Genomic DNA, 64,751 nt, shown 5'->3' with positions numbered 1-64,751 from the left:
ATTGTCAGTAAAACTCGTTTTTGATTTGAGACACTCAGAATATTCATTCATTCATTCATTCAACAATTATTGAGTGTCTGCTTTGTACCAGGCAGTGTTCTTGGTACTGAGGCTATGGAGATGAAAAAGATAGTCTGTAACTTCATATTATAAAAGAAGATTTATCTTGAGGACTTCCCCCAGTCAGCACTTTCATGGCATGACTTGAGGCTGAAACATGCCAACTATTTGACCATGTATCTCTGTGGAAAGTTAGCCACATGATTTTGGGCCTCCCAGTAAACCATGAGGCAGATTTATTATTCTGTCTATGCATTTTCCTTGAATTATTGCAGCATCTTCAATTAGGATGGAGAGACAAAGAGCACCAAGCATCTGGATAGAAAATCAAAAGTTAAGCAAGTGGCTGTCACTCTCACGTAGGAGCCAGCCCAGGCTGGCGTGACCCGTTTTTATTCTACTGTGTGTCATGGCTCATCCTGCCTGTCCTGTGCCTGCGGGAACTTGTGTTTGACCAGATGTGGGGGATTCTTTGGGATGTTTGGGATTCTATTTGGAAGGCAATATGTGCTTTTGACATGAGCTATCCACCTCCCTTCTGCACTGTTTTCCATAAACCCAGCTATCGGGCCTATGTGTAAGAGGGAGAAGCAGCAGGAAGTAATAACAAGAGAATTCCTCTTGTCAAGAGCACCAGTGACTTTCGTGTTTCTGAATTCAGTGGCCCCGTCTCAGCCCTCGTTTACACACCAGCCCTCACTGACTTATTTTTCACACGTTGATCTTGCCCTTTATCTGGAAACACTTTTTTCTTGATTTCCAAGACACCATGCTCTCCCAGTTTCTTCCCACGTTACTGGCTTCTTCTTGTCAGTCTTCTTAGCTAGTTCCTCCTCATATCCCCAACCTCTAGACACTGACTGCTCCTTGGCTTAGTCCTTGTACCTGGTCTCATCTTTATCCATATCCATCTCCTTAGTGATGTCATACGGCTTCATGACTTCAGATACCATCTGCTCACTGAGGGCCACGAAAGCAGATCTCTATCCAGGCCTCCCCCTGCCCCTCACACCTATATTTTACTCAATTTGGATACTGAAAAGACATCTCAAACTTAATATGTCAAAAACTGTACTCCTGACTTTTCCTCTTAACAACCTCACAATCCCTACAGTGGCTCAGGTCAAAATCTTGGAGTCATCTTTTATTCATCTTTTTTATGCCCTACCCTATGTTCAATCCATTGGCAAATCCTACCTTCAACATAAATCTAGACTCCTACTGCTCACCATGCCTACTGTACCACGTTGGCCCAAGCTCATCACTTCTTACAGGTCCTGCTGAAGTGTCCTCCAAACTGGTCTCCCTGCTTTCCCCTTTGTCCCTTCAGTCTTTTCTTAACACCATAGCCAGAGTGATCCTTTAAAAACATGCTAGGGGAGTGGATGTGGCTCAAGAAGTTGGATACGTACCTCCCACATGGTAGGTCTGGGCTTTAGTTTCTGCTGCCCCTGAAAGAAGATGAACTGATGCAACGATCTAATGCAACAAGCAGAGACAATGAGCAGACATAGGGAGCTGACACAGTGAAGACAGACAAGGAAGCCATCTCGAGAAGAGGGGGATTGAAAGAAAAAAAGATGATGTCATTTCTATGTTCAAAACCCTCCAGTGGTTCCCCATTACACTCAGAGTAAATTACATACAAGGCCTTACACAGTTTGTTGCTTCCACCCCTTCCCTGTCTTCCCTGACCCCATTCCCTCTGTCCATCCTGCTGCTCACTCTGCTTCCGCTACTCCGGCCTCCTGGTTGCCTATCAAACAGGCAGGACAATTCCTGCCTCAGGAACTTTCCCATTTGGTCTTTCCTTTGCTGGGAACTCTCTTTCCTGAAGTAGCTACATGGGGGTCTCTCAGCCCTTTCAAATCTTTGTTCATCTAGCTTCTCACCCCTATTTAAAATTGCCCCCCATGTGCTCCCTGTGCCCCTTCCCTGCCTTGCTTCTCTGCAAAGCACGGAGCACCTTCTGGTGTCCTCGAGCTGGTCGAGTCTGTCTTCCTGGCCTGGGATGTAAGCCCCAGGAGGCAGGCACTGCTGTGTGTTTTGTTCTCCCCCATACTGCCAGTGTCCCGTGGGTAGACATTCTCCATGATTTTGGCAAATGAGTGAATGCGTGACAAAGGTTAAAAGTGGGAAGAGAAGAGGGAGAAAGGAGCAGGGAGTAAAAGAAAGAGAAGGGGAATGCAGGCATTTGGTTTTATAGATATTTCCGGAAGGGGAGAGTCCAGGCTCTGAAATGCACGGTAAAGCCTGTGAGATGACGGCGCAGAGGCGTAAGAACGTGCGGGGGAGCTGACACGGTTCCCTCCCAGCTCTGGTCTCTCGGTCGTGTAAATCCGGTTACTTAGAGGAAGGTGTGGCCCACTCCTCTGAGGCCAAGGAAGGGGCTCCGAATTGGGAAAGGGGAACAGAGGACCTCTGTGGGGTGAAAGGGCTGAGGGAGGAGCAAGGAGGGGGAAGAAAAGGAGGGAGGGCTTAGAGAAGCCCAGTGCGTGTACTGAGCCTCCGAAGGCCAAGTGCAGAAAACTCAGCGCAGCCTCGGCAGTCTGATGGGCTTGGGTTTGGTCTCAGCTTTGCCACCTACCAACAGCGTGGCCTTGGACCGTGGTGTGCCCAGCGTGGGATGGGGGGATAAGGAGGTGCTTGTCCGCAGAGAACTTAGAAACGACAATGAAGCCAGCAAGAGTCGGTGTGCTTCTTGTTATCACCAGGCACTGGCCATCCTAAACAACGCTGAGGGATCAAACACCCCCCTCTCCCCCGTGGGATGCCAATGACCTTGTTTAAACTTTCTAAGCCCCAGTTTCCTCACCTGCAAAATAGAATCGCACCTACTTCACAGTATGGGTGTGAGGATTCGATGTGAACATATCGGGGATGTACTCTGATGATGCCTGGCAGGTGTTGCTGTTGTCATCTATTTCTTTCCCTTCCTCTCCCTCCTTCCCTTCCTTTCTCCCACCTTCCTTTTCTGTCTCTCTCTGCCCCCTCCTTTCTCTTCTGGACAGCCCTCCCTTCACTTCCAAGCAGCAGTCCCCACTCCCGGGCAGCACCCTGCCCCTCCCCACTCGAGTGGCCCGGGCGTTCGCTGCCCCGTCAGCCGTTCCTGGGCTGTCCCCTGCCAGCTTCCTTCCATGCTGACCGGGCTGGGTGGGGTGGGGGCAGTTGGGAGCAGTCAAGCAAAAGCCCTGTTCTGGGATGAGCTGTCTCCATTAGCAGTTTATAGTCCTGAGACATCACTTCTTCCACTGAGGCACAATGAACCCTCAGCCCCAGGGTTTTTAGTGGACGGCAGGTGGGCAGAGGAGGAGGAGTTGCCCTGGCAACTCTGGGCTGGCGGTTTTGCTGCTGTGACACTTTCTTCTGTTGCCAGTCACCTGAATGTAATCCTGGAGATCTGCTGTCTGTGCCCAGCCTCAGCAGTCAGGGATGTTCCTGTAAGATGCTGCTGGGTCATCAGGATGCTATCTCAGAGGAGGGAGCAGGGAGGTGGGAGGAGGGAGCAGTGCCCATCAGCGAGAGGGGCGGGGAACCCCTGCCCAGCTGGCCAGGCAGGGTCTGGGAATCCGGGGTGTGCTGTGTTTGCGTGCGTGTGCGAGGGAGGGTGTCGGGGGAGGCTCAGATGCTGAGAAGTCTTTGCTAGAAGCCACCCTCTGCAGGGTGGTTCTGTTTCACCCAGGCTGTTTGCACAGAGGTTTTCCTGCTGAGACCTGCCCCTGCTGGGAATGGAAGCCTGGGCATCCCCCGGCGGGAGGAGGCAGCCAGAGGTGACAGAGCCTCTCCGGGTAGCTCCGACGGGAGAACATTGGCGTGGCATTTCAACACCTCCCCAGGAGAGGTGCAGCATTCCCTCTTGTCTGGCCCCACGCCCCCCTTAGGTTGCCACACAGCTACCCCCACCCCGTCCAAAGTGAAAATATCTCTCCCTGTGGCTTCGAGTCCAGTTTGCTTCCACAAACGTTGGTTGGGAGCCGACGTGCACCTGCCATTGCATTTAGGTCCTGGCTGGCCTGATGCAGCCTCCGCCTCCTCCGGTGACTCAAGGATCCCGAGGCTCTCCTCTGCTCCTGATGCCATTTCTGAAGTCATTTGCCCCAATACAAGCCTCTCTGGGGTCCTTCCTGGGCACCCAGTAACTGCAGGGTAGAGAGTGGCAGTAGGGGGTAGACCTGGGGCCACTGATGGGATTGGGAGCCGTAGGGATCCTGGCAAGACCAACGAGGCAGTGGGTGCCTGAGGGATGGGCAGCGGAGCCAGGAAGGGTCCCATGGGGACAAGTGCTGTCTGGCTGAGCACATGGGTGCTCTGGAGGAGGAGGCAGGAACGGGAGACGTCCCGGGGAGGGAGGTGCAGCAATTAGGGGCTCCATTCCGGGCTCCCCGTGCCTCTTTGGGACGGCCCCATCCCGTCCTTGCTGGGGTACTCTGGATTTGGGTTCCTGAGGCCAAGGGGAACGCCGTGCCGGACTGTCCTCCCTTCCTCACCCGTGCCGTCCCCCGCACCCCGAGCACGGGACCGACCGCGGCCTGTTCACCCCTGTTGCCCCAGCACGGGGTGGGGCTGGCCGGGAGCAGCTCAGGTGTCGGCTGAGCTGGAAGGATTGCGAACCGGCTGGGCCTCCACTAGGAGGCACCTTCGTCCCACCGGCCTTGAGCCATCCCCACCCGGGGGAGGGGCGAGGATGCGGGGGCCTGGACAGCTCTGAGGGCCACTTGCCAGCAGGCAGGCCCTGGGCTGGAGCGCCTCCTCTGCCGGGGCGGGCCGGGCTTCCTGGCCGGTTCCAAACCGCCTCCCCTGCCAGCGTCTGTTCCCGGGGGGGCCCTGCGCACTCTGGATCCTGACGTCGCCCCAGAGGGCTGGCTGCCAGGCCAGAGCCCATCTCACAGAGGGGGTGGCAGGGTCTCCCCGCTCCCCCTTTATTCCTACGTCTGTCACAAAGCCTCGGGGGGGGGGGGGGGGTGTTTCCTGGCCTTTCTATGGGGCAGAGGGGCCCATCTCCTTGGAATCTCTGTGCTTCTAGTGATCCAGCCAGTGTCCACCTGGGTTTTGGAGTTCTGAGCTATCGAGAGGCCAGGCGCTTGGGTGGCGTTGGGGGCCTGGTCCAGGGTGGTTCAGGTGGGAACGGGGGCTCTGGGTGCCCGTGGCCCCGCCCTCCTTCCCAGGGCGTGGACGTGCTTCCGTCCAGTTGCGGACTCTCGCGGGCCCTGGGCCTGCCCCGTGAGCTCTGGGGGGCTGCCCTTTGGCCTGGAACGCCACCTGCTGCCACCGCCGTGCTCCCGCCACTGGCCCAAGTCCTCCGTCCTCAGCATTCAAGCCTGCGATTCCCGCCCCAGCCATGCCTGCTTGCGTGCCGCCCCTTTCACGGCAGCCCTCACGCCTGCAAGCTCACGGCCGGGTCCGTATTCCCATCAGGCCCCAGGGGGTGTGGGTGGAGGCCAAGGTCCTCTTGACAGCTGTGGGCCCTTCCTCCTTAGGAAAATGATATGCTGAGAATCACATTGGATGGCTGCATCGGTGTAAAGACGACCAGCACCCAGGCTGGATTTGCTGGAATAGATTCATTTCTCATCTATGCATTTTTTTCCTGAATTTAAATTTCATGGCCCTTGGCCTGCTGAGCCTCCTGGAAATGTTGGGCCTTTGGGGCCGACCCAGAGTGGGTGAAAAGACAGAAAGGACGGGCTCTTCTGTGTGCTGCCCACCAGCCAGGAACTCTGGATTTTCTTCCAGACTTTGCTCTTACCATCTTCTCCGTGAACCTCTCTCTGACCCCCTTGCCCAGGCATCATCTTTCCTTGCTGCCCCATTCTCTTGGGCACTCATTATTATTCGTGACTCCTCCGTGAGGCAGAGTCCCTCTGGGTTAAGAGGGCGTGTTGTCGCCTCTGTGTCAGCAGCAGGGCTTGGCACCCCCGTAGGACTGTGGGGGAGAGGGACTACACCCCAACTCTTAGAAGCGGGGGCCCCCGAGGAGGGGCCGGGGCAGTGAGACGGGGGGGGAAGAGTGTTGCGGCTTGCAGAGGGTGGAGCCGCTGCCGGCCAAGTCTGGCTTCCAGGGTGGGGGCTCCCTAAGAAGGGAGAGGAGGCTGGAGTGTTGTAACACGGGGATGGAGCCCTCGGAGGTCCACGGAATACTTCGGTATTCCAAAGAACCCCAGGGAGGGCCAGCAGCTGCCATCCCGTTTTACTCACGAGTCCTGGTGATGGTCACTGGGCAGCAACCGCACCAAACAAGGCTTACACGGGGCTGGACAGCACAAGAGGGGGGCTAATACACAGAGGAGCTGAGGGAGCCTGTACCTATGGATGACTAACAAAGGGTGCTTACCTAGCCGGGGGTCCCAGAACAGGTGACCCAGGGTTCGGGCAATTAACACTCTTCTGTAGCAGACTGATTGCTCTCTTGGCACCAGTCTCCCTGCTCTGAGGGGGAATGAATGGACCAGCCCTTCTGCCTGTGATTCAAGGAAAAGGCATTCCTTCTGTTTACCCTACAAGGGCTACCACCCATTTTTACGGCTTTCTTCAGGCGGGGCAGGGCAAGCAGGGAAAATGGACCAGGGACAGGGAGGCAGAGCCCAGGAGTTGGGGGTGCCCCAAGGATTTTCTCTAGGACACGTGCAGGGAGCCATGTAGTGAGGAGCCCTGTGGGCAAGCGACCGGCCAACGATTGGGGTGTGGCCTGTGGGTTTTAAGTGTGATTTGTGTGGATCCAAATTTATACACCAGACCACTTGGAATCATTCATTTGTCATTTTCCCAGGGGTATAATGAACTTCATCTCCATTCCCAGGCCCTCCTCACCCTCATGCCCAAAGCCTGCTCAGGGGCTCCCCTTCAGCCTTTCCCACCCCACACAGCAGTGGGAATAATCCTGAATCCTGTAGTCGGTCAGCAAGAGTCAGTTTATTGGGCAGAGACTCAGGTCCCTGGGGCCTAGGAGGGGCACCTGCAGGAAGTGCTGGGGGTGGGACCTCCCTAACACGCCCAACCCGCCCCCCCCCCATCCCCTGAGCCCCAGCCTCCAAGTGGCTGGGGCAGCCCTACACTGCTGTAGCGAGGAAAACACAGTCCTATCAGACCCAAAGCCAGGGGGGCTGGTACGGGGCGGGGCAGGGGAGGGCTTGACTCCACTGAGCAAATAACGTCAACTCTTGATTGTCTGTCCAGTAAATATTCTGTGTCCCCCTGCCCTTTGGTTCTAGGCAGCTTCCGGCGGTCTCCCTCCATCAGCTGCCCGTGTGAGCTCAGGAAAGACTCATTTTCATGGTTTGAGTTAGAAACAGACCTGAGCGGGTAAATCTACTGCCCAAAGACCACCTCTCGATTTGGGCCGAGGAGACCCCTAGCAGGTCCCGAGTGACCCCCAAATCCTGACTGTTGGCTTTGGAATTCAGGATGGGATTTTTGGATGTCTCCTTTTGGAATAGCGTGTTTTAGGTGAGTTTTAAAGAAGTTCACTTCTCTTAGGTGCATTAGAGCTGGAGGGAAGGAGAGTGGGGGGCCTGAGGGGGTGGGGAGGCTGGCCTTGTGGAAAGTTTCCATGCCGTAATCTACTGAGCTGAACTGTGACCTAGTCTTCTGGTCCTGAAGAGCAGTGCTTGGGGGCTAGGGCCATTCTCTTGGGCACACTAGAGCTGGGCTGTCACCAGGCCTGGGAACACCATCCCTTGTCCCCGGGGCCCCGCTCAGGGTTTGCACACAGCTAAGTGGAAGGTGACTATGAAAGATGTGGGTGGACCTGAGGGGCAGCCCCCGGTGCAAACCCAGGAGAAACCTGGACCGGACACAGGAAGGTGGGGATTTGGGAATCCCCTCCAGGGGCTGGGAGGAGGGTGCAGTTTCGTGGCCAGGGAGCTGAGGACCTGGTTCCCGGGTTTTGGACTCTGTGGAGGTGCTAACACTTGTGGCCCGAGGAGCTGCCCCCAAGCCCGGGCTTCGTGCTGGAGCTCCGCCCGCTCCCACAACCGAGCAGCCCCTGGGGCTCACAGGGAGCACAGAGTTCGCCGGCGCCCACGAAGCTGCAGCCCCCACCCCTCCGGAGGACGCTGGCGCCGCCCGGGCAGTACTCCGTCCTCAGCATGGGCGTGCTGACCACACATGGCTCGTACAGGACAGCACCTTTGGAGCTGCTCACGGCTGCGGGAACAGGAGGGGGTGCTCAGGGCCCCACTCGGCCAGGCCAGGCCCTCACCTTTGACAACCCTCTCCATCCCAGCTACCAACCTCCTCGTCTCCCCACTCCAGCCCGATAAAAGTGCTTAGAAGGTCCCGCTTGGCTCTCCTCTTTCCCCAGAACCTTGGCAGGGCCAATCCCGGTATCTAGTTCACCCTCTCTCGCTTTCTACTTGTCTCGTCCCTCTTTCCAGAGCCTCCTTCAAATTCCCTAGTCAGTATGGCTCCTTGCTGCTTCACGTCCCTGAAGCTCTGGGACTGTTCTGCATATCTAGTCCCGACTTCCAAAAGACCTGGAGAGCCCTGCGGGAAGTCTTCTCCATCACACCTGGAGCTGCCGGCAGGCAGAGCTCTTCTTTGGGTGGGCATGGGGGAGGCAGGCTGAGGTCTGGGTGGGCCTGGTGTGGGTTGTCTAAGTTGGCCTGATCGGCCCCCAAGACCCCAGAAGTCTTGAGGCGTGGCTTGTGTACTTACAGATATTCACGGGCCCAATGCCTTCGCACAGCCTGGGGGGAAGAGGAAAAGCAGATACAGGTGTCTGATCTTCCCTTCTACCCTCACCATGCACCTAGGCCAGGGGCTGGTGTCCTGGGCGCTGGTCTGGGTTTTGGGTCACTGTGGGATGGGCAGCAGCCGCAGCAACCACGGAGCTGGTGCCCGTCCTTGACCACCCCTCCCTCGCTGCACCCACCTGCACTCCTCGCCCTCCAGCAGGCGCCGGTAGGTGGCGATCTCGACGTCCAGGCCCAGCTTGGAGTTCATGACCTCCTGGTACTCCTTGAGCAGGCAGGCCATGTCCTGCTTGGCCTTCTGCAGGGCGCCCTCCAGCCCCGCCAGCTTGGCCTTGGCGTCGGCGAGGGCCACCTCGCCCCGCTGCTCCGCCTGGGCTAGGGCGCCCTCGAGTTTGCAGCGCTGGTGGAACGGGCGTAGAGAGGCATTACCGGGGGTCCCCGGAGCCCTGGGCTCTCAGAACAGAGAAGGTGGTGGTTACATGTCAGGTGCAAATCTGCTGTGGGTTTCACCCTAAGATTGTAACTTCGGGTTCCTCCAGGGAACTAGGGCCGGTTTCCTGTCTATAACACCCCAAGGGGGTCTGAGGTTTTTCTCCTACAAAGGCCGAGCAGTTTCTTCGGGGCTAATGGATCTTGAACAGCTGGCTGGTCTTCACCAGCCTGGGAGGAAAGAGTGGGTCTGATTTTATGAGCTCCTCAGGATCACCTTGAATTTTGGGTTCATAGAATTACAGAGTCTTTGGGTTGGAAGGGCTCACGGACACTAGCTTTTCTATTCCTAGTGAAGCATCCTTGCTCTTTCATCCTTGACAGCAGGTCACCCAGGACTGGGTTCCTGGTTCTTTCCAAGGCTGCTCGCCCTGATACCCGTCAGCGTCGAGGCAGCGCGAGTGTCTGCCGACTTCAGCCGCGCCCACGGGGAGCCGGGACCCGCCCCAGGTGGTCCAGACGGCTTGCTCAGCCTTGGGGGCTCTTAGAGCAAGGTCTTCCGCTCTCACCTGGGCTTTGACATTCTCCATGTCGTGCTGCAGCCGCTGGATCAGCTTGTTCATTTCCAGGATTTCGTTCTTGCTGCTGCGGAGCTGGTCACAGTGGTTGCCGGCCGTCAGCCTCAGCTCCTCGTACTGCAGGGGCGGAGACGTCAGAGCCCCTTTCTCCCTGCCCCAGCTCTTCCCCAGCTCTCTGCACTCTTACCCTTGATCTCTTCTCTGCCCCATTTCCATTTCGGGGTCCTCACACGGGCGGCTGCTTATCCTCCCGCCTCACCTCCCAGCCCTGCATCTTTAGGCTTATTAATTAATTCTCCTCCAAGAACCCCTCCTCTGTGTTTAGCTTTTCTGTGTCTTGTCCTTTTCTTTCTGCCCCAGAGCTGAGAGCCTCCCAAGGGCACGCTCCCTTTTAGACATCCCTCTGGACCTCGGCAGGGGTTTCTGTGGTTAGCCTGGGATGCCTGCTCAACTGAGGACCAAGGTTAGACCACTTCTGCCCATGGCGGTATGTTTTCAGGTTCTCCCTTAAAACAACCAAAAACAAAATGCAATGTTACATCCTGCCTTTGCTTAACACTTAAAAAACGAATCTTTGTACTTTGAATCCAACTTCTGAGTAGTAAGTGTGTTACAGTTTACCTTAATAGATGATTTAAAAGTCAGCCAACTCTAGGTTTTCTACACATAATGAATGCGAGCACCTCACACAGAAAATCCAAAACAAGGAGTGACTCTATGATTCTCCCTCTCTTGGGCTGTTTTGTTATTGGGTTATTGTGGGAGATTCTGCAATCTCTACCTTCCCTTCTTAAAACAAAACCCTGAATTGTTTGGGATGGCAATGAGTCCGGATTAAAGAATATGTTTCTCAGGAATATAAAAGGAATATATTCCTTGCAGCTAGGGAGGACTTGCAATATAGTTCTTGCCAATTAAAACTATGGATATTGCTGATCAGGGCTTCCAAGGAAGCTCTGTAAAGGGAGGATGACTCAGCTGGCACATTTCTTTCACCCTATGTTCTCCTACTTCCTGCCTAGAATGAGCGTGCTAGAGTGGAGTTATTACAGCCACCGGGGGTTATGGGGCAACCGTGAGGATGTAGGCATGTGTGAAGGATGTCAGAGTCGAAAACTAGATGGAGCCTGGGTCCCTAACGGGATCATAAAATCACCATGGCATTCCCTAGGGAGCCTATTTCTGTGCTTCAAATATTTGAGTAAAAAATAAAAACCAAATTTGTTTTAATTATTATTTTTAAAAATTTGCTGATCCTCACAATCCCTAACTAGTAGGGTTGTCTGTCTGATGGGAAAATGAGGTTGTCTTCCCCGAGCTCCGCTGATTGACGGGTGTCTCAGGAGGGCAATTGGAGGCGGGACCGGCTGGGATGAAACCTCGCCACCTCCCGTGTGAACCACAGCCTGAGTCACGGGCCGCTGACTCCGGGCCAGGATTCTCCGCAAAGTGGGTAGAGCCAAGTTTAGGGCACTTCCTGGGCAGGGGCACCCATTGCCTTCAGAAAAAAGTGCAACGCACTTAGCATGGCTCCGCGGGCCCCCTGCGACCAGCCGAGATGGGGCCCCAGCCGGCTCTCCTTCTCCACCTGCCCGCTCTCCCCTCCTCCCACGCTCTCCTGCCCATATCCCGGCTCCTGCCGCCCATCGGCCTGGCCCTCCCTTCCCCTGTTTTCTGCTCACTGAAACCTCTTTGTCCTTCAAGGTCCAGAGCCAAGACCAACATCCTGCCTTTCCAGACACAGCTGGTTGCTGCTGTCCTCACTCTCCCATAGCCGGCTGCTCGACCTCCGGCTTTACTTCACGCTCCTTGTATTCCAGTGCGGTTGGTTGCGGACCCCTCCCACTCCTTGAGGACAACGATGGTCAGCGTCTTCACGTCCTCCTGGTGCCACACCTCAGTGAGGCCATCCTCCCCTGACCCCCGATTGCCCTCCCTACCCTTTACTCTGTCTCCTCTGTCGCACTTTTCACCATCACCTAAACGTGGATCATCCTTACTTGTCTGGCTAGTTGTCTGTCTTCCCCTCTTGCCTCTAGAATGAAAGTGATGTGCAGGCAGGGATTGTTGTCTGCTCTATACCCTCTGGGGTTTCCAGCTTCTAGAACCAGACTTGGCCCGTGATACGTGCAATGAGTGCTGTGCCACGCAGGGGTGTCCCCCGCATGGGGGAGCCCCACGCGCAAGGAGTGCACCCCGTAAGGAGAGCCGCCCAGCGCGAAAGAAAGTGCAGCCTGCCCAGGCAATGGCACCATACACACGGGGAGCTGACACAACAAGATGACGCAACAAAAAGAAACACAGATTCCCGTGCTGCTAACAACAACAGTAGTGGACAAAGAAGAAGATGCAGCAAATAGACACAGAGAACAGACAACCGGGGTGGGGGAGGGAAGGGGAGAGAAACAAATAAATAAATAAATCTTTAAAAAAAACAAAAGAGTAGTTGAGTAATTGAGTGAGTGAGTGAAGAAAGGAATGCTCAGTGCCTTTCTCAGACAGAGCCGGCAAGGCTAAGATGAGAATATTTGCAAAACTGAATTGCTCTCGGAGGCACCCACCTGCCTTCCCAAAGCCCCTAATTACCTAAGTCTGGGGCCTCCTTAATCACCAGTGCTGTCCCACGCTGGGAGCCCAGAGCCCTCTGCATCATCACCAATTAGTACTTACCGAGTGAGGCTTGGAGGCTGGGACTGCCCCGAACGCCTGGGTGAGTCCGCAGGTAAATAAAGCGGGGGCGCCCGGGGCATGCTGATGACAGGCCTGTGCCATGTGGGGTCTCCTCCCACACGCTCTGCTGGGAGCTGGCCTGGGGCCTGGCCGAATCGACGAGCGCCGGGGTTTATGGGTTCCCTGTCGCTGTGGCGTGGCAAGGCCCTCGTTCCTTCCTCACCCCACTTCCCCAGGAAGAGCGGATCTGGGTCGCCTCCCTCTCCCTTGCCCACCCGAGCCGCACCTGGCGCTGGTACCAGGCCTCCGCTTCGGCTTTGCTGCGGCCAGCGATGTCGTCGTACTGGGCCTTGACCTCGGCGATGATGCTGTCCACGTCCAGGGAGCGGCCGTTGTCCATCTTCACGACGACCGACGTCTCTGAGATCTGGCACTGGAGCAGGCGGATCTCCTGGGGGAGGCGGCCCCGGGGGGCAGTGAGTGAGCTCTTGGAGGATACGGGGCGGGGAAGGGGGTTTATAAAGGAGAACTGCTTTGGCCTCCGGATAAGATCTTTGGCAGGACTTTACTACAGCCCGGGCCCTCCACTGTGACTTGCTCCTTGTCCTCGCCGGGTAATCCCACAGCACCTGTGCCACCTTTCCCAGCCCAGGTCTGGAAGATCCAGTGCTGGGAGCCTCCCTGCTGGTTTCTTTACGCACTCATTTCTGAGGCTGCTTGCCCCAAGACGTACCCACGGGTGGGAGCTTTCCCACCCACTGTCCCCACGGAACTGGCCCCTGGCTGGCCACCTGGTGGGCGGCATGGCCGCAGGTACCTCCTCGTGCAGGCCTTTCAGGAAGTCGATCTCCTGCACCAGAGCCTCCACGTTGGTCTCCAGGTCAGCCTTCACCAGGAAGGCCGTGTCCACGTCCTGCGGCCAAGAGCGGTGACTGAGCATAAGCTGCGGGCACCTCCCCGGCAAGCTGGGGGCAGGTGCAGGCCCTCAGCCCTCGTGTAGACCCAGGAAGGAGTGAGGGAACCGAGGCAGGACGGAGGCCCCCAGCCCCAGGACCTCTTGCCACAGCCTGGCACCCTGAGGGGGTCAGGGGCCGAGGGAGCGGGGTTTAGAGGTACCCTGTACGTGGCTTCTCAGAGCTCACTTTGTGAGAACATCTGGCTATCTGCCTGAGGAGTCATCACCGTCGTTTTCATCTCTGGGGAGTTAGTTCAAGTCAGAATTCTTGTTTGGCTTTTGATTTGGGATTGGCCGCGTCTCTAGCAGGCGCAGCACAGCCCTTCACCTCCTCTGGTCCGGCGAATTGGGCGGTGGAGGCCGGGTCAATCACTGCCTGTTTGCAGGGGCTGGGAGGGGGCTGTGCCCCCTTTCCTGGGGGCGGCGGGGCTGGCCCGGGAGTCTGAGGGCTGAGAGACCCTTGTGTGTGGGGGTGGGCTGCAGACGCTGGGGACACGGTCCAGGGGAGAGCTGTGGCCAGCTGTGCCAGCTCTGGGCTCTTCTCCCTCCCGCCACGTGCCCCTCACCTTCTTCAAGGACACAAACTCGTTCTCAGCACAAGGCCGCAGGGCGCGCTCCTCTTCGTATCTGGTGGGAAAGGCAGAAAAGAAAGCTTTAGTGGGGCTGTGGAGTTTGGAAGGGGGCTTGGCTTCAGGCTCGGGGGAAGGAGCCTTTTGGGTACAAATCACACAGCTGCTCTGCGGCCCTCTCCAGCAGCCCCTTCTGGTGCAGCGCCGTAGGCCTGTCTTCTCTTTGTTTTGCTGCTAGGGAAGCCCATTTCATCTAGTTGTTTTCTAGCCAGCTCTGTCTTTTCTGAGCTGTTCTGAGAGTTGGCTGCCGTCGCTGAAATTCCCAGTTGACCCCACGCCCCCTCCTCCCTGGAGGGTTCTGAGCTTGGCCTCTACCTGGTGCTTCAGCTGCAGAGAAGCAGTTACCCGCTTGCAGGGCCCTAGAGACAGGGTGCCTCGGGAGCTGCTCCCTCAAGGAGCATTAGGTTCAGAAGCTCAGCCCTGAATGCTCGGTTGCTTCCCCACACCCAGCTTTTTTCCAGCAGAGCCCTGCTGAGGTACCAGCCATGGGTGCTGGAGCCTAAATCCCAGCTCCGCCACTTTCTAGTAGTGCGACTTACAACCTCCCTATGCCTCAGTCTCATCAGGAGAATGAGGGTAACTCTGGTACTGGCCTCACGGGGCTGTCGTGAAAGCACGTATCGCATGAGTTAGTATCTGCAAAGCCGTAGCAGGCCAGTGCCTGGCACTGTTATTGTTTGCTATTATTGTTAAAATGCCATTTGGATCTCATTGTTCTCCTGCGCCTCACTTTTAAAACCCAAGGACTCATCCAGAGCTGCAAACCATGCCTCCTAACCATCTTGTATTGTACCTTGCTACTCACTCCTCAAGAAAGCCATTGCTGCTGCTGCATCTCGTCTCTGCCGCAGTCTGAGTTGTCCCCTCTCCCTTTGACACAGCCCTTCCTGCATCCCCCTTCCAGAATCTCCCCTGGACTCCCCTCTTGTTAGAAGCCACTGGAATGAAACTTATCTTTCAAGACTCTAAGCAAATGGTGCCTCCCCCAGGAAGCCTTCCTGGGCCTCTTACCTCTTCCTCTCTAGCTGTGCTTGTGCATATTGTAGTTGTTTGTGTGTGTGTGTGTATGCAGGTAGGGTGACCTGTGTACACCGGACTGGGGCATCCTGAGGGAAGGAGCCAGACTTTCTCTTCCTGTAATGCCCACGCTACCCAGCACAACATCGGGCATCGAGTGCATGTAGGGGTGAGACCTGTGGCACGAGCATCTCCCACGTGGCTCTACTTTGCTGCCTGCATCCCTTAGGTCCCTTGCTCTCAGCACACTTGTTCTTTTGTCTCATCATAGGACACGCATCTGACCCATGAGACCAGCCCCCAGAGAACATGCGCTGCCAGGGCACACCGGTCCCAGAAACGGCCTGCGCAGGACCAGTGAAAGCAATTTATCTGGGCTTCAGACCCTTGCAAGCACCAGACACTGTTTCCCCGCAGGCTCTTCCTTGACATGTGCTTACTGCCTCCCTGCTGTGCCTCAGCCCTGGCGCCTGTCTTCAGGGAGGGTCTGTCCAGCAGGGTACATGAAGAGCTGGGACAGTGAGAGAGAGAGAGGGTACTGTGGGACTGCAGAGAAGGGGGGAGATTATTTCAGCTGTGCAGAGAGGGAGGTGGGAAGCCAGAGCTCAGGGGATGAGAGAAAGGTGAGCTGTATTAGCCTGGACGAGGGGAGCACAAGTGCAGAGAAAGGGCTTCTCAGGAGGAAGGAGCAGCATGAGCAAAAGCTTGGAGGGAGCAAGCCATGGGGGTCTGTTTGGAGAATAGGAAGTAGTTCCAGATCTGTAAGGGGATTGATGTAAGATAAGGCAGAGCAGGCGGAAACCTGGAGTGCTTGAAATGGCAGGTGGAAGGATTTGTTTTACAGGGAGAGCGATAAGGAGGAACTTACTTAGGCAGGAGAGTGGGGAGGGAGATGAGGATAGGAATGCACAATTGCACCATGTGCCAAACTGAAAGGACAGTATACCAGGTGCTCTGCCTGTGTTATCCTGAAATGAACTAGGTTTTAGGCTTCCTATTTTATAGATGGGGAAACTGAGGCCCAGATTGTTTTAAGTAGCTTGCCCTGGGGCCCCAGCTGGTTTGTGATGGGGTCTGTCGGCTCCGAGGTCCAAGCCCACCCTACCCCTTGTGGGGAAAAGCAGAGCAGACTTGCTTTTTCTTGTAGCCCTCCAGCACGTCCTGGAGGCTGCAGAGCTCCGACTCCAGCCTTGCCCGGTCCCCGGCCTCGCAGTCCAGCTGTCTCCGAAGGGCGCAGATGTAGGTCTCGAAGAGGGGCTCGATGTTGCTCTGGCAGCCCCTCTGCTGCTGCATGAAGTTCCACTTGGTCTCCAGCAGCTTGTTCTGCTGCTCCAGGAACCGCACCTGCAGGGGAGTGGAACAGGCCCGTGCTTGCTCTCCCAGCAAGCGGCTGCCAGTGTGCCAGAATTTGCAAAGATTGGGTCTCTGCAGAGACTGGCACCTGAGCAGGAAGTCTCTGTGTCTCCCCCATTGGGGGGAGGTCTTAGGACCTCCATATTCCACTCAGGGGGCTGCATTTTGTATTGGAAAGAGCACTTCCCCAAGAGGTCCAGGGCAGGCCCATATTCCAGCCCTGCCTGCCTGCCTCTCTCTATCTAGCCTTGTGGCCGTGACCAAGCCATCTTGCCCCTTCAAGCCGCACTGTGCTTCCTAAGGGGGGATTGTGTGTGTAAATCTTAATCTGAATGTAAGCTGGCAACACTATACTTGGAAGTCGGGTGTTCTTGTACTACAGTCCAAGGTCATCAAGGGAAGAAGGTCAAATCAAAGGTTTTGTCTTGGGCTCTAAGTGCTCTTTGCCTGCTTTGCCCCATCTTGCATAGCTATGTCCAAAAAAAGTCAAGGTCACTATAGAAAGGAAACCTGCTAGCCCACCTCCTCCACTTTTGCAGACTGGACACTGAGATTAGGAGAAGCTGAGCACAGTGACCACAGCCACCTGGCTAGTCATTTGCAGAGGGAACAGGGTGCTTTTCCCTAATTGTGCGTTGTCTCCCAAGAAACTAGAGAAGAACTAGTGTTGTCCTACTTCTCGTCACCAGCCACGTCATCATCGGGAGGCTCCCACCCTTCCAGAAGGTGATTGTGTGCTGTTGACGAGCAAGCCTGCTTTCCTGGAATAAGTTTACACCAGAAACTAACAAGCTTTATAAATAAAACTGTAAGTGTAGCAGTTCCCATTTGACTAAACTGAGTTCCTTTCATGTTCTTGCCCCTTAGTTTCCTGCGCTTGCACCTCCTTTCCCTGCAGGGCTGCAGGGTCCCTGAGGCCCCAGGTGAGGCCAGGACTCTGCTCTAAACCACGGGATCACCAGAAACTCTTGGGGAAGAGCTTCCCTGGGGTGTGGGGACAGGCCCTGGGGGCAGCCGGGAGGCCAGTTTAGCTCCTTCTAAAGGTAGCATGAATCCTTTCCCTGCAGATTTTCAGAGCGCTGGCTCTGAGGTTGGCAGATCTAAGACCTGGTGACAGCCTCCTTGTGTCCCTGGCTTGGACCACCCACCTTCTCCTCATCCCTGGCCTAAGCTGGTGGTACATTCTAGGGTCCCAGCACCCGTCCCTGGCCTAAGGGTCTCAGCCCCACTCAGGCTGTGGCTTGATTCTTAAAGCCTCTTTAGGAAGGGCATGTCTTGGCCTCTTGGCCATTCCTTTTAGTATCTACCATTGCTTGGAAGTTCCTCTAGTAATCTGACTTCAGACAACCATGGTGATTTTATCAGACATTAGCCAGGGAAAGATGACATATTTAAAGAATGGACTGGGAAACAAATGTTTTGTGCTGAACCAGTTCTAACCACCTTGAAACGATTTGCTGTGGTGGAATGCAGGCGAGGTCAGTGAACCAACCCGGGTTTCTCTATTGTCAGTCCTTCCCTGCTTCCCCTGGACCAGCCGGGAATGTTCTCTGCAATGGTTCTCAACCCATTCGTCCCTTAGCCCTGGGCCACTTGGGCCCCACTCTCTTACCTTGTTGATGAAGGATGCAAAGCGGTTATTGAGGCACTTGATCTGCTCCTTCTCATCCCTCTTCACCCTCTGCACAGTCGGGTCGATCTCTAACTCCAGTGGGACCAGCAAGTTCTCGTTGATGGTGACGGGGCTGATGCAGGGCAAAGGCCCACAGGGGGCTCCCGCCCGGTACCCGAAACCAGGCAGACCATACCTGGTGGCAATCTGGGGCCGTGCGAAACCCACGTTGCACAGGCTCCGGGAGCCGAGGCAGCCCAGGGCTCGGAGGCCCCCGCCATTTCCCGGCCCACATGGCCCCTTGCTCACTGAGTAGTGGGCCACCATCCTTGGAATGACAGCTGAGCATGAGGTAAAACTCCGACTGCCACATCTGGAGCCCAGCTGGAGGGAACGGCACGGCATGGCGGAAGAGAGAGGCAGGGAGACCAGGCAGTGCCGATTATGGAGTCATGGCTCTGTTTCCTCCTTTTATCTGCTAGGGAGCTGGAGGGCCAAGCTGGGTCAAACCCCAAATCATCATTAAATCGGGTTTATAAGCTGTGGTTATTGGACTGCTAAATGCCAAGGTGGATAATTAGGGTAGCAAAGAGCAAAGAGAAGCAGCCAATGGTTAGAGCTGGCAGGCCCCATAAAAATCCTATTTGTCCTCCTTCCTTGTTTGTGGGGGCGATGAAAGGGGACAACCAGACAGGTGGGCCTGACATATTCAGTGGCTCAGCCTCGGGTCAGGGACAGTGGCTGCTTTCTCATAGGAGGGGAGGGGGACGGAACAGAAGTTCTGCATCTTGACTGCCTGGGGTTAGGGGATGAGGATGCTCGCTTCCTCTGATCTGCAGATGCTCCAGACCCAAGTGTCCTCCGCGGGCTCCCAGGTGATCCCAGGGGTTCCTGGAGGGAGGGATTTGGGTGGAAACAGCTTCCCTGAAGAGACTGGACCCTGCCCCTCATCAGACTGGAGGGGTCCTGGCTCGGCTTCCCCTGTCCCGTCAGGTCCTGAGACAGCCGAGCTCCAGGCATAGATGCTTCTCTCCAGGTCCCTTTCAGCCAAAAAGAGGTGGAGGAGACTCAAGATGCCTTGTGCTTCAGGACAGGGGAAGGAGGGGCACTCTCCCCAAGGGTCTTTGGGACCCCCCCCAAGTGTGCATTGATTTCAGCCATTTGGTCTGCAGTACCACGTCCCCGTTCCTTTCCCTTTCTTCCCACCCCATCCTGAGGTAGAGAGAGAGAGGGTGCACTCTGGCCTGAGGACATCTCTGCAGACAGTCGTTCTCAGGAATTATCCAGGTGCATGTGGGATGCAGGCTTTCTCCCCAGATCCCAGGTAACAGACACAGCTCTTTAGAGATGCTGGAAAGCCCCATTTCCCTTCCCTCCTCCTTTTCATCACCCCCGTCAGTGAAACCTCTGCTGGGGGATTGGTAATTCCCTTCCAGACTGTGATTTTTCCCCCAGGTCAAAGTCAAGCCCACAATAAAGCCGCTAACATTTATTGGGTGCTCACTAAGTGCTGGGACACACTGACCACCTTGCACCCATTTAATTCTTACGGGAAGGCACGATGTAGTCACTACTTTATACACGAGGAGACTGAGGAACAGTGTGGTGAAACAACTTCCCAGAGTCCCGCAGCTGGCACGTGACAAAGCTGGGATCAGCCCCGTGCTGTGCCCGCCGCTGTGGTGGAGAGAAGCTTGGGTGAGGGGCCAGGTGTCTGCCCCCAATATGCATTGTGTCTTCTCTGTCCTTTGGCTTTCCCACCTCCAGTCAGGAGACTGGGACTCAAAAGTTCCTTGTGCCTTGGGAATTCTCAATCTAATTTTGGCATTTCACATTGTCTCCTTTTTAATAGTTTTGACTTTGGGTCCTAGGGCAGGGGGAGGGAAGATGAGGGCTTCAGGAGGTGAGAGGTGTAACAAGAGGCCATGGGCACTGGGGGGACACAGAGGTTGGATGGGGGTGGTCCTGGGGAAGGAGATCCCCATCATGCCCCAGAGTCAATGCCCCCGAGGTAAGCCCAGGGAATAGCTTCATGATGGAAACATCAAGAAGTCCGACCAGATTTCAGAGCCCTCTCCTGCCGGAGGAAATGAGTGAAATATTGGGAAGAACTGGAAGGCAGGGTTCACTGGGCAGACGGGGACAACGGCGAACACCCCCCGCCACATCTCCTCATTGAGGATGGTTTCCAGGACCAGAGCTTGGGGGCAGGAGTGGAGGATGGTCTCATCGTGGGCAGAAGAGCAGAGACCACCAGCTCCGAGCTTGCCCTCTGACTGTGAGATAAGGCACAGACTCAACCGAGACCCAGAGCGCTCAGTGACATTTTATTGAAGCTATTTCAGGAGACAGGCAAGCACAGGGAGCAGGCTGCCCCTCCAGCAGGGTTTGAAGCGGTCCAAGAGCGAGTGACCTTTTTTCTGAAATAGTTGACTCCCCAGGTTCCCACCGGCAGCCAGGCAAGCAGTTCCTTATTCGCCCTTGCAGGGCAGCCTGGTCTTGAGAAAACGACTGGCCATTTGAGGGTTTACAACGATTCCGATTCCGTCTGAATGGGGAAAGGACAGCAGGCAGGGCGGCCTCACAAAGGTCTGGCGCCCACCCCGCTCCTCTGCCCCACCTCACCCTACCCCTGCTTTTCTTAAAAGGGTGAGTGACATGTTAAGGGGAAGAAGTGCTTCTCTGCTCTAGGTTTGCTGGCTGGGGCCTCCCTGCAACAGGGAGTCAGGTGCACAGGTGAAAGAGCTTCCACTCCAGCCAGACTGGGTACAGGCCAGTCAACACCTCAGCCAGACAAGGCAGAGAGGGAGGGAGACGAGAAAGGGCAGGAGCGAAAGAGAGCACGAACCGTGCTGCCAAGTGGACAGAGTGGGAGAGGAAGACGGGAGACACAGAGGAGAGAGGGGAAAGGAGGAGGGATGAAACAGGAGAGACAAACAAGGCTGGTAGAGGAGGCACGGGGACAGAAATGAGGGTGAGAAGCAGGTGCAAGGGCAAGGTGAGAAGGAACGAGCTGTCTGGGGCGAGCACAAAGGGACAAGAGCAGCAAGTCCTGAGCCTGGAGGGTTATTTTGCAGGAGGAGTCTCATTTGGACTGGCGATTGCTATTTGGACTCCTTTTTCTAGCATTTCTGTTACAAGCGTTTTGGGCTGAGCTGCCTTCCCCTACCACCGGTACTTCTGTCAAGGGACAGTAATTTTAATACATTGGCTTCAGTGAAATAGATTTGAAGGAATGTGGCTATGAACTCTCATTTACTGTAGCCCAAAGTCATGGGGAATTTTTGGATTCTTGATAAAATCTTTCCAATGTGTGAACCAGCGGGAGCCTGACCGTATTTTAAAGGTTGTTGGTTTCTCATTCAGCTATTCTGCTCATGAGCACTGTCCAGGGAGGCGGCTGGAGACCTGGGCTGCGCCCGGAAAGAAGGAAGAGAGAAGGCAATGCAGGTGGCTCGGCCGGCAGGGACATTTCCTGCCCGAAGGAGGAGTGTCTGCGGTGAGAAGAGACACACAAGAGCACTCTGGCCTTGACCGCGTTCTGCTTCGTGGGGGCACTAAGGTCAATTTTAAGCCACATGAAGGACTGAGCAGGAGAGATCATCTCGTGGTTGCAGGGGAAGTGGGTTAGGCAGGGAGAAGCAGCGCCCGCTGCGCCCCTACTCTGGAAGACGTGGGGCCCTCGCCCAGGAGCTAGTGCCTGCGGACCCTGGAGGCCTCCAAGGTCAGGAGCGAGGGGCGTGGCTCTACAGGGACTTGACAAGGTGACCCCGGATGCCGCAGGTCATCGCCCTGCTCCCGGCGCCTCCCACTGCGAATGCCGAGGGGCTGCGAAGCGCGGGGGCCTGAGCGGGGAGGCGGGCCGGGCGGGCGCGCTCTAGCTCCTGTAGCTCTTCTTGGTGGACGTGGTCTTGGAGATGATGCGCACGCTGGAGCTGCTGCTGCCCGCCGCGCTGCGGCCGCTGGTGGAGCTGAAGCCTCCGCTCCCGCCCGCGTAGCAGAGGCCCGCGCCGTAGCCGCCGGCGCCCACGCAGAGGCCGCTGCCCCCGCCGTAGCCTGTGCCCCCCGTGGAAGAGACCACGGCTGCGGACAGAAGGGACGGCCCGTCAGCAGGCGCCGCCTTGCCTCGGGACCCCCGGGCCGATGCCCTGCGCCCCGCGCCTCCCCCTCCCCTGGCGCCTCACTCCAGGCCCCCTCCGTTCCCCCAGAGCCTCTGGGAGACCCTCGGCCAGAGTCAGAGGGGCGGGCCCGGAGCCCCCACCCCATCACACGCAGCCTTTATTTGGGCGTCTGCGCCAGGTATCACGGTCCTCGGAACGCTTTCACAGCTGTGACCGCGCTGACCTCGACAGGGCGCCTGAGAGGACGCCGTAACCGTGACCGTCCCCACAGGAGAGGCACAAACGTGGCGGCTGAGGAGGTAAGTGGCATCGAGGGCGCGCACTCCGGAGACCAAGTCTTCCGGCTCCTGCGCTGCTTGTTCCTCATCTCTCCCACGGCCATCCTAGATTCAGAGGCTCCCGTGTGGAAGAGGCCTAGGACCGTGGGAGGAAGCTGCCCCTGGTGTTGGAATCCCCCCAGGACAGCACCCAGAGGCCCAGGTTTAGCGCTGGTCGGATGCGGTGCCGAGGGGAGCGCATCGCCTCGGCTCGCGCTCCCCACCGCCTCAGACCTCAGAAGGTGGCTCTTTGGCCGCCCCTCAGGGCAGCTTTCCTGACCCTTATTCCAGGTCCTGTCAAGCTCCCCCACCGCCCTGCTTGGCGGGCCTCTCTGATGTGGCCCCACCCCGTGGGACCCAAAGGATTTTACTCCCTGTGATCACGACCCAGCTGAGCTTTAGCTGAGAAATCTGGCATTCAGGCCGGAGACCCCTGCTCTGTGAGGATGCCCATCCCATAACCGTGAGCCTCTGGAGCCGGCTTCTGGGGTGCAGGCACGTGCCTGTGGGTGGGTGACCCCACCGGGGCTGGCCCTGGGGGCTCTGTGGTCACTGGGGGATGATCTCAGTGTGAGGAGAACCGTCACTGACTGGCCTCCAACTCCTCCCTTAGCTATGGGGAATGTCCCACCAGAGACATTACCTTGCTCCTCCCAGGACGAGGGGCCAAAGAAGAGTGGGGTCGGCCACAGAGCCCCCAGGGGACTCCTCGTGACACCCGACCCCAGTGGCTTATTTCCAAGCACAAATGCTTGTTAGTTACGCGGTTAGCTCCCATCCCGCCTCCCGCTCTTCTGCCATCCCAAGACATTTACTCACAGATATTCACGGCTCCGACGCCTTCCCCAGTGAGCCTGTTGCAGGAGAGGAGAGAAAGAGACATTTCATCCGCTGGGCGGTGACAGGGCCCCAGATTCTTTGTCCTTAAAGAGCTGTCAGTTCAGAGTGCTTGGCAGGTGCTGGGCAGGGTGCTAAGTGCTTAACAAACTATTCCCTCATCTCCTTAGCGTTGGCAGGCTTATGGCAATATGTGGGGCGAAATCTGGAAGAGCGACGCAGTTAAAATCGAGAGAGAAATGGGCAGATGGACCTGTGCCAACTAGGTAGAAGAGAGCAGGTCCGGTGGAAGAGCAGCTCTGGGCAAACTCGGAGCCCCTGGGGCCCAGGCGTGGTCACGGGCCACCTCTCCCTGACCCTTCCTGCCCCGGCCCCTTACCCTGGTCCAGCAGGAGCTCTGGGAGGGGCTGCGACTGCAGGATGCCTTGGGGAGCAGCTGCAAGTTAACCCTGTCATTGGGATTTCTGCCCAGGGCCAGCACTGTGGGGCCTCCAGGGCCCCTGGGACCCTGCAGAGCACTCTGGCGGCACGTTTGAACCACGGGTGGAGGAGGAGGGAGCCCACCTGCTCTCCTCGCCCTCCAGCAGCTTGCGGTAGGTGGCGATCTCGATGTCCAGGGCCAGCTTAGTGTTCATCAGCTCCTGGTACTCCTTCAGCTGCCGCGCCATGTCCTGCTTGGCCTTCTGCAGGGCGTCCTCCAGCTCGGCCAGCTTGTTCCTGGCGTCCTTGAGGGCCAGCTCCCCGCGCTGCTCGGCATCAGCGATGGCCGCCTGGAGCGTGGCGCACTGCCCGGGGGAGGACAGGGTTTGTGAAATCATCCGCGGAAGCACTGAAAGGCGGGCTTTAGGGTAAACCTCTGCAAGGAGGATTTGATGGCAGGGAGGTCAGGGCGTTGCCATCTTTAAAGACAAGATTGTTCCTTGTCCACCCTGGATAATCTGAGATTGAATCAGGAGGGAGGAAATGGTTGTCTGAGGTCCTCTCCAAGCCTGAACCTCTCTGGGTAGCGGGTAAGCAAAGCGAGTCAAAGCTTTGCCATTTATGCCTTTCCTAGGGGAACTGATGTCAGCAGGATCTCAGAAAGCGCATCCCGACGTCCTGGCTGGGGCAGGAGCCCGGCTGCACAGTTACATCACCAAGGGCTCACTCTGGGCAGGCGCCTGTCTGCAGGGGCTGGTGGGGCCAGGTGCGGGCCTCCGGGAGCTCAGCCCCACCTGCTTCTTCAGGTTATCAATCTCCGAGCGCAGCCGCTGGATCACCCGGGTCAGCTCCGAGATTTCCATCTTGGTGGTGCGCAGGTTGTCGCCATGCTGGCCGGCGGACCGCTGCAGCTCCTCGTACTGGGTGGGAGGAGACACAGGCCTTGGGTGAGGGAGGCGAGCAGGAGGCAGTGATGCCATGGCCAGAGAAGAGGATGGCTGGAGGCGCCTCCCTTTGCCCGCCGCCCCCACCCTAATCCATCCCGGAGGCTGAGGGCCTCTCCTGGTATCGTCTCCCGCCATGCCTGTGCCCTTCCCCTTCTCCCTGTGGCCCGTCTTTCTTGGCTCACCCACGGCCCCATGCCTGTCACCCTCACAGACTCAGTGTCCAGCACGCAGGGGTCCCGGAGCCTACGGCTCTGAGACCCGCTAGCACCTTCGAATCTGTTTCCCTCGGCACCAGCTCTCACCACCCCCATGACACCTCAGCTCAGGGTTTGCTCTAACTTGGAAAATCTCATTCTGTGGCTTTTGCCCGTGCTTTTCGGTCATTTGCAAAGCCTCCAGCCCCTCAACCCCTTCTCTGGATCCTCCTCCCAGCCTCCCTCTTCCTGGTCCCTCCAGCTCATCCTGTCTCTGCTGCAGGATATTGGAAGTTTGTCCACTCTCCTCCTGGCTGAAGCTCCGGCCACCTCCCGCCGCCACCCGCCTCCTCTCCCGGGTCCCAAGAGCATGGCCCAGAGGCAGTTCCAAACCCGCGCTCCCGTCCCTTCCGCCCACCAGCCTGGGCGGTCCGAGAGGACGAGGGCCTTGTCTTTGCTGCTGCGACCCCAGGCCCGGCTCAGGGTTGGTGCTCTCTGTGAGCTGATTGACCTGGAGTTTGATGCCTCACCTTGGTCTGGTACCAGGACTCGGCCTCCGCCCGGCTGCGGTTGGCGATGTCCTCGTACTGGGCCTTGACCTCAGCGATGATGCTGTCCAGGTCCAGGCAGCGGTTGTTATCCATGGACAGCACCACAGACGTTTCCGAGATCTGGGCCTGCAGCTGAGCCAGCTCCTGCGGTGGGCCCAAGGGGAGAGCTGAGGCAGGGTGCGTGTACGGCGGTGCGTGCGCTGCAACGGCCTGTCCCGCCTCCGTCGGGGCTGGGGACTGCCATCTGCTCCCCAGAACAGACCCTGGTGTCGAGGGGCTGGGGAGGACGTCGGGGAGGTCACTGAGCTGACCCTGCTCTTTAGTGTCCGCTCATCTGCACGAGGAGCAGCAGCACAGGTGACCCTCAGGAACGTGCTTTGTTGAGCTGTCAGTGCCCCCGTGTCCAACGCTCTGAGAACCCACAGCCTGTCATGCCAAATTAAGGAATCTTGTGAGAGGAAACTGAGTCAGACGCCGTTAGGAAGCTCTGCTGCTGCTTCCCAGCCCTTTTCCCTACTTCCCTCCTCCCTACTTCTCAGGGGAGGGGCGTGGGAATCAGCTCAAAACAGCCAAAAGGGCCCCGGCCTGAAACGTTCTGTGCTGGCTCTACCAGGGAAGCTGTAAAACCTCTCTGGGTCTCAGAGGGGATCGTTGCAATACTGGCCTATGCCATTGTGGGGAGGGTTAGATAAACTAATGTTCATGTAAGGTGGCTTTTGAAACAGTAAGCCCACAAGTAACTTGTTAGTGGTCCCTTTTCAGAGTCACCTAAAGCGGTGGTTCTCAGCGCGGCCCTATCCTCCCGCCTCAGCATCCTCCGGGAACTTGTTAGAAACGCACAATTTGGGGCCCCACTCCAGGCCTGCCGAGTCAGAATCTGTGTTTGAACAAGACCCCCAAGGAGTTTCTGATGCCCTTTAAAGTTCAAGAATCACTAGTCCAAAACCAAAATCTAAGTAAAAACCTCTCCCGCTCTCTTATCTTTATTAATGACTGGTCTGCACATTACCTGCTCTAAGAAATGATGGTTTTGTTTTGTCCTTACTGCTGTGATTTTGCTTTCTCCAGATAGTTTTTTCTGGTAGCTGACCTAGCTTGAGGGCTATAGCTAATTCTGGATTAGGAGCCATCACAGGTGGTTGTTAGCTCTGAAGTGAATATATGCAGAGAAAAGGAAGCCTTTTACCCGTGATTTGGTCATCGGACTCACCCAAAGCCGAAAGACACTCCTGGCTGCAGGGCCAGTTTTGTTGGGTACCAGCCATGTGGAACCCATGGGTAAATCACCTGGCCTTTCCAGGCCTACCTGCAAGCCTATGCCCCACCTCGACCCCGCCAACCCTACCATTCTCCCCATCGCTCACTTTGCTCCGGCCACGCGGGCTTCCTCCTGGGTCTTTGCACATCTGGGGTGGGGGATCGCCCTTTTACTCCTCCTTGGCTAGAACACCTGCCCCTTTATATCTTCCAGACTCATGTCCTCAGTTCCTCCAGGTGCTCTGCAAATGTCACCCCTCCTCTGCCTAACACCCCTCCCTATTGTCATTTTTCTTCATTGCCCCCTCAAGCCTGGAATGGTATAGTGATTTGGTTATGTGCATGCCACCTGTCTCCCCACAGTGACAGAGCCTCGGGAACTTGAGTGTATTTGCTCAGCACTGTGCCTGCAGCCCTGAGAACACTGGTGTACAGAGGTGGTCCGCAAAAACGCGCCTCCTAGGGAAGTGGACTTGGCCCAGTGGTTAGGGCGTCCGCCTACCACATGGGAGGTCCGCGGTTCAAACCCCGGGCCTCCTTGACCCGTGTGGAGCTGGCCCATGTGCAGTGCTGATGCACGCAAGGAGTGCCATGCCATGCAGGGGTGTCCCCCACATAGGGGAGCCCCATGCTCAAGGAGTGAGCCCCTTAAGGAGAGCCGCCCAGTGCGACAGAAAGTGCAGCCTGCGAGTGGCGCCCCCCACATGGAGAGCTGACACAACAAGATGGCACAACAAAAAGAAACACAGATTCCCGTGCAGTTGACAACAACGGAAGTGGACGAAGAAGAAGACGCAGCAAAAAGACACAGAGGACAGACAACCGGGGCAGGGGGGGTGGGGGGAGGGGAGAAAAAAATGCGCCTCCTAGAGAACCAGGCTGCTGGGTGCTGTACTTGTAGAAGCACCTGAGGGCCCATTAATTGCCCATCAACTTGCCCAATTGCCCCATCCTGCATTGCTCTAGGAGGAGCAGCCAGTAAACTCGGGCGGGCCAGGTGAGCCAGGCTGCTCAGCAGGTCCTATGGAAACCGCCCGCACTTCAAAGACGGGCGTGGTCTGGGTGGTCAAGGCTGAATTTGCCACCTCCCCTGACCACCAGCTGCCCCAGGGAACTTCCTTTTCTTCCTTGGGAGGGGAAGCGGCATCTGCCCCACGACCTACAAGCCGGGGATAGGGCGAGGAGCCCACCAGAGCCCAGGGAAGGAGCCAGCAGCCTCTGTGCCCACGGGGGACCCGGGCCCTGCTTACCGCCTCGTAGAACGCCCTCAGGAAGTTGATCTCGTCCGTCAGGGCGTCCACCTTGGCCTCCAGCTCCACCTTGTTCATGTAGGCGGCGTCCACGTCCTGGGGGACAGAGCATGCTGTCGTTCTGGGCGCCCTCCTTCCTGGTCCACCAGCCCCCGAGACCTGAGAGCTTTGGGTTGAATTATGTCCCCGAGAAGAAATGTTCGAGTCTTATGAATGTGATCCTATTTGGAAATAGGATCTTTGAAGATGCTGTTATTAAGAGGAGGCCAAATTGGACCGGGGCACACCCTAAGCCCGTATGGCCGGAGAGGTGGGCACAGACCCTGAAGGAAGACGGCCCGTGCCGGGGGAGATGGGGTTATGCCGTGGGCTGTCGGCCTGCCACGCCGGAACCCACAGGCTGCGGAGGGAGCCTGGCCCTGCCGACACCATGATTTTGGATTCCAGCCTCCAAGGCTGTGAGACAACACATTCTCGTTGTTTTAAGCTACTCAGCCTGTGGTCAGGCAGCCCCAGCAAACGAAGACAGTGAGCGTGGCCGGAGGCCCTCTGCTCTTGGGCATGAGAGGGTTCCTCCACCGCAAGCTCTCAGTGGGTGAACGGGAAAGGGTCCTACGGCACCTGAGCAGGACGAGGCCAGCCTGGGTCCTTGGGCGTCCGCTCCCTCTGGGCGCTCAAGCCTCTGCCCCAAGCCTGCCATAGCTACCCGCCCCCCCACCCCACCCGATACTCCTGCTCCATTCTCCCCCTCCAGCTTAGCTCCAGCGCTCCCTCTGCCTGTCCCCGCCGAGCGGACAGGCCCAGAACTCTGCATTCCTGATCTCCATACCAACCCCCTGTCCTGAGCCTGACTTGATGTCTGGAGGCTCAGGCCAAGGCCCCTTTCCCTCCGCCTCTCCCTGCATGAGGTGCATGGGTGGGGTCAGCGTAACGATTTACAGCACGGACTGGGGGATCTGGGTCCCGCCTGGCTTCTGATTCCCAGGGTAACCTTGGGCAATGTCACCTCCAGCCTCGTTTTTCTCACTTTTAGTAAAACCTGCCCCCAAGATATCGCTGTGCAAGTTAAATAAGGCCTTGCACGTCAGGACGCCAGCAAGGGGGCAGCTGTACTGCCCGAAGGTGCTGCTCGGGGGTCAGGTGGGAGCATCCCCCGCGCCTCACCTTCTTGAGCACCACAAACTCGTTCTCCGCCGCTGTGCGTTTGTTGATTTCTTCTTCGTACCTGTGGAAAGGATGGAGAAGTCGGGAGTGGGGGTTCTGGGAGCGAGGTCAGAAGGTGGAGGCTGTGGGTGGGCAGCTGACCGAGGGCAGACCTGGGATCGGCCTGCTATAGAGAGACCCTCTTTTTACAAACCTGCCCCCGTAAAGCCCCGAATAAAAACAAACAGGCATGCCTCAAATAAAACCCCAGCCCTTCAATGACAGCCACAGCTCAGCGCTGCCCCCTCGTCTTTCCGGGGTTCCTTTCCACGCAGCTTTGCTGCTTCGGGTCCTTGGTTTCCGCAGGGCAGTGTCGTGCTTCCCACCCGAGGTGTTTTGTAATGATCTTGCCCCAACCCAAATGGAGGCCAGTGAGCGGAGGACAGAGCGAATGGTAAGAGGGGCCAGCCCTAGGCTCGGGCCTGGCTCCTGCACCCGCGATGCCCTCGTGTTCCCTTGCTGAACCGTGGCTAAGGAGCAACCTTCAGGCCAGAGAGGAGCCCCCCCAAAGTTTCCCCTAATTCTTTCATTTGCCCCCAGGCAGCAACCCTTCTCCTCCCCTGGCCCTCAGGTGCTCGTGACATTGTACCGCTGCTCACTGATCTCCGGGAAGGATGTTTCACTTCTTTCCAGGTGACCCATTCCCCACCAGACCTTCCTGAGTCTCTGTGCATCCCACCCTCCTCGCGCAGCTGGGCAGCTGAGGTTCGACCTTGGCTTCTCCACCTACCAGCTGAGCAACCCTGGGCAGGTTGCTTAACCTCTCTGATGGGAACATCTATGAAATGGCAGGGAGCTCTTCTTGTAAAACCACGAAGTATGTTCACATATTACGTCTACAACCGCAACCTCCCTGCTTTCATATAGCCTCTCTGGTCCAGTGGGCTCTGAGGCAAGCTCCTTTCTGTCCTTGAATCTTCCATACTGAGCCTTCCCTCATGTTCTCTGGGAAAACCCATTTGGTTTTCCTTGTTGTTTCCTCGAGTTGCCTTTTTAAAAAATCTGAACATCTTTTCTTCACCTAATTTCATGCAACTGTCTGAGTACAGAGCCTCTGCCAGATGACGAGCATTACCTGGTCCTGCACTGGCCTCTTGGACTCCTGCTGCCCAAACATTGCCTGTCAACTCACCAGGAGGACACACTCCAACAGAGCTCCCCTGTCTCTCCTTCTCAACCTTGAGCTTTAGTCTCCTCCTCCAGGAAGCCCTCTTTGATCTAAACACTATGACTCCATGTTTAGGTTCATATAAATTATCCATCTGCACTGGCTTCTTTTACCTGTGTCTGTATCAATACACATGTAGACTTCATCACAAATACAATAAAAATAGCTGACGCTTATTAAGAACTTACTCTATGTCAGGCATTGGGAATCCTACCAAGTACTTTACACACAAGTCTGGATTTAACAGAGAAAGGAACTGGGACTTAGAGAGGCCCAATAATTCTCTTCAGGTCATTTGATTACTAAGTGGTTGAACCAAGATTCTAAAACTAGATTCCACAGCATGGTCCAAAAGAACTTTCTGTGCTGATGGAGGTGCTCTGTACCCATGCTGGCAATGCAGGACACTCTAGCCACATGTGGCTCTGTAGCATTTGAAATGTGGCTAGTTCAGCTGAAGAGCTGGATTTTTTATTTTATTTAATTTTAATTAATCTAAATAGCCACATGTGGCTAGTGGCTACCATGCTAGAGAGTGCAACTCTAAAGCCTGAACTCTTACCATATTCTATAACTAGTAAGCAAAGTTCATTGTCAAGTTACCTATTTCATTTGGACCAAAAAAATGGAAGGTAAAAATCAGAAATAGCATAGGCAGCAGCATACCATTCTATTTAATGGGGTGTGTGTGTGTTTTCCTGGGAGAAGGCAGCAAATACGTCTCTTCCCCTTGGCCAGGTGAGTGCCTGAAAGCTGTGTAAGTTAGCAATGGGACGTGGTTGAGCCAACGTGAGAGTGAGAGCCTACTGGGTTGCACAAGTTACCACTTGTGCAACTTGGATAAGCCCGTTCCTACCTCAGAGCCTCACTTGTCTCATCTGCTGCATTTAAAGCATTGTGCACAGCGAGCTCTTGGCTCCTGTGCAGTTATCGTCATCTCTACCCCCAGCCCCTCCCTGAGGCCTCAGCTTCTTGACCACGGGGCCCCAGTTCTCTTTCTCCTTTTGCTCCTGTCCCATCCCGACTCTCCATCCATGCCCTAGGTGTGGGTCCGTTTGCCCGCTGGCGGGGCCCTCCTGGAGACCGCGGCCTGCTTCTGCCGCTCCCGCAGGCCGGGCCCCACTCACTTGTTCTTGAAGTCCTCCACCACGTCCTGCATGCTCCTCAGCTCCGTCTCCAGCCTGGAGCGCTCTCCGCCCAGGCAGTCCAGCTGCCGCCTCAGGTTGCTGATGTAGGCTTCAAACATGGGCTCGATGTTGATCTTGGTGGTTTTGTGGTCTTGCAGGAGATTCCATTTGGTCTCCAGGACTTTGTTCTGCTGCTCCAGGAACCGCACCTGCACCAGAGAGAAGAGAATATGGGGTCTCCTATGTAGCAGCCTCCCTGAAGGTTCTGGCGTACAGGACCCCAGCGGGGCAGCGAGGCCCTGCAAGACCTCGGGGCCCAGGTGGCAGGCTTGCCTTCCTCTTCCTCGGCCTGGAAGGAACCTGGGAAGTGGAGAGCCAAGCAAATGTGAACACAGTGAGACTGGTTTGGGTGGGGGGAGAAGCAGCCAGGGCCAGAGGGGCTGGAAGCTATCTGACCACACCAAACCACGCTGAGGCATGGTGATATCAGAAAAGGACACCCTAGCATCGCACTGCTGGGCCAGGCTTTGATTCCCACTAGGTGGGCAGAAGGCCGTTGGCGGGAAATCCAACTGTCCGTTTTCTTTCTTGGGCATGTTGTGCATGCTTGGTCCAGATGTAGAATCAGGGCTCTGGAAAGGATAGCACGGGTTGCTTGCTGTGTTGCCTTAGCAAACACACTCCTTCCTCTCTCTAGCACCCTTGTGATCCGGTGCTTCTCATTTGGTTCTCTTGAATTACACCCATGTCCTTCTCAGCCTGAGCAGCAGCCTTGGGAATATGCATAAACTCTCCCCCTGAAGTCCTTCCACTGGGAGAAGCTGGAACGATACCGTCTCAGAATTGAGGGGATAGAGCCTCCATGACTTGGGAGATGGCAGTGTGCCTCCAGCTCCACGTCCCTCCCCTCCAGCTCTCACACCCACTCACTCCCCACACCCCCTCTGGAAGAACCAAGGAAGAGCAGAGCCACGTTCTTCCCTTCACAGCCTGGAAATCTCACCCCTGTTGGTGCAGATACTGAGCAAGGTGGGGAGACCTGGGGTGATACAGTTTAAGGACCACCGTCTCAGCAGTCTTTCTGGTTAGTTCTGCACAGTCAATGATCTAGGCCCATTCAATGTGGCACTTCATGGGCTGTTAGACCTGCAAAGAGACCTTAGGCTCCGCATCTGTCTTCCCCAGCCGTGGCCTGAGAAGCTAGGAGACTCTCCCAGCAGGGGTGCCAAAATTGGAATGCAGGTTGGTTGCCTCTTGGTTTAGCACTCTTCCTTCCAAATTCCAGCTGTGGAGACTAACCCAGATCCTTGAATTGGTTCTTCCCAGGCAAAAAACAACCAGCTCAGGTGTGACAGTGATACTGAGAAACGGGTTCCTTGGAGCTGCTCTGTTCTCCTGCAGGGGAAATCCCTGGAGTTCCAAGCCAAGCAGCGGCAGAGCTTACGGCCCAAGCCACTGCTCTCCTCTCACCACAAGAGAAGTGTGAAAGGCTTTGAGTGCACCCCTTGCTGGCCACTCAGGTTCCCAGATACACCCAAAGCACCAGGAAGATATCTGTTTTCTCCGGAGGAAACTCACTCCACTTCTGGGAATTGAACTTGTGAGTTTTTCCATTCTTTTATCCCCTTCCTCCAAACTCATCCCTTTTTACTTTCTAATTCTAAGCCAAGTACATGCTGACTCTCCATCAAAGGAGCAATGTACTTGCAGTGGCTCAGACAGCTCTTGAGTCTTGGGATGGACATTTCTCTTCTCCCAACTCGACGAGGTGGGAAATCAGCCCAGTCCACCCCAGCACCACACTATCCAGCCACAGGATCTCGGGCCTTGAGCAAGTCACAGTTGACCTCAGAAGAGTACAGAAAGTACACCAGCTGCTTTCTTGATGGGATGCCCGCCCGCCTCTCACCTTGTCGATGAAGGAGGCGAACTTGTTGTTGAGGGTCTTGATCTGCTCCCGCTCCTCTTTCCGCACCCGCTGGAGGGAGGGATCGATCTCCAGGTGGAGTGGGGTCAGGAGACTCTGGTTGACGGTCACCTCATGGATGCCCCCAGCCCCAGGCATCATCCCACCTGCCAATCCATACCCACTGCAGACTCCCCCTGCTCTGTACCCCAGGCCCCCGAAACCCAGCCCATAGCCAGCACCCCCAAAGCTGGCCCGGCTGGAGCGGTACCCCCCACTGATGGATATTCTTTTGCCACCCCCAAAGCTGTGGAGGCTTCTCGTGCCAAAGCCACCCCCCCCAAAGCTCTTCCCGCCCTGGCACATGGAGACAGAGCTGAAGCTGTTCCGGGAGCCGGGGAGGAGGCTGGCTGAGGAAGCGCTGAAGTTCCGGGCGCCCCCTGACTTGATGACGACGGAGGAGGATCGTTGGTTCATGGTGGGAGCTGGTGCCCGAGGGTCAGAGGAGCGAGAACGCCAGAGGAATGAGGATTCTTCAAACTCTAGCTCTCCCAAATCCGCCTTGACTTTTATCCCTTTCGAGAACTGGGCTTGGCTGGAGAAGATCAAAGACCACTCTGTTGAATTCATCTCAATGGCATGTCTGGCCACGGCCCATTTTCCTGCCCCACTAATCACCAGGGGGAACTCCCTGCCCAGGGCAGGACCGGGCCTGGGGATTCTGGCTTGGGGCAGGCCTGGGTCCCTGAGCCCCTCACCCACTGAGGCGCTCAGCCACGCGCCGCTGACCCCACCACCACCTCTCCCCTGCTCCTCCCCACTCTATGCCCAGTGCTTGGACTCTAAACTCCAGTGTTCAGCTATGCCCTTCCCATCCTGGTCATTTATAATAAAAAAGAATCCCACTTATTGAGAATTCAATATGTGCCAAACCATGTACCAGGTAACCCACAGGCATTATTTCACTTAAATCTCCCAATAACTTTGTGAGGATAGGTGATAGTTATAACAATCGCCAACACTTCCTGAGCACCTACTATGCACAGATGCCTTACACCTATCTTCTCATTTAGCCTTCACATGATGCCAGGGAATAGGTATTATTATTCTTGTTTTCTGCATGAAGAAATTGAGGCACAGAGTCGTTGAGGAGCCTGGTTCCGGTCACACGGCTAGTGAACCGCGGGTGACGCTTTAACCCAGGTGATGTGCTGTGAGTCACTGCACTCTTGGGCAGGAACCCAGGCTGTGAAAGGAGAGGTGCCTGGGTCTGGGGTGAGAAGCTGAGTTGGGGTTCCACTGCAAGTTCCCTGCCCCCTGTTCCACTCCACTGTGGAGACCCTCCTTGCCCCTGCTTCTGGGAACAGGGGCCATTTAACAATTGTCCTCCGTGCCATTTCTCTCCTTCCTGCCATCCTTTCCCACCCAACCATTCCAAATTTTAGCCCCTTGGTTTTGTGCTCATCGTCTCTCATCCCGATTCATGGCCTCTCCCCTCACATCATTTCACTTCCTGCCCCTTCCCTCAGAAGTCTGCTGTTTGGGTCCGTGATCCGGAACTCCCGACAGGTTGGAGCTCGGTCCCGATTGTTGAACCGTCTCCCTGCAAGCCCGCCTGGGCTGACCCCGCTTTGTGAGCCCACTGGGCCCCGGCTCAGGCCTGGTGGAAAGTGTCCAAGGAGACTTGTAAACGCAGGAATGTGGGAGCTGCCTGCAATTATGGGCCTAAGTGGCTCCTCCGCTGGGAGAAAGCGTTGCCCCCAGGGCTGACTTTTAACTCCTCTCCATGGCCTGTTATTTCTCTGCTCCATCTGCAAGTTTGAAGCTGCCAGAGAACAATCGGCCCCTTTGCTGGGGGAGGGCTGGGCTGTCCATCCTACGTCAGTGTCCCCGGAACACGGTCTGGTTTGGGGAGGGGACGGCATCGCCCTGGATGACAGACAGAGCAGGGAGGCTGGGCAGGGCTTCAGCCCGGGGCTCAAGCTTCCCAAACAAGGCATCTGAGGAGAGCTGGGAAGAAGCGGGCAGTAGCTGGGGGCGGTCCAGCCAGCCATCTGCCCTCCCCACCCTTCCACACCCCATCTTCTTCATCCAGCCTTCTTGACTCTGAAGAAAAGAAGGGGGGGAGTTGTGATCTCTCCGGAGCACTCTTGGCGTGGCTCCCTGGGCTCGGAGGGGGCCTGGAGGAGGAGCCCTGCTGGGTTGCATCCTCTTTCCAAACAGAGGGCTGGACCATCCTCTTTCCAAACAGAGGGCTGGAGAGCAGACGCATGACACAAGCATTTTAATAGGCACATTCTGGGGTGGGAACGGAGGGAGCGCTCGGTCCAGCAGGCAGCATAAAAGCGCCGTGGGCCAGGCTGGATGTCACCATGGCACTGGGTTGGTCTTGGAGACGGATGCTCCCATCTCTGCATCTGGAGGGAGGGAAAAAAGTCCGGTGCGAGGCCGGGGAGTTTTGAGACTGGGTCTCAGTGAGATAGGCTGGATGCGTATCTTGAGAGCAAGCGTGCGGGCTTTGGTTTTGCACGTCTAGCACAGAGAGGGACGTCACGAGCAGTTGGGAGACCATCCGTCAGGAGGGCAGAGGCTGGGTTGGACCAGGGAATGGGGATTAGCCAGGACTCCCGGGCTTCCCAGCACCGCAGATGGGACCCAAGGGTCTGGGGTGAGTGCAAGCAGCAGGCAGGAGTGAGGGAGCGGGAGGCTGCACTTAGTGCTCGTAGCTCCTCTAACTGGAGGAGGTGGTGGAGACAAACTTGACGCCAGAGCCACCGCCCCCCAGGCGCCGGCTGCTGCTGGCTCTGAAGCCGGAGCGCCCCAGCCCCGTGCCCAGGCTGTGTCCACCGCTGGTGGTGAGGGCGTAGCTGCTGCCCCCGCCGAGCCCCGGGCTTCCCCCTCCAATGCTGCAGCCACTGCCAGAGGCGCTGGAGATGGTGGAGGTGACCACAGCTGCCGAAGAGGAGACGTGGTCAGAACCAAGGGCGGGAGACAGGACTCCGTCTGATGCCTCAGCCGGTTTTTCCCTGAACTGTAGCGCCAGGCATTTCCCCCTTCTGGAATGATGCCTTGCCTCCGCTCTGGGCTACCTCTTTTCCTTCCAGGTCTTTCTGGAGGTGCCTCTTTCGGAAGCTCGCCCAGTCCACCTGCCTTCCCTTTGATCCCATCTCCCTCGCTGCTCCAGACAGGACTAGCTCCCCTTCTGGGCTCCGATGTCTCCCCTCATTATGGGAGCTCCTGGGGGCACGTATGTCCCTCAGAGGGGACTGGAAACTTCTTGATGGACCAACTGATAGACCAGTCAACTCTGCCCATTTTCTCCTCCTCCACCTGTTCTTTTCCTAACGTAACTATTCATCATCACCTTAAACATCCTAGTACCCTACTTTGGGCCTTGTGGAGGGAAAATTGACCAGAAAAAAAAAAAAAAAAAGACTCTCAGGTGCTTTCTAGAGAAAGGAAACTTTAGAGGCTATGTCATCCATTCCCAGAATTAGCTTTGCAGGTCTCTGGAACCCCTAACCAGGAGGTCAGGGAAGGAGGCCGTGGGAGGTTCAGAGGGCTCTCTGCCTCCTGGAATCATTGGCTAATCTATAGTCCATCGCCTCTGTGAATCCCTCATCAAGAAAACCAGATGGACCTGTGGAGTGTGAGTTGTAACAGTGGTCTCTGAGGGCCTCACGACCCCGGCCCGGAGCTTGCGTGGCCTCTGCTCCTCCTGGCCCCGGGCTGTGGCAGCTGGCTAATGCGCTGTGAGCCCTGTGCCGTTTCAGGGCAGCTGCATGCAACGGCCGTGCCTTCTGGTCCTCCCACTGCCTTGGGAAGCCTTGGCAGCCTGCCGCAGTTAGGCCGAGTAGAGGGCGTCTCCCCAAGGTGCTCTGGAGAGGGACTGCCTAACCGGCAGACAGAAGGCTCCCAACAGGGGCCGAAGGCAGACCAGAAGTTTTCACAAACCTTGTCTGCTTTGGAAGCACACGTCTGAGCTAGACGTGTAACCCCAGCAAGAAAGGTGTGGAATTCTGGGAGGCAGGAGTACGGCAAACCTCCCATCACCCACTTCTGTGGCACCCTCTTACTTGCAAAGATGTCATACTGTGACATGAGAGACCCTCCCCTAATATGACTCTCTTTTTAATTGACTTAAAACCTCAAACCTTCTCAAAATGGTCCCTATCTGTGTTTTTCACGCTTCTGCGGCCGCCTACCTCCCCATCCTCCCCAACGACGTACGCCCCAAATGACGAGAAGGATTTTATCCTCACAGATGTGAACTGGAGAAACGCCCTCTCCACTCAACCTGATTCGGGGGCGGGGGGGGGAGGGAAGCGGGGCAGGAGGGGGTGCAGGAAGGAAGGTTACTGTTGTGTTCAGCACCTTATGGGCATCAGAAATGACGTTTTTGCAATTGTTTAAAATGCACTTTAAAATCCTTTATTATTTTTACTGCAGAAGTACTGAAAGTTGAAATTATTTAAATATCTGTAGCATGAAATGAATGAAATAATATAGAGTTTGAGGTCCAAAATAGTAAAACCTGTAATCTAGAAGCACAGTTTTGGCTTAAACTAGTTAGACATCTGCATAAGGAACTTAGAATTAATCATATACTGGCATTGATTGGAAAGGCAGGGCTTGCCATATAACAATAAGCTTTCTCTCTCATCAATGGACTATTGTCATGCCCAGGACCAGTGCCTAGGTTATTACAAGTGTGGAGAAGGGTTTGAGTCATAACAATAATAATAGCAATAATCAGCCTATTATTACCTTGGCAACTAGAGTAAATTTAACTAAAGTATCTTGAGGATTGAACTGGTATTCACTTACAAATACCCACTAAGAACATTTTAAAAAGCTAATATTTTTTGAGTAACTATTACCTGCATTATGCTACCTAATTCTCTCGACAGCCACATTAAGTAGGTATTATTATCTCAGGTTTGCAATGGGAAAATTGAAGCTCTTTTTAATTATTTAATTTGTCCGTGGTCACAAAGCTGGATTTGAAGCCAGATTCATCTGACTTGAAAGCCCATGTCTTTAGTTATGAGACTGAATGATAGTTGACATTTATTGAACACTTATTGTATACCATGCATTGTTCTCAGAACTACTTGTGAATTCCTTTATTTTAATCCTCATAATAACATATGAAGTAGACACTATCCTTACCCACATTTTATGAGTGAGGATACTGAGGCATGGAGAGGGTGATTTGCCCACTGTTACACAGCAGGTAACTGGCTAAGCAGGAACTGAGTACTGAGCTTTGGAGATCGTGTAATCTGGCTTCTTCATTCTATAATTGAAGAAGCTGTGGTCCAGAGAGGGAATACCGACTTTCGCAAAATCACTTTCCAAGTTAGTAGTAGACCTGTAAACCCAAATCCTAGGACAGTTTATTCTCAGACGGTATCTTTTTATAGTATTTATCAAGACCTGCCATGCAACCAGATTTTTCCTTTGAAAGAATCTGATTACTGAGACATGATGAGAACCTACATTTCCACACGGTGCTAAAAGTAGGTGCACCTGAAATATGGTAACCCCATAATGATGTACTAGCCTGGAAGTAGCCTTTGTCATATTCTTTGTCATAGCCCAGCTCTACCTGCACTTTGGCCCCTTTTCCAGGTTAGGAGGACACTGCACCAACCTGAATGCTCGGCTGGCTTTGAGGAGGTGAGCTCAGCTAGTTTTGAGGGTGGAATCAGTGCATCTGCCCTCACCTGCTCTCCTCGCCCTCCAGAAGCTTGCAGTAGGTGGCGATCTCCACATCCCGGGCCAGCTTGACGTTCATCATCTCCTGGTACTCGCGCAGTAGTCGTGCCATGTCTTGCTTGGACTTCTGCAGGGCCTCCTCCAGGTCCACCAGCTTGGCCTGTGCATCCCTTTCTTTTTTTTTTTTTTTTTAAATTATTTATTTATTTTTAAAAATTACATTAAAAAAATATGAGGTCCCATTCAACCCCACCGCCCCCACCCCCCACTCCCCCCACAGCAACACTCTTTCCCATCATCGTGACACATCCATTGCACCTGGTAAGTACATCTCTGAGCATCACTGCACCCCATAGTCAATGGTCCACATCATAGCCCACACTCTCCCACGTTCCATCCAGTGGGCCCTGGGGGGATCTACAATGTCCCGTAATTGTCCGTGAAGCCCCACCCAGGACAACTCCACATCCCGAAAATGCCTCCACATCTCATCTCTTCCTCCCATTCCCCATCCTTGAGGACCAGGTCTCCCTGCTGGTCTGCATCAGTGGTGGCCATTTGCAGGTTGGAGCACTGTCAGGACAGGAGAAAGCCATGAACCCTATTTGGTTTCCTCTGGTAGCCCCTGAGGGTCTACTGCTTCTTGGGTTGGAGTCCTGCCAGCATGGCGGAATGACCCAGAGCAAATGAGTGTGCGAGGAGCTCCTGGCCCCACCAAAACTCTACCTGCTTCTTGACGCTGTCGATCTTGACTCTCAGCTTCTGGATCATTCAGTTCATCTCGGAGATCTCCTGTTTGGTGCTATGGATGGCATCGCTGTGTCTGCCCACTATGACCTGCAGCTCCTCAAACTGATAAACCAGAGCAGACTCAGTCAGACACCTGGGCTGGGTGCACCCTTGGCACATAGTAGGAGCTTACTAGCTAGATTATCCAGTCAAGCCTCCTTCTGAGTCTCTAGACAGTAGCTCTCTATGGTCACCCAACCTCCCTCTTCTCTATATGATCTTTGTTTGTTTGCCAAAGAACCTCATGGGTCCCCTTGCTCAACTTTAAATGCCTCCCCACCCTTTGACAATTTTCCAAATGGGAGTAAAAACCCACATCTTACTGGAAGCTTTTCATTAAAGTTGCCTTTCTCCTTTCCATGATTGCCCATTCACTTCATGGCCTCCCAGATCTGCTTACAATTTATTATTTGTTACCCTCTAACCCTGCTTGGCATATAGTAGCAACTTGGTAATATGTACTGAATAAATTAGCCCTTAAGACATTGCTTTATGACTGTTCCTTGGTGGTTTTGGAGTCCCACCCAGCCCCCTGCCAGATCCTGAGCATGTGGGACTGTGGCTATCCTTCTGAGCACCTGCACATTGCCCTGACCACCAGGCTAAGTTTTCATGGCATCCATGAAGCTTCTGTTAAATTGGAAGAAATGAAAATTCCCACATGTTTCCTGAGGTTTTGGCTGAGAGTTAAATGACGAGAATACTGACCCCAGGGCCTATGACAAGGTGTCCACACTCACCTTGGTCTGGTACCAGGCCTCGGCCTCGGCCCGGCTGCGGTTGGCGATCTCCTCGTACTGGGCCTTGACCTCGGCGATGATGCTGTCCAGGTCCAGGGAGCGGCTGTTGTCCATGGACAGCAACACGTCCTGAGTCTGCATCTGGGACTGCTCCTGCAGAGCCAGGAAACTCACCGTCACCAAGGAATAAAGCCTCTGAACTGGAAGGGATCTTGAGGACACACAGTTGACTACCCATCCAGGACAGGAGTCCCTTCTTTGGCATTCCTGATAGGCATTCTTCCCACTCTTCCTCGGGCACACCCAGCCATTTAGAGGGTACTGTGTCAATGCCAGAGAAGGTTCTGGGCCACAGGACAGTGCTATAGGAGTGTTCCCCCCTGGCATCATCTGTGTGCTTTCTCGGGGTATGAAGGGTGGCTAAGTATTCTCTGTATCCAAATTGTGTGGATTGGAATATGGTATGTTTATTCATATGCCAGGAGAGAAGGATGCTTCAGGATCAGGTGACTTTTAGGATCCTGCTGCCCCCGCATATTGTGACTTCATCAGTCCTCCTTTCCACAGATCCAGGACTCGGCCGGCAGAGAGGCAGTGCCCGGATGAGGTATCCTTGCAGGGCGAGAAGCTCCCTGACCAATGAGCTGAGTGGACTCTTGCCTTACGGAGATTTATTGGGAGGGGGAAGTGAGAAGCCAGGTCTTGATTCCTTGGGAATGTGGGAATCAGCACTCCCTCTTTGCTAAGGGTCGTCCTGACCTGGGGCGTGAGAGGAGCATCAGAACTGGTATGTATTTTAGTGTGGCAAGATTTCAGCAGTTCTCCCAGACCCACTTGCCCTCAAAGTTCCAGCCTGGATTTTACAAGGCACAAGGCTGAGTAGAGGCACTAAATGGATGATGCTCTCCAGAGCACCCATTTCTTTCCAGGCTCCAAGCCTAGGAGGAACACAAACATTTGCAGGCTCTTACCGTCGTGGAAGAAGTTCATCTCTGCAGTCAGGGAGTCGACTTGGCCTTCAGCTCCACCTTGTTCACGTAGGCAGCGTCCACGTCCTGAAATGATGAGCGGTGAGTCTGAAAGGAGCCGGGCAGACTCCTCTTTCAGACCGAGGTTTAGAAAACCCTGCATCTGGGATGGTCTGGGGACTCGAGTTCCCTGGGCTAACAGAAAGCCAGGCAAGGTCAGCGGGGACATAAATACAGAGGGAATTTGAGCAGGACTGTGTTCTCCAGATATTCTCAAGGTGGTGGGCATTTCTTGGGTGGCTCCGGTGTTGAGACACTTCCTACTCCAAGATTCATTTTTTAATCTTCCCCTCTGAGAGACATTTCTACTCACCTTCTTCAGGGCCACAAACTCACTCTCAATAGCTGTGCACTTGTTAATTTCATCCTCATACCTGTAAGGAAAGCGGAGGGGGCCTGTGTTGTTGAGTAAGCATTCAGTTGAACTCTTCCCCGGACCGAGGACTGCAGAGGGGAGCAAGAGTGAGAGAACTTGTGTCCTTTCTAGCTCTCCCACTGGCCTGTGTGTGACTTTGGGCGAGTCACTTGAAGTTGCCAGGGGGCTTCTTTTTTTCTTCGGTCAGACCAGAAGGTGAGCATGGAACATATGGGGATAGAAATATGTACTTATACAACTCCACTTTTTATAGATGCATGATTCCATTTGAAAAATTTTCTTGCATCAAGTACCTGCTGAAACTGTAGTGGAAACCTTACCTGTTCAGGACACTGTTCCTGATAGATTCTGATCTATTTCCACTGAACCTCAGGGTGGAGTTGAGTAATGTGTTTTTTTGTAAACTCAGAAGCCAAGGTAAACCAGCTAAGTGGCTCGCTAGAACCATCCTCTCCATCGGATACCTCACCTACTGCAGCCTAAACGAAGTGCAGCCAAAATTCACCGCCATGAAGAGGATCAGATCGCCTTGTGTTCCTTGCTACCTCTCTCCACTCTCTAGCTGATGTGCACCCTGGAAATACCGGCCATCTCAATAGTAGAGCACATGTCCCTTGGCATTAAATAATGTGCTGTCTGTGAATGAGAGTATGCTCTCCAGAGTGAGTAGAAGTGTTTTATAGTCATGAGGACAAATAAGAATAGACTCCTGGGAAATGGACTTTGGCCCAGTGGTTAGGGCGTCCGTCTACCATATGGGAGGTCCGAGGTTCAAACCCGGGGCCTCCTTGACCCGTGTGGAGCTGGCCATGCGCAGCGCTGATGCGCGCAAGGAGTGCCCTTGCCACGCAAGGGTGTCCCCCGCGTGGGGGAGCCCCACGCGCAAGGAGTGCGCCCGTGAGGAAAACCGCCCAGCGTGAAAAGAAAGTGCAGCCTGCCCAGGAATGGCGCCGCCCACACTTCCCGTGCCGCTGACGACAACAGAAGCAGACAAAGAAACAAGACTCAGCAAAGAGGCACCAAGAACAGACAACCAGGGGAGGGGGGGGGAATTAAATAAATAAATAAATCTTTAAAAAAAAAAAAGAATAGACTCCTTGCCAATAATAATGCATGAGATGAGAGTCCCTTGGTTACCTCACACTGTACTGTCTTCATCTTATGGGATAATAATTGCATGTTCCAAAATTCCAATCTGACAATGCATCTCTTTTGTCCTCGTAAAAAGGAGCCCTGGGAAGACTGCCGAAACCTGTCTCCCACTTACCTGACTTAGAAATCCTCTATGATATCCTGTGTGTTCCTCAGCTCAGCATTGAACCTGCCCCTCTCAGTGGTGACACTGTGCAGCTGCCTTTGGAGGTCATTGAGGTAGCTATCAAAGAGGGGCTCCAGGTTCTGCCTCACTGTCTTGGTGCCCTGCTCTTGCAGGAGGTTCCACTTGGTCTCCAGGACCTTGTTCTGCTGCTCCAGGAACCGCACCTGGAGAAGAGAATTAGATCTTGAGAAGCTGGGTAGGCAGAGACAGACACTTCTATTGATTAGGAAGGTAAGAAAATGTCATTTTTCACCTGACACCCATCTGGCAACTATGTGATCGACAACCCCAACCCAAAATGAGAGAACGCGTGGAGCTGTCCCAAAGTTCCCCAGGAACTGGGCGCAGGGCTTCTAGAGAATTAGTATAGTGAGGCTTAGAGCCCTCAGTAGGGGATGTTAGGGTCTTGGGTTGACTTTCTCAACAACACTTGCTCTGGATCGGGTTAGTTTTCTCAGTGGAACTTTCCTTCTTTATAGAGAATTAACTTAATTCTTTCTTAGGTGTTGACTCTGAATCAGACCCCTTGGTTCTATAGAAGGACAATGGGAAATTTCTGCAAGGTCGTGTGGGGCAAGCCGGCGACTTTACAAGGCCCCAGCCTCATCGGATTTACTAGATGCGGATGAACCTTCCCATAGGAAGGCTGTTGCATGGTTGCTTTTCCATCTGGGCCTGGGCCTCTTGAAGATTTCATGTAACTCAAACCCAATGGAAGAGATGAATCTCTTGTCTCACCTTGCCAATGAAGGAGGCAAACTTGTTGTTGAGGGTCTTGATCTGCTCCCGCTCCTCCTTGCGTACCCGCTGGATGATGGGGTCAATTTGCAGGTTGAGGGGAGTCAAGAGGCTCTGGTTGATGGTGACTTCTTGGATGCCAGCAGAGGAAGAGATGGGGAAGCCAGTGCTCCCAAAGCTCCCTCCAGCCCCACTCCCATAGCTAAACCCACTGCTGACCCCACTTCCAAATCCAAACCCATTGCTGGCCTTGCTGCCAATGCCACTTCAGAAGTTGCTTTTGCACCCACCGATTGAAACCCATTTGGTCTCCCCGAGATTGTAAAGGCTGTGACTTCCAAAGCTGGCCCTGGCACCACTGATCCTTCCCTGCCCTCCACTGCCCCTCGAGGTGCAGGCCACCAAGATAGAACTGAAGTGGGAAAGTCCTGCTGCTGGAGTGGTGGCAGAGGCAGTGCTAAAACCCCTGCGGCTGCTGGTCTGGGAAGTGATGGAGGATTGCCGAGACATGGCGGGGTGAGAGAGGCTGGCGAGAAGAACTCCTGAGCGAAGGCACGTGTGAAGGGGGTAGAGGAGATGTGGTACCTGGGGAGCCCGAGGCCCCCTTGGCTTTTATGGACCTGCAGGAGGGACGGGGCTCTACTCATGAAGGAAGGCTTGCAGCTGATGGCATCTCCTAGGCATTCGCCAACCCTGAGCTCACATTCAGCTCCCCCAGTGGAAATGGGGCAAAAGCCACTGATTGCTTCCCTGGCGCCTCCCCCCCCGCAACGTGGAAACTCCTTTCCAGTGGTAACTTGATGAGCAAACAGGTGAGAAGCATGTTAATTGCTTTCTGTCATGTCCTAATCATGCATCCTAAAAAGAACTCCAAAAACACTGCCCCATTTCTCAACTGCTTTCTTAGGTCTGGGACCAACTCCCTCCTGTCCAAACTTCTTGTGTCAATACAAGCCACTGCTGTTTAGTTTCCTGCTCTTTCATGTGCTTCCTCTTTCTGAGCATGTTCTCAGCAACTAACCCACCTCCCCCTCACCACCCACCCTGTCCTTCCAGATCTTGAAAATCCTGCTCTACATTTATTTTCCTTAGGAATCCACCCAGTTTTTCTCACCCTTTAATTTGCTCTTAAGCTACCATCTCTGTTGTGTAGGTCATAAATGATTTTCTTTTTTTTTTTTTTTTAAGATTTATTTATTTATTTCTCTCCCCTTCCCCCCACCCCAGTTGTCTGTTCTCTGTGTCTATTTGCTGTGTCTTCTTTGTCTGCTTCTGTTGTTGTCAGCGGCATGGGAATCTGTGTTTCTTTTTGTTGCATCATCTTGTTGTGTCAGCTCTCTGTGTGAGCGGCACCATTCCTGGGCAGGCTGCACTTTCTTCCATGCTGAGCGGCAGTCCTGACAGGGCGCACTCCTTGCCTGTGGGGCTCCCCTATGTGGGGGGCACCCCTGCATGGCAGGGCGCTCCTTGTGCGCATCAGCACTGCGCATGGGCCACCTCCACACGGGTCAAGGAGGCCCAGGGTTTGAACTGCAGACCTCCAATGTGGTAAACAGACGCCCTAACCACTGAACCAAGTCTGCCACCCATAAATGATTTTCTGGAGCATAAGCATGTGTATGTGTGTGTGCTTGTGCCCTGTACACTCCGATATGATGTGATTTTCAAGGCTAAGTCCTCTATCTTCTGTTTAGAGTAATTTCTAGGGTAAGAAGACTTGGGTTTGAATCCCTGCCCTGATGCTTACTAGTTTTGGGCAAGTCATGACACTCCTCTGAGGCTTGATTTGTGCTACTATAAAATGGGGTTTGTGGTGAGAATTGAGTTATCTTTTGTGAAAACTACTTATAAGTCTCAGCACATAATTTAAAAACTTTTCTCCTTCTGATAGACTCAAGTGAATATTGACGAAGTGCCAGCTGTGCACTCAGTCCTGTGACAAGTCCTGTGGGGATTCCAAAGAAGAACAGTAAGTATTCTTTTCCTTTCACAATAAGTTTATGGCCCCGTTGGGAAGACAATACTGAAGAGTGTTAAGTAATTTATGAACTAGATAGTATGCAATAGGGTGCTTCCTCCAAGCTCTCAGGCTGACCTTTCCTCTTCCTGGGACTGGAATCCCAGATTCCTTACTCTTTCATCCCAGAGCTCTGAGGGTTGCACCCAGAAGGGCTCCCACTCCCTTTTTTATTCCAGTCGTCTTAATCTCATTAACCATACCCTTAGTCTACGATGTTCCTTGCCCCTGTTTTTTCTGCATCTCATCTGCCCATCTCTACCCTTCGGGAGAGCCAGACTGGGAAATTGTCCCATCTTTTCCTAGCTTGCTGACCTCTTGCATGTTGCTGTGGTTTTGAAGGATGAGAGAGTGAGAAGGGAAATGAAATTTATTCGGTCTTCATTTTCTGGATAAGGAAACCGATTCCTAGAGTGGTTACTTGACAGCACTGTCTCGCCAGTGAGAAGCATAGTCAAATTCCATGGTCTTTCCACACAGGTGTCCCTTCAGATGCCCACGGTTGGCCGATGGGTTGGCGACGCTCTTGCCTGCCTGCAGTGGCAGCTTGGCATTTGGAGGGGTGGATCTCTGATACCTGAACCGTTTCCTCCTGGGGCTGAGGCCAGTGCGTGGGCCTCTCCTCCCTCTAGAGGTAGTTTGAGAGTCTCAGTTTCCACATAGATGACTCACAGCTTTTGTTGACACAGGCAAAAGGAGCACAGGCGTTTTTCTCAGCAGGTTGCCAACATGCCCAGTCTTAGCTGGGGTGGTACCTGCTCCTGGAGTGGAAATAATTGTCTTTGTTTTAGTCACCCCTCGTTACCTGATAATCCTTCTCCCAGAAGAAGGGACATTTGTTTTCTGAGCAATGCTAAATAAACCTTCGCAGAGCTTGCCACATTACAGAGGCTGGCGGAGGAATGCCTTATCTGGCATGCCCATCGGAATGGAGGCCCCCACAGCATTCTCCCACCAGCCTTCCCGTGTGGGAAGCTGGCTCTACTCTGCCTTCCCTCCTGGCTCCCTCCTTTCTTTCCCCTCTCCTGTACTGGGAACCCATTCCCAGGTATTGTCAGCTCATTTTGTTTCCATCCTTCTTTCTCTCAGCCATCACCTCTCACCTGGAGTTCTCCCTTACTTCCTTCTCTTCCACCCTCTCTCTCATTTTTCCACCAGAATGATCATTTCCCAAGCTAGAGACATCTTGCTCCCCATATTTGGTTGTGACAAGCCTGAAAAAGATAGGCCTTCTCATCCTCCTTCATTCCTTCTTCTCCGACCATTTGTCTTCACTGTGACCTTCACCCTGGTGGACCATGTCTGTGATGATGATGTGACTGCCATGGCCACCCCGGTCATCCTGGCAGCCTGTGTCACCACCCCATCTAAACATCACAACCCCACAGACTGTTAACATCTTCTTTCCTTTTTGCCAAGGACAGTTTTGCTTTCAGCCTCCTTTGTAATGCTGCTTAGCCCTCACCTCCTGAAGCCTTTTCAGATGAACCGTGCCCGAGTGCTAACCCTTCTCCATCTGCTCCTTGAGGACTCCAGGGCTTGGCTTGTGCCCCATGCTTTTTCTCACTTGCTTTGGCTTTCTTGTGTTCTAGGTCCTAGTTTACCTGAGGGCTAGGGTTGCTTCTCCTGTCCTCAAGCTTCCTCTTGGCACCCTGGAGAGAACTGTGGCAGAAGCTCACTGGATATAGCAATCTAACTTAAAGAAGAGCTGCTTTCCATTCTCCAAGCATTCCAGAGTCTAACTCTGTACTATTGGGTCCGTGTAGGAGGAGCTTTCTGAGGTTTTGAGGAGTGGTTTACATGCTCTGGTGCCAAGGCTGAAGAGCCAAATGTCTTCAGTTTCCCCGTTCCCTGACCTTCCTGTTCAGGATGAGTTCTACCATCATCTGAGGGACACGAAGGCCTTTGGCAGTGGAAGAAGTCCAAGGAGCCCGGATTGGGGAGGTGACCAGAGCTATGGAGGTTGGTGTGGAAAGAAAAGAAGACATGGAGACATGCCTCCTGAGGCTGAGGGACTGGGGGACACACCAAGGAGCTTTGGCTTCCACCCCAGCCAGGGCCAGAGGAGGGCAGGCTGGATCAAATCCTGGGGGTAGAGGTGGTTACTTCCCTAGAGCAGGCTGGCTTGATGGTCAGAGCAGGGCCCCTGGGCACAGTGTCTGAGGACCTGCACCACGGCTGCCTGTCCCCCAGTTGCTGCACATGCTAGATCCCTCTGGGGGAGTCCTGCCTTGCGTTATTTCTTAGCAACTGTTACGTGCCAGGTACTCACTGCTCTAGGCGCAGGTGACAGCTCAGTGAACAAAACGGACTCCAATCGCTGCCCTCCTGGAGCTTACATTGAAAGAGAAAGAGGAGCTGTGGCTTTTTAGAGGTACAGTCACCACCTGGGCCTCCCACTCCCACTCTCTTGGGGACCAAGGATGGAGAAGACAATTCTGCTGTGATGGTACCCGAGACATCACAGCTGGAAACACTTCTCTCCCGTGACTAATCCTACCAGAGTAGCCACACTTCCTCAATAGTTGGAATGTCTTACAGGTCCCACCCTCCCTCTAAGGGGATCGGACCCTTTATTTCGCAGTCCCCCTTTCTCTGGCATTCAGTGGCAATAATTGCTCACCAAAGGATGCACTTGATCTCAACAAACTACCAAGTTTTAGGACTTGGGGAATCTGCCTGCCCATAGCCAGAGCTCACCTGATGGGATCCCTTCAGCTTCCAACATAATCAGGAATTTCGCATGGGCCCAGGTTTGATGGGCAGGTGGAAAGCCTCCTGCAGGTGGGCAGGCGGCCCAGACGACCCCTGTAGTCAATGTTAGTGACGAAATTGAACACTCTTTTCATTTCATGCTCAAGAGAGGCAGTACAGAGCAGTCCCTTCCCTCCCCCCCCAGGACTGAGTCAGAGAAAGGGGGCACCTTCCAATACACCCAAGAGATGTGCATGTACAAAGCACACACCCACAGGCATGAGTGGAGTGCCAGCTGGGTGCATCAGGACTGAAACATGAAGTGCAGGAGCAGAGTTGGCCTTTTAGAACCTGAAGGAACCTTTGAGACAAAGATGGTGAGACTGGTGAGGGGACAAGAACTGTAGAAGGCCACGTGGCCCCCTGGTAGCCGAGCCAGGACTCCTGCTTCTTCCTATTGCCCCACAGCAGCCCCTGAGAGGGAGCAGGGGAAGTCTCCCTGTTCCCTAGGAAGCAGAGGGAGGCCCTGCTTAGAGGGCCGAGGGGCCGAGGTGGCAGGCTCTCCATGCTCCTTGTGGTGCAGCCTCACAGAAAGGCAAGGGGGCGGCCGACAAGGGAAAATTCCAGCGTGTCACGGCTCTTCACCTCTGACCATTTCAACTTTCTTGTTTGTTCCCAGGAGTGGACCGCTTCATCAAGTCTCTGGGGGCAAGCCAACCAAGGGTGGAATGAGTTGAAGGGGAACTCAGGTCAGTCCTCCTTCTTGTTCATGATGTCGACTCACCCCATGGCCAGAGAGGGGAGTGATGGATCTAGAGTCCATGGGCAAGTCCCTGCCAGGGGGTGCTAGTGCTGGGGAAGAGATTCTGAAACCAGGTGGATCTGTCCTCGACTCCTGGCTTTACCCTTTACCAGCCATGGGACTTAAATTTTCTCCTGAATCTTGGTTTCCACGTCATTAGAATGGGGATGGGGAAGCGGTGGTGGTTCAGGCGACAGGGCTCCCGCCTACCACATGGGAGGCCGCTGGTTTGGATCCCAGTGCCTCCTAAAGAAGACAGCAAGCAGGCGTGACAGGCAGGCGTGGCAAGCTGATGCAACAAGGTGACGCAACAGAAACATGGGAAGGAAAAACACAATGAGAGACAACAAAGCAGGGAGCAGAGGTGGCCCAAGCAATTAGGCACCTCTCTCTCACAGCAGAGGTCCCAGGTTCAGCTCCCAGTGGCTCTTAAAGAAACAAGGAAGAAGAACAGATGCAGCAAGTGAAAAAAACAAGGGGGTGGAGAGAAATAAATATATTAAATAAATCTTTTTTAAAAATGGTGATAGGTTATAAGATCAAGTTACAGAAATCAGTAATTTTCATGCACTATCTTTAAGTAATCACAGAATATGATGGAAAAAAGGGTTTTAATTCGCAACATGAGAACTATAAGATACCTAGGGACATCCAATAACAAAAGAAAATGCATAGGAATAACCAGGAAACTTTGAGAGCAAACAATTGGAAGGAATTGTGTATCAGAAACCTACATGTGATACAAAGCTTTAGTAATTACAATAATGTGATTCTGGAACAGAATTAGGCAAAGTAAGCAGTGGAATAATAGAGAAAATGTATGAGTTTGGTGTATGATAAAAGTGATAGTTCCATTGATACTGGGGAAGAAGGATAAACTATGTAACACAATAATATCAAGAAGAAAATAACAAATAAACCAAATTCCCACCTCTCAAAATCAACTGCTATTAATATTTGGACCTATTTGTTTTCATACTTTTATTCATGCTAATGCATTTTAACAATTACACAGATAATAAATAAATAGAATTTCCTTTAAAAACAAGTCATGGCTTCCAGATCCTGCCAAGATGGTGAACCTAGTGGAGCATGTTCTCCCTCCCCCAAGACCAATCCTGAAAAATTATAGAAACACATGGGAGGCATGGGTATTCGGATCTACCAACAACAACTATGAAAGTTATGAGAGGCCACGGGGACACTGAAGACTGCCTGGAACTGATGTATCTGGGCAAGTAGGTAGCTATAACCTAGAGCTAGTGGTGAGAGGATGGGTTGAAGGAAAACTTATTTTTAAAAAGAAAATTTTTTAAAAATAATTTTTTATTAGAGAAGTTGTAGATTTACATAAAAATCATGTGGAAAATAGAGTTCCTATATACCTCCCCCTATACAGGCAGCTTTCCCTATTATTAACATGTTGCATTCATGTGGTAGCTTTGTTACACTTGATGAAACTATATTATTATAATTTTACTATTAATTATAGTCCATGTTTACATAAGAGTTCCAAGTTTGTGTTGTACAGTCCTATAATTATTTTTAAAATTATTCTGGTATAACCAAGTAGACAGGATGACTCATTCTGTGGATATCAGTTTGCCTCTTTTCCCAGCCAATGGGCTCATGAACAAAGTGGCCATGGGATAGAGATGGAGATAATGCTTGGGCCCAGCAACATGGACATCCACCCACCAAGGCTGACCTGGCTACTTCTGAGTATCCAATCTGCCAGCAGCAGAGACCCACACTCAGTCCCCAAAATGGCAACATTCCCCAAGGCTTGTTAACTGGCAGCAGGTTGATTACATTGGACCACTTCTACCATGGGAGGGGCAGCAATTTGTTCTTACTGCAATAGACATGTACTCTGCAGTAACAACAGACACATACTCGGGATATAGATTTGCCTCCCCTGCACACAATGCTTCTGCTAAAACTTCCATGCATGGACTTACAGAATGCCTCATCCACTATCATGTTCTTCCACACAGACTTCTTTCTGATCAAGGAACCCATTTCGCAGCAAAAGAAGTATGGGAATGTGCACATGCTCATGGAATTCACTGGTCTTACCATGTTCCCCATTATTCTGAAGCAGCAGGATTGATAGAATGGTGAAAAGGCTCTTTGAAGATTCAATTACAGCCCCAACTAGGTGGAATACCTTGCAGGGCTGGAGCAATGTTCTCCAGGAGGCTGTGCATGCTCTAAAGCAGCACCCATTCTATGGTGCTATGTCCCTCGTAGCCAGGATCCATGGGTCTAGGAATCAACAGGTGGAAATGGGAGTGACACCGTCCACTACTGGTCACTAGAAAATGTTCTGCTTCTTGTTCCTGTGACCCTAAGTTCTGCAGTCCTACAGGTCTTAGTTCCAAAAGGAGAAATACTTCCACCAGTTAGATACAACATAATTCCATTGAACTGGAAGTTAAGACTGCACCTGGCTACTTTGGGCTCCAGATGCCTCTGAGTCTATAGGCAAAGAGGGGAATTACTGTACAGGCTGGGTGATTGAACCTGACTATCAAGGGAGAATAATACTGTCATTATACAATGGAGGTAAAAAAGAGTTTGCCTGAGTACAGGAAACCCCACTTCTGATACCAGACACTGATTTTGTTTCTTGGCTGCTATAACAGATACCATACAATGGGTTGGCTTAACAGAAATTTATTTGCTCACAGTTTTGAGGCTAAAAGAAGTCCGAAGTTGAGTCATCAGCAAGGCAATGCTTTCTTCCTAAAGACTGTGGCATTCTGGGGCTGGCTGCCAGCCATCCTTGGTGCTTGCCCTTTCTGTCACAAAGCAATGCACATGCTTTCTCTTCCAGGTTCCATTGACTTCTGGCTTCTTGCTTCTCCCTGTGTCTTCTATTTCTGTGGTCTTCTCTATAAATTCTCCAGTAATAGGATTAAGAGCCATCCTAATTCAGTTGGGCCACATGTTAACTGAAGTCACCTTATCCAAAGGTTCTAGCTACACACCCACAAGAATGGATTAAGATTAAAAACATGCTTTTCTGGGGTACATAACTTCAAGGCACCACACTGGGTGTAGTTCTTTTTGAGTTTATCCTCTTTGGGGTTGGTTGGGATTCTTTTTGCAGGGGTGTGGGTGTGGATAAGGAGCCAATGCACTGGCTAGTATTTATTCAAATGAAGAAAACTTTACAGTATGTTTTGGTGAGTCTGTACAGGGGCTCCAAGTGGCTCAACTCATGGAGCACCTGCTTGTAATGGGCATGGCTGGGTCTCACCTTTGTGCAGCCAAGACCAGATGGTATCACTGCTGTCATCTTCACAGACACAGCCCACTATTTGCTTGTTGGTGATAGAGGGGATTAAACTGAAATCTTCCTTGGTGTCTGAAGCTGCCTTTGGAAGTAGAATAATATGTGGGTCCAATCATTTCCATGCAACCATCACGACCTCCAACTCCAGCCCTGTTGCCTGCTCATCATCAGTAGGAACATCACTTCCAAACACCGTGGAGTGCATGGCAGTGACCCCACTGGGGTCCTGGGCCCTCAAAGCATGCAGTCAGCACTCTAGCTCTGCGAAGTAACCCTGAAGCCATAATACCAGTGCCTAGAGGCAACTCTTCTGGGTAAAGGCTTGGGAGACAGGAGGGACTTCAGGGGACAGGCTGCCCATCTTCTACTTCCTCTCTGCCCTGAGCCCACCTGGTTAGGATTCTTGAATGTGCAAATGCATGTGTTTTGTTAAATTTTGGAAGTTAACTGCCATTATTTCTTTGAACACTCCTTCTTCCCATTTCTCTTTTCCCCCTTATGGGACTGCCATACTGAGTATATTGGTACAATTATTAGTGTCCCATAGGACTCTCAGGCTCTGTTCACTTTTTTTTTTTTTAATTTAATTCCCCTCCCCTCCCCCGGTTGACTGTTTTCTGTGTCTTTTTGCTGCGTCTTGTTTCTTTGTCCGCTTCTGTTGTCGTCAGCAGCACGGGAAGTGTGGGTGGCGCCATTCCTGGGCAGGTTGCACTTTCTTTCACACTGGGCGGCTCTCCTTATGGGGCGCACTCCTTGCGCATGGGGCTCCCCTACGCAGGGGACACCCCTGAGTGGCACGGCACTCCTTGCGCGCATCAGCACTGCGCATGGGCCAGCTCCACACGGGTCAAGGAGGCCCGGGGTTTGAACCGTGGACCTCCGATGTGGTAGACGGATGCCCCTAACCACTGGGACAAAGTCCGTTTCCCTCTGTTCACTTTTGTTCACTCGTTTTTCTTTTTGCTTCTCAGCCTGAACCATTTCAATTGTCTTGCCTTCGAGTTCATTGATTCTTTCTTCTGCCAGCTCCAATCTGTTGCTGAAACCCTCTAGGGAATTTCTCATTTCAGTTATCGTGGCTTTCAATTCCAATATTTCTATTTGGTTTCTTTTTAAATTTTCTGTATCTTTATTGAGATTCTCATATTGCTCATTCATTGTTTTCCTATTATTCTTTAGTTCCTTCTCCATGCTTTCCTTTATTTCCTTGGGCATATTGAAGGCCATTATTTTAAAGACTTTGTCAAGTATGTTCAAGGTGTGCTCTTCTATGTTGATCTTTTCCTTTGGATGGTCCATCATGTCCTGTTTCTTGGTTGGTCTTGTAATATTTTGTTTCACACTGTAAATTTTAATATTTTAATGTGTTCACCCTGGGATTTAGTTTCTGAGTTGTCTGTTCCTTAGTTTGTATCAGTGAGGAATTCGATAGAGATTTCCGTGAGTGTCAGGAGCTAACAGAAACAAACCAACCACAGCAAAAATCAGTTTTCACAGACTTTGAGAATTTGCTGTTATGTCTGGTGCTCTCCTTCAGAGTTTAACCCTCCTATCGAAAAGATGAACCCAAGGTGAAAGTGAAGGGCAAGGTCCTTTCCATCTTTTCTGACCCTGCATCTTGTCCTATACTTGTGCTCTCTCATGGCCCTATGGATTCCCTTCTTTATAAGAATTTGAGTGTGGCTCTCCCCAACCCCCCCCCCCACCCCCGCTTCCTATAAAATAAAATTTCCCTCTCTTCAGGGTACTCTATTCTATGTCTTTAAGCAGGTAATCATTCATCCCAGGTCTCTTTGATTTCATTGTTTCTTACTTTGCTTTAATTTTCTGCAAATTGCTTTTGCCTGTAGGGCTATTTCTGGGAGTAGAGCCCAGATTAATGTCTTGGTTTAGACTGTCTGACTTCTACTCCATAGATGACGCTGACATACTGGCACCGCAGTATGCTCATAGGGGTTACACTTCTACTCCAGAGCAGGGCCAGGGACGCACAGTGGCCATGGCCACAGGCTGGCTCCATATCACACTGGGCAGGGGAAGGGACGGCCAGCAAGCACACTACAAGCTTCTCCCAACATTTTAAAGTTGTATTTTCTTGATTCTGCGCTTACCTAGATACTACAATGCTTTGTTTCCAGAATCTTGAGGAAGATGCCTCTGCCAGTTTTTGCTAGTTGTTCAAAGATTCTGTGGAAGAACGGAAACCTGGAGCAACTTATGCCACCCTCTAAGTCAACTGGAAGTCCTACCTTTGTGGTTTTTTGTTTTCCTTGTTGTTGTCGTTGTTTGGTAATGGGAAATGCCTCATTTTCCTCCACAAGCTTGTGATTGTAATAAATATGTTGCACACTTGAAAGTAGTTAAAACGAGGGGTTTTGAGTTGTGTTTTCACAATAAGAAATTTTAAAAAACCCAGAAGTTTCCCATCCATATATTCATTTTAAAATATATTATTTAAAATAATAACAAAAACTTCATTTAGTTATTTTATTTTTCCTCCTTTACAAATCATGAAAAAAATTTCATTCAATGCAGATATTGCTATTTCAGTGCCTTCATCTTCACTACAACTATGTATGTTATAAGTAACTTGAAAGATTTCTAGGATACCTTGTATATACAGTCACTAGAAATTTAATCTGAAAATTTATGTATCTCCTCAGTGTAAAATGTACTTAATTACTTAAACAAACTTTGTATTATTGAAAATTTCAAACAAGTAAAGGAAAAAGAATAGTAAAGAACCTCATTATACCAATCACCCAGTTTAAATAATTTTCAACATTTTTCTCAGTCTTGTCTCATTTGTCTCCCCTATTCTTTTTCTTTTGTTGGAGTATTTTAAGGAAATCCATAATCAAGTCTTTTCACTTGTAAATATTTGGTAGGCATGTCTAAGTAATATTGACTTTTTAATCTAAGTGCATACAAATATCACATCATAATCAGTAATTTTTTAATGAAATCTAATACCCAATTCATATTCTAATAGCCCTGATAGTCCTTTTATGGCTGATTTACCATAGGCTGCTATGTCTCTTAAGTTTGCTTTTTTCATAAAAGTCCTCTTCCTTTCTATCTTATGTCATTATTTGAGGAGAAAGTTGGTTTTGTTTTCTATAGAAAAAACACAGTCCACATTCTGGGTTTGGCTGATTGTTTCCTGTTGGTGTCGTTTAACTTCTATGTCCATGGTTTCCTGAGGCAGGATAAAATAGGGACCTAAGGAGGAAGGGGGCAGAAAACCTAATAAGCCACACAAATAAGACCTGGTAGGAGAAACTGAGGCAATGAACAGCTGGTTAGCATTAACCTGCTGTGTCACACAGATAAGTTAGAAAGGCAGCTCACAGCACACACCTGCAGCTCACAGCACACACCTGCAGCTCACAGCACACACCCTGCAGCTCACAGCACACACCTGCAGCTCACAGCACACACCTGCAGCTCACAGCACACACCCTGCAGCTCACAGCACACACCTGCAGCTCACAGCACACACCTGCAGCTCACAGCACACACCGAAAGGCTGTGTTATCAGAAGGTGGCCGGCAAAGATGGAAGGGGCGAGAGGGGCACCACTACCACCCTACCTTTCAGGTGACCTCACACCTTGTGGATAGTGACCAGGAGCTAATCGCCACTGGTCACCATGCCCTGCAGAAGTCATGGACAGCAACCAGAAGCCAATCAACACTGGACAGCAACCCCACACCCTTAAAGCCCCACAGCCCTGTGCCCACATGCCCCTAGGCCCTTACTTATCAGTGCAGACCCTGGAGGCCTGTGCCCCTGTAAAACAGGGACCTCAGGGGAGAACTCCACGTTCTTCTCCTTGGAGAACGCCCAGCCTCAACTCTGGGGGTGTACTTCTGTTCTCTTGCTTTACCTACAATAAATTCTCTTCTTGCTCGATTGATTTGTGGCTTGTCCTTGAATTATTTCTTATGATGAAGCCAAGAACCTAGACACTGACTCTCAACATTTTGATGCTTAAATTGTCCCATTTTAGGCCAGTGGGAGCTCTTCAGAATGGCTCCAGTATCTATTTGACAGGATCCCATTCAACTGGATAACTTTCTCCATTTCTGGGATGAGATGTCTCAGGTTTACCTAGTACATATCCTGCCAAACACATGGGGTCAGCAGTTGCTCTGAAGAGCTCTAGTTCCTTCTATTGGAAAATGATATTTATAAATGAGAATCCGGATGCTAGGAATGTTCCTTGTTATTGTGTTGTATTGGCAAAATTTATACTGTTATTTCCAGTTCAAATGTAAGAGTACAGGGTGATTTTATACCTGTATTTACTTATTTTTTTCTTGGCTCTGAAGGATACCTCATTATTACAAATCTGCTTTATTTCACAATATACCTAAGATAGCCTCAAAATAACACCACCAATATTAGTATTAAAATTGGGCTACTGGGAAAGGGACTTTGGCCCAGTGGTTAGGGCGTCCGTCTACCACATGGGAGGCTCCGCGGTTCAAGCCCCGGGCCTCCTTGACCCGTGTGGAGCTGGCCCATGCGCAGTGCTGATGCGTGCAAGGAGTGCCGCCCCACGCGCAAGGAGTGCGCCCCGTAAGGAGAGCCGCCCAGCGCGAAGGAGGGAGCAGCCTGCCGAGGAATGGCGACGCCCACACTTTCCGTGCCGCTGACGACAACAGAAGCGGGCAAAGAAACAAGACGCAGCAAAAAGACACAGAAAACAGACAACCGGGGGAGGGGAGGGGAATTAAATAAATAAAAATAAATCTTTAAAAAAAAAATTGGGCTATTGATTGCAGTTTTTATATTCATGGGTATGTTAGTTATTAGGTTATATCCTACTGGGGCTATAAGTCTAAATCAAGTATTTTAAAGTCACCTGAAGGAAACAGTCTCTCTCTGTGGTTTTACTACTCACTTGACGTAGTTAATTTAATTTGCTTTACATTTGATTTCAATTCTTAGGAATGAGTTCTTTCTTTTGATTTTTAAAAAACGTATGTAAAGTTTTTTATGTGGTCCTAAAGTTAAAAAAAAACAAGAAAAACAAAATACATTCATAGAAGTCTTAATTACCTTTCTTTTTTTTCTCCTCTTTATTTTCTTTTAAATGTTACATTAAAAAAATATGAGGTCCCCATATACCCCCATCCTACCCACCCCACCCCTCCCACATCAACAACCTCTTCCATCATTGCAGCACATCCACTGCACCTGGTGAATACATTCTGGAGCACCACTGTGCCACGTGGACAGTGGTCCACATTGTAGTCCACATTCTTCCCCAGTCCACCCAGTGGGCCATGGCAGGACACACAACGTCCAGCATCCGTCCCTGTAGCACCACCCAGGACAACTCCAAATCTTGAAAATGCCCCCACACCATATCTCTTCTTCCATCAGCAGCTACTGTGGCCACCCTCTCCACACTACTATTACAATTTCTTCCCTTACTCATCACCATAGTTCCCCAGCAGAACGCCAGTAAGTCCACTCTAATCCATACTCTATTCCTCCATCCTGTGGTCCCTGGGATGATTATGTCCAGCCCCCTCTACATCAAGAGGGGCCTTAGATTCCACATGGATGGTAGATGCAATTTTCCTGCTTGCTGCTGTAGGCGCTCTTGGCTCCGTGGTGTGGTGTTGACCCTCTTCACCTCCCTGTCAGCTGGCCAGGGTAAGTCTAACAAACCAGAGGGTAGGAGCCGCAAGTCTGCTGAGGCCCAGGGCCTGGCTGTCACATGGACAGTCCAGAGATTCAGGTCTCCTGAGTATATACCAACCCCAACGTCAACCATAGGTCCGGTAAAGTAACAGATGAAACATGTGGTGAAAGGTCATATTTGAGTCCAACTCTATCACACTCAGGAACACAAACTCCAAGATAGGGCCAAATGACATGGCCCTGAACTCCAGAACCATCTTCTATGACCATAGAACCTGGGGGTCTCTGCAGCCCTCAGGAGAACCAGCACCTGGGTTTCCATCTACCTTGGCTGTCTCTGGTACCCTGCTGAGGCGTGCATAAGCATCACCCCTCTGATGATCTCCTGACTCTTTCTTGGAGACTCATAGCCATATAAACTCACTTGTCCTTTCCATTTCCCCCTTTTATCCAAAGTCAAAAAGCAGTTTTTAACACCTGATATTGTGTGTAGGCTGAGGAATTCTGCCAATCTGAGTTGACCCCTTTATTCAAGGTCTTTTTCTAGTTACATCATCAGCTGGTGCTTGGTAGTAATCCCTCAGTGCCAGGGAGGCTCATCCCTGGGAGTCACGTCCCACGCTGGGGGGAAGGAAATACAACTACATGCTGAGTTTGGCTTAGAGAGTGGCCACATTTGAGCAACATGGAGGCTCACAGGAGGTACCTCTTAGGCACCCTGCAGCTCTAGGCCTAGTTCATATTTCAGGCACACAGGATCATAATCAGAGACATCAGTATCAAGGACTCATCATTGGACCATCTTTGTTGGTCTTTGTCATTGCACTTGGGGGATTGTTGCTGTTCCATTGGGGAATGTGAAAGAGCTCACTTGGCCAGGAACTCAGCACTCTCTCAGCTGTCGTTTCCAACTGAAACCACTATGAAAATATCCAAACCTTTCTATGTATCCTGTATACATGCCCTGGAGAACTCCCTCCCAAACATGTGTCTCCCACCAATAACACCCCACACAAGTGCTCCTCCCCTGCCATAGCTGAACCTCTCTGTGGTCCAAAACTTCTTCAAAAAGGAAGCCCAATATATTGCCAGGTTCCATTAAGAGTAAAATGGAATATAGTGATGGGTTTAAAGGTTAGATATAGAATACATAGTAATTTAGAAAAATTAAATAAAAGAAAAATAAACTGGAATATAAAAAAATGAAAAAATGAAAAAACTTTGTTTTTGACATTTTGCCTTTCATCACTGTTATAGGTATTGCCCTGTATGTAGTAGCAAGGCAATTTCTTCCATTTCTTCCTCAGTGTCTATATCCTTTCTTTTTTTTCTCTCTCTCTAATTATTAAGTTTGTCTTCACATAAGTTTTAGATAAGAGTAATTCACATATACAATATATGGTGCTCTCACATATCCACCATCAAACCCTTTGTCTCTTCCACAGCAATGATCTTTTTACATATTCATATTATATTTGCTGCAGCTGATGTACAGATATTGAAACAATAGCTTTCAAACATGGTTCCATTTTGGTCTACATTATGGTTTATATTTTAGACTATACAATTTTCTAAATTTTTAGTTATATTATGTTTTACATTATGGTTTACATTTTAGCCTATAGACTTTCATACATTTTTGGTGTAATTTAACATGTTCTGAAAAAGTGCTCAGAATCACTAGCTATTAGGGAGATGCAGATCAAAACAACAGTGAGGTACCATCTTACTACCATAAGACTGGCAGCTATCAAAAAATTAGAAGACTACAATTGTTCGAGAGGATGTGGAGGAATGGAAACACTCATCCACTGCTGGTGGGAATGCAGAAGGATCCAGCCATTCTGGAGGACAGTTTGGCGGTTTCTCAAAAAGCCAGCTATAGATTTGCCATATGACCCAGCAATTCCACTGCTGTGTATATACCCAGTAGAACTGAAAACAAGGACACAAACTGATACATGCACATCAATGTTCATAATAGCATTGTTCACTATTGCCAAAAGTTTGAATCAACCCAAAAGCCCATCAACAGATGAATGGATAAATAAAATGTGGTATATACATACAAATGGAATACTAAATAAATAAAGACATGACTAAGATATTTGTATCTTTAAAAAAAAAAGGAACAAATATAGTACAAACACAGGTGATAACACGGATGAATCTTGAGAAATTTATGTTGAGTGAAGCAATGTAGGCATTGAAGGCCAAATACTACATGACCTCTCTGATATGAAATAAGTAAACCAAGCTGTCTCAGAGAGCTAGAGACTGGATGATAAACTTAAAGGAAGTTGGGGAGTAGAGGAAGGCTGTGAGCTGACACCTACATGGGTGAAGTCTATGATAACCTGGAGGTAAGTATTTATACAGGGAAGGGATGAGATGGAGGCATAGGGATACCTTAATGTGGGCCTTTGTGGGCTTGAGGGGGGCTAGGGATGGGAGGATGGGTCAGATGGCCCAAGAAATTGGGGGCAGGGTAAAGGGAACATTTGAACATAGCAGATTGTCAGGTATGTGGTTGAAATTATAATGTAGAGAAAACTCTTTAGAAAATATAATGCAGAAGGTTACCTATTTAAGATGCTTAAGGGGGGGGGCGCTTCTGACACAGGGCAAGCTTCTAGGGAGTGTGTGAGTGCATGTTTTGTCATAGTGGGTTGTATCATTGGGTGGAGACCCATACAATGAGAGTGAAGGTATACCACATCCTGGGGAGGACTGATGTTCTTGAACAGAGGGAATTGTACCTCTCGAGAGAATTGGTGATTCCCAATGGGTTAAGGCAGTCAAGTATGTCAAGCCCTCAACATTGTAGCAAGTATCTCTGAATATTGTCCTTCAAGTAATGAAGATTGATTGTCATGGTGGGCCCTGAGGAGAGGGGGAAAGAGAAGTTGAATACATGGAATCAGTGTAACTGTGGGGCAATGGAAGTGTTCCACAAGATCATGCCATGATGGATATAGGACATGTTAAATTAACTACCTTTCTTCTACATCCATCTTGTTCTTTCCTTTCCCTGTAGGAAATCATTCCTAGTATTTTTTTCTTTACACTTCAGTTTGCTATTTTAAAAAATATGTAAACAAACATGTCTCTGTATATTTTATTCCTCATCCTTATGACTCAAAATTAAACATTCTATAAATGCTGTTCTTCAACTTGCTTTTGTCATTTAGGGATATATATACACACACACATTACTGCTTTTTAAAGTGATTTTTAGAAGATTTGCTTACTATTCATCTATTCAACAGATATTTATTGAGTCTCTGTATTTTATCAGCAAGGTTTTAGCTATGGCTGAAGATGAAGTCCCTGTTCTTTGGAGTTTACTTTCCACGGGAAAACAGATGATCAACAAGCAAATATAAGAAAAATATAGTTAGTGAGAAGAATGCCTTAATCCCAATCACCTGTAGTCCAAAAAAGCCATGTTTATGGGCTCATTGCACAGAGGGAGGCACCCACTTCTTATCTGTGGGATATATCAGCAAACAAAGGGAAAGTTCGAGCTCTTATAGAATTTTAGGGAAGGGTGCAGTTTCTGTAAAAGTTAAGTGAAGTGGTGTTTTAATAGGTTGAAAGCAAAGCAGAGCTGTGGGTCAAAGTCTGAACTTCAGATCTAAAATGCAAAGTCCTCTGAGTCCTGTTTCCTTGGAACAATAAAACTAAGATAAATGTGGACACCCAGAAACTCTTTAGTTGTAGCTGTGCACCTGAGATGGAGATTGAGGCTGTTTCTTGGTGTGTCAGCGCTTTAAATCCCCTAGGTACTAGTTGGGTGTTTCATTGCTTATAGATATAAATTCAAACAGTAAAGTTTCTGAGAGTAGCTGATTTTAAAGAACACTTTTTTCTCAGTGAGTAAGAGAACAATTGCCATTGAAAGGATTTTTATTTTATTTTATTTTTTATGTCCTTGGCAGAAATGTTATTTGAACGGCAGAGCATTTTTATAGTCCAAGCTTTCTTTTACTTTCTCAAGCGCTATTAAGAAGATTAAAACAGGCAAAGAGATAGGAGAGTTAGAAGAGTTAGAAAAATCGGGTGAAAAAAACCCTTATGAACATCCATATTAATTCAAGGGTGGCAGTTTTCAAAACAGGAGCAGGAGAATCAGGTCTTCCATTACCACGTAGGATGTAGAAGAGTCTAAGTGAGGGGAGTAAGGTATCAGATGACAGTGGCCCTAGGGAAGGGGCTGTTAGAGGAACATGGGGAGATGGGGGCCAGAAAGAGAGCTGGGGGAGCTGGAGCCTCCACGAGGTGCACCTTGACGACCTAGGCAGCAGGGCTTATTCTGCCCGGCCCACCTAATGCCGAGGGAACCATGTAGTCAGGTAGAGGCACAATTCTTGGTTCTTATGCTCCACAGAGCTTTGAGGGAAAGAGAAGCTGAGACCCCTATTAGAGTTCAGCACGTGCGTGGTCATGAGCAGGGAGCATTGGCAATGCAGGTGGGAAGTGGAGAGGCCCTGCTTCCCCTTTCCCTGGCAGAGTTCCTGCTGTGACTGGGAGGCTCCAAGCAGGCAGCAGGAGCCCCGCGATGAAGACTCTACTGAAGAGATTACTTAGACAGGAGGCAGAGTAGTCAAGGGACACTCGAGGGCAGCGGAGTTCATAGACATGCACGGAGAGCCGTTGTCACCTGGAGGGTTGCAGAGAGGAGGGCTGGAGCCCAGCAGGGAGAGCATGAGGAGAGGCTCTGCCCGCAGCAGCTGTGGTCATGGCTGGAGGCTGCCAAGGCCAGAGGGGCAGGGAGAGAGCAGCGTCAGGGAAGGGCTCCCTCAGCCCCTCTCTCCTCTTACCCTTCGATCTACTGCTGTTGGGCTCACAAGCGCTCGTGCTGGGCATCCAGGTGAGGTGGACTTTGGATTAGGCCTCTAAGTAGGGATGTGTTCTCATATTAGAGGTTTTATTAAAAAAGATGTATTTCCTACTTTTTCCAGATACATGGACTCCGTACTGGAGAAGCACTTAGCTAGCCTCCTTAAGAGTCATATCATATATTAACTGCATCAGGATTGAGAAGTCCTTCTGTTCCTCACACCCAAGTTTGTGCTGTTGCAGAAGACACTTATGCCTCCTCATTCTGTCCTACTAGGAAAGGATTGCAGCCCAGGTGTTTGTATTGTAATGGGCCGTGATCTGGAGACTGAATCTCAGAACCCTTCTACTCTTAGTACCAGGAGGAACATCCATATTTAGATTCAGATGTCCTATAAGGGTAACACTTCTTTCACTTTGGAAATATTTCTAATGATTTATTTAGAAAGTATGTCAATTTAAAAAGAAATAAAGTTTGCTGGGGTTTACACCAACCAGAGATAGCCAATGGTGATATTTTGATGTATGTCCTTCAGTTCTTTCATTTAAGCTCTCTTTTTTTCTGTCCATACCCTAGTGGTTTCATAATTTTGCTTCGAAAAAATTGTTTTTGATTAAAAAAAACACACAAGATATTACTTCAGTGCCCCATATCTTAAATTCTTTTGTAATAAACTCTTTTATTAGAATGGTTTTAGATTTACAGGATGGTACCAAGAGGTTCTCAAGCACTACATCTTGTTACCTCCCCTTTGTAATGCCTCATATTAATGTTATCCATTAGTCTCAAGTAATGAGTCAGTATTACTATTAAATAAACTCCATACTTTACCCAGAATGCCTTCATTTATACCCAAAGTACTTTTTCTGTTCTAGAAGCCTGACCAAGATATGACATTTCATTAATCGTCATATTTCTTTAGGCTCCTCTTGGCTGTTGCCTAGAATTTGTTTTTTATGGTCTTAGCAGGAATACTGAGTAGGTTGTTTGTGGAATGGGCTCAGTTAGGCTTGTCTGATGATTTCCTCATGATTTTCGACCGGGGTTACCCATTCTGGGGAGGCAGACCAGAGAGGTCAATTTTCATGCTCAGCAAAGCACATTGAGAGACAGTGCCATCAACAGGATTTGCCACTATTGCTGTTAATGTTATTCCTGGCTGAGGGAGTGCTCAGGATTTTTTACTGTGAAGTTACTCTATTTTGCCCCTTTTTGTACTGTCCTCCTTGGAGGTAGACATTATGCACAGCCCATATTTTAGAGGTAGGCAATAAGGAGACACCTTCCTTGAGGTGCAAGTATCTCCATAAATTCCTACACAACTTCTGCATGGGAGATTGATCTCTTATCCCCCATTTATGATTATTCATCATTTATTTATATCAGTACAGAATCATGGATATTTGTTTTTCACTGTGGATTCCAAACAAATACG

General features: G+C 51.9%; 3 protein-coding genes and 2 long non-coding RNA genes across 5 annotated transcripts; 2 read left to right on the top strand and 3 right to left on the bottom strand.

Annotated features, from left to right (window-relative positions):
- Window positions 1-7,663: 7,663 nt before the first annotated feature.
- Window positions 7,664-18,398, bottom strand: KRT82 (keratin 82). The gene is made up of 9 exons (XM_004460953.5): window positions 17,994-18,398; window positions 16,164-16,372; window positions 13,949-14,009; window positions 13,245-13,340; window positions 12,714-12,878; window positions 9,749-9,874; window positions 8,930-9,150; window positions 8,713-8,744; window positions 7,664-8,202 (listed from the first exon to the last, which is right to left on the bottom strand). The coding sequence occupies exons 1-9, from the start codon at window positions 18,396-18,398 to the stop codon at window positions 7,961-7,963; spliced, it is 1,557 nt and encodes a 518-aa protein (XP_004461010.1). The 3' UTR covers window positions 7,664-7,960.
- Window positions 18,399-21,870: 3,472 nt separating this feature from the next.
- LOC101427736 (keratin, type II cytoskeletal 5-like) lies at window positions 21,871-33,830 on the bottom strand. The gene is made up of 9 exons (XM_058308186.1): window positions 33,295-33,830; window positions 31,386-31,594; window positions 29,052-29,112; window positions 27,888-27,983; window positions 25,360-25,524; window positions 24,483-24,608; window positions 23,833-24,053; window positions 23,251-23,285; window positions 21,871-22,076 (listed from the first exon to the last, which is right to left on the bottom strand). Exons 1-9 carry the CDS (start codon window positions 33,766-33,768, stop codon window positions 21,871-21,873), a joined length of 1,593 nt encoding a protein of 530 aa, XP_058164169.1. The 5' UTR covers window positions 33,769-33,830.
- Window positions 21,875-34,190, top strand: LOC131280587 (uncharacterized). The gene is made up of 4 exons (XR_009188233.1): window positions 21,875-22,413; window positions 31,544-32,627; window positions 32,712-32,985; window positions 33,599-34,190. It is a non-coding gene; the product is annotated as an uncharacterized lncRNA (long non-coding RNA).
- A 1,814-nt stretch (window positions 34,191-36,004) lies between these two features.
- LOC101419494 (keratin, type II cytoskeletal 75) lies at window positions 36,005-44,511 on the bottom strand. The gene is given in 11 exon segments (XM_058308187.1): window positions 36,005-36,243; window positions 37,554-37,588; window positions 39,021-39,182; window positions 39,527-39,585; window positions 39,739-39,864; window positions 40,542-40,688; window positions 41,493-41,551; window positions 41,554-41,596; window positions 41,883-41,943; window positions 43,213-43,427; window positions 44,002-44,511. Coding segments are annotated over 11 exon segments (1,656 nt in total).
- A 3,279-nt stretch (window positions 44,512-47,790) lies between these two features.
- LOC111764751 (uncharacterized) lies at window positions 47,791-55,174 on the top strand. Its single transcript, XR_002797284.2, has 3 exons — window positions 47,791-47,980; window positions 49,392-49,461; window positions 54,954-55,174. It is a non-coding gene; the product is annotated as an uncharacterized lncRNA (long non-coding RNA).
- The last annotated feature ends 9,577 nt before the right edge of the window (window positions 55,175-64,751 follow it).

This window comes from Dasypus novemcinctus, chromosome 12, assembly GCF_030445035.2.
Source record: "Dasypus novemcinctus isolate mDasNov1 chromosome 12, mDasNov1.1.hap2, whole genome shotgun sequence".
In the NCBI taxonomy this organism is placed as follows: domain Eukaryota; kingdom Metazoa; phylum Chordata; class Mammalia; order Cingulata; family Dasypodidae; genus Dasypus; species Dasypus novemcinctus.
Note: the sequence above shows the minus strand (reverse complement) of the source record. Positions and strands in the feature narration are given on the sequence as shown.

Coding starts and splice junctions, on each gene's coding strand:
- KRT82 (XM_004460953.5), bottom strand. CDS start 18,398: ATGCCGTGCCGTTCCCTCCAGCTGGGCTCCAGATGTGGCAGTCGGAGT. Junction 13,341..13,948: donor AGTTTGTGTCCTTGAAGAAG/GTGAGGGGCACG, acceptor TCTTGGCCGCAG/GACGTGGACACGGCCTTCCT. Junction 8,745..8,929: donor CTGGAGGGCGAGGAGTGCAG/GTGGGTGCAGCG, acceptor TCTTCCCCCCAG/GCTGTGCGAAGGCATTGGGC.
- LOC101427736 (XM_058308186.1), bottom strand. CDS start 33,768: ATGAACCAACGATCCTCCTCCGTCGTCATCAAGTCAGGGGGCGCCCGG. Junction 29,113..31,385: donor GTGGAGGACTTCAAGAACAA/GTGAGTGGGGCC, acceptor TCCTTTCCACAG/GTACGAAGAAGAAATCAACA. Junction 22,077..23,250: donor CGTCGGAGCCGTGAATATCT/GTGAGTAAATGT, acceptor TTCTGTCCGCAG/CCGTGGTCTCTTCCACGGGG.